General features: G+C 39.3%; 2 protein-coding genes and 1 long non-coding RNA gene across 5 annotated transcripts; 2 read left to right on the top strand and 1 right to left on the bottom strand.

The window, feature by feature from the left end:
* The first annotated feature begins 24,464 nt into the window (after nucleotides 1-24,464).
* On the top strand, nucleotides 24,465-31,105 carry LOC307163381 (uncharacterized protein). 2 transcript variants are annotated; one of them, XM_079879409.1, is made up of 4 exons: nucleotides 24,465-24,624; nucleotides 26,249-26,319; nucleotides 26,423-26,676; nucleotides 28,645-31,105. In XM_079879409.1, exons 3-4 carry the CDS (start codon nucleotides 26,619-26,621, stop codon nucleotides 29,727-29,729), a joined length of 1,143 nt encoding a protein of 380 aa, XP_079735535.1. In that variant the 5' UTR covers nucleotides 24,465-24,624; nucleotides 26,249-26,319; nucleotides 26,423-26,618; the 3' UTR covers nucleotides 29,730-31,105. The 2 variants fall into 2 exon arrangements, with proteins under 2 accessions (XP_079735535.1, XP_079735534.1); XM_079879408.1 differs by lacking the exon at nucleotides 26,249-26,319.
* A 19,679-nt stretch (nucleotides 31,106-50,784) lies between these two features.
* On the bottom strand, nucleotides 50,785-57,068 carry LOC307162628 (GTPase IMAP family member 8-like). Of its 2 annotated transcripts, XM_079878086.1 has the most exons (4): nucleotides 56,393-57,068; nucleotides 55,273-55,308; nucleotides 52,913-53,611; nucleotides 50,786-52,472 (listed from the first exon to the last, which is right to left on the bottom strand). In XM_079878086.1, the coding sequence occupies exons 1-4, from the start codon at nucleotides 56,577-56,579 to the stop codon at nucleotides 51,715-51,717; spliced, it is 1,680 nt and encodes a 559-aa protein (XP_079734212.1). In that variant the 5' UTR covers nucleotides 56,580-57,068; the 3' UTR covers nucleotides 50,786-51,714. The 2 variants fall into 2 exon arrangements, with proteins under 2 accessions (XP_079734213.1, XP_079734212.1); XM_079878087.1 differs by lacking the exon at nucleotides 55,273-55,308 and having other exon boundaries at nucleotides 50,785-52,472.
* A 9,561-nt stretch (nucleotides 57,069-66,629) lies between these two features.
* On the top strand, nucleotides 66,630-67,424 carry LOC307164027. Its single transcript, XR_013822192.1, has 3 exons — nucleotides 66,630-66,801; nucleotides 66,877-66,942; nucleotides 67,046-67,424. It is a non-coding gene; the product is annotated as an uncharacterized lncRNA (long non-coding RNA).
* The last annotated feature ends 4,665 nt before the right edge of the window (nucleotides 67,425-72,089 follow it).

Genomic DNA, 72,089 nt, shown 5'->3' with positions numbered 1-72,089 from the left:
CCGGTGTAAAGAGACGAGTTAAAACACCTACTGACAGATAAAATAAAACATGACTGTGATAGCCTTTATGATTGGTCTGATTTCTTCAAGCGTTCACTGTTTTTTTTACTATGTGTATCTTCAAGCGTTTTCTATGGCAATGGTTAGCGCGCGTAGTCTTTTGCATCACAAACAGAAGGCATTCAAACATGAACGCGAGTTAAATTATTTTAATGTCTTTAATGCTGACAGAATCATCCGGCGCTCCCGTCCCCAGACTCAGGTAAACTCCGCCTCTGTTCGTAACCACTCCTCTAGCCCGAGCTGGCCCGCTTTGGCCCAAGGTATTCGACGGGCCAGAAATCCTGGCCGTTGGCCCCGAGTAAGCAGTGGAAACGCGACTGGCCCTGGCACGCACTAGCACGGCCCGGCCCTGGCCCGACAGTGGAAACGCGGCTAATGTGGAAAGAGTTTATTCTTTGAGGATTCTTTTCACAGAAACCGCAGCTACCCGGTTTGGAAAGCAGAATACCTACAGACTAAACAAGACGTACACATTCTATACTGTTTCTTGGCATCCACAATCCGCCTCCCCAATTTCTTGTAATTTTCCTTAAAGATATCCCCCATCTTCAGCTGGTTTGGGCTGGTTTAAAAAAAAAAAAATCCCTCACTTCGAACCGTCACCTTCATTACATATCATCATTCTTACAATGGAAAGAAAATAAAAGAATAAAGAAAATAACTAAAGATAGTACGTAAAACATTCAATCAATAATGTCAAAATTAAAAACAATCAAAGTTTAGGAAATCCCTTTCTTTGTCCCAGAAAGGTAAAAGGAAAAACATTAAACACATGTCTGTGTAAACGTCATCGCTGTCATAATCATCACATCGCTCTCCATCAGTTGTTGGGCTGAGTCAGTTTCACTGCCTGAATTGACGTCACTTTACTAACTGTCCCCGCCCTGATCAGTCTCTGTACTGAGATGGAAATGCACTTCATAATAATAATAATAATAATAATAATAATACATTTTATTTGGCCGACGCCTTTCTAAATACCCAAGGACATCTTACATGTTTCGGAGGACATAAAAGAATAAAGAAATTAAAATATATTAAAATTCATTGTAGGCTAATACATGATACAAATAAAACAAATCAGAAAAGTGCTAAGAACGCCAGAAGAAAGCACTATAAAGAGTGTCAGGAGAGTTACTATGGCGATGTAGAAATAAAAAGTTTTAAAGATTAAAAGCTTTCTTAAAGAGATAGGTCTTTAGCAATTTTTTAAATGAAGTGACTGTGTCTGCCTGTCGAATGTGGGAGGGGAGAGCATTCCAAAGTCTTGGAGCAGCGCAACTGAAGGCCCTGGCCCCCATGGTGGAGAGGCGGAATTTGGGGGTGACAAGGAGGCCAGTCGAGGAAGAGCGGAGGGAGCGTGTAGGAACATTTCCTGATAGGAGGTCATAAATGTAGGTGGGTGCAAGATTATGAAGTGCTTTGTAAGTGATGACAAGGGTCTTAAAATCAATACGGAAGTGCACAGGGAGCCAGTGTAGAGTGATAAGGATAGGTGTGATGTGTTCTGATGGTCTGATACCAGTGAGGATTCGAGCGGCAGAGTTCTGAATAAGTTGAAGTCTATTTATCAGCTTGGAAGGGAGACCGATGAGAAGGGAGTTGCAATAATCCAGACGTGACGTGACAAGGGCATGAATTAGGGTTTCAGTGCTGGCTTGTGTCAATGAGGGTCTAAGCCTGGAGATATTTCGGAGGTGAAAAAATGAAGTCCGGGTAAGTGATTTATAATGCATGGTAAAAAAAACTGAATTAATAATCCCATACCCACAATTGGCAAGACGGTTTCGGTAAAACCACCCTGACCATGCAGACATCAGCCACCCCACCCACTCATTACCAGTAGCTTGAGGCGGCTCTTTTACAGCTTTTCTCATGTGATCGATGATATTGGTTATGTTGTCACTGTAATCAGGAATGTTAAAACAACATGATACCCCCAACATTTTACAAACTCCTCCCCTCTCTGCTGTGAGAATGTCGAGGGCTAGGCGGTTTTGTACATTTGTACAAGCATTTTCTGTGCTATTGGCTATCGCTAATACTGTCCATGCTAACCCATTAATTTTGTTGATTGCTACCGTTGTACCCACCCCCAGGAAAATTGACCACCCTATATTTGCCCCTGGCGTTGTCCACGGGTCCGTCAATGTATATCCTGCATAACTATTTGGCAAAGCTTCAGGCAAAATTTTAATATCTTGTTTCTCTCTCTTACCCACTTTGCTTGGCAAATACACAGAAGTTCCCAGATTCATCAAAGCTGGGTAACAGCACCCTGACCAGTCCTTTTTCGGCAAACTGTGATATGCTCTATCACCACAAACCCACACTGCGGCTGGCGAGCTTTCGCTCGGCTTGTTGAATGGGCACTTAAAGTTTATTTCTTTGTCGTTGATTCTTGCTGTACAATTGTTCATTGTCCTGTCCAGCACATTGATTTTAATTCTACAGTCTGACCACCCAATTTTCAAGGGTCTTGGTCTCATCTCACTATTTCGACATAATAAGGGGCAGAGTCCTGCACGGGTCCAATTTTTTAAATCCGCACCCGCCCGTACCCGCAGTGCTTAAAACCGAATCCGACCCGTTTTCCGACAGCAGCACTAATTCAAATCCGCACCCGACCCGACCCGCTTAAAATAGAACCGACACCCGACTCGCACCCGAAATAAAATCAGTTTAGACTATCACATTATAGACACACTTACAAAAATGTTTATTGCCCGGTCATACAGAAGTTATTACACAACCATTAACACAAGGACAACTTCAGCCGAATCTGTCAAACGGCCGGTACATGAAGAACATAGCCAACGTTACCACAAAACTCGAGTAGCCTAATAACAGACGCGGCTACAACACTATTTTCTGCCACGCAATTTTGTCTAGCTTACATCTGACAATTTTGGGTTCAAACACGCCCTGCCTGCACACAACACATATTTAACAGTAAATGTGAAAAACACTGTTCGATAGAACTGCTTACTGCGTGCTTCCTCGGCGATGAATCCACATTTGCGGCAATCCAACATGAAAATGCATGCAGCAAATCCTTTCACAATATTGTTTTCTTCAGATATCTCCAAATTTCTCCCACACAATGGACTTGATTTTTGATAACGTATTGTCGACAACTTTACAATCTCCTAGTCCTAGCTATTCTTTTCTCCAACTCTTCAGCATCCATCTCGCCGACTGCAAGCAGATCGCGCACGCGGTTATGACGGGTTTTTTTTTTTCAAAGTGAAAGTAGGTATATAGACAGACTCCTGAGAGGGCGTGGGCACAAATAAACTGATGTGGATTTTAAATTATTTTATTAACTTGAAATACAGGCATATTTTTGTAAGTGTGTTCCTAAAAATATGCATATATTTTACGTTTGCACGTGATTGTTTTAAACCCGTGTTTCCTCCGTGTCCGACCCGACCCGCACCCGTATCCGACACAGTTGGATATTTCTCACCCGTTTGAGCAAAATTTGCGGGTCACCCCCGAACCCGTGCAGGTCTCTAATAAGGGGACATTCTAATCTGCATTAAGCCACATTAAGCGTTCTTATAATGGTTTTCTATGGGAGGAAACTGCTTAGCGTGTCATTAAACCCGTTGCATTCATAATCTGGGCTCATCTGATTTTTCCTATAGTATAACCTACTTTATTATGATTTTATCAGCATAATGATTACTAATTGCATGCACAATTATCCGTGAACTTGATAAATGTTGCAGATATGCTTACTATGCACAAACAAATGCCTTTCAACTTATGTGTGCAAAATTCAGAATTAAATGAATGTGCAGCAATTTGTACAAATAGAGATAATGTAGGCCTACTATACTGTTGTAGCCATTAAATAAGCACATTTAGTTTTATATTTGTTAAAATATTATAATGTTATGATTATGTAAAGTAAATAGCACGAGTAAGATAGAATGCGCAATATATCGGGAGACATGGAGTGGGTCAGGCATGATTTTGGCCACTTCATTAAGTTTTGTTTTGTCGAAAGCCTTTCTTTAAAGTGAAATTTCGTTTTGTATAAATTGTATCTTAATTTTAATACATTTTTCATCGACCAATTGCCTGGATTTAATAAACAAGAAGCAAATATAGCAGACAATATAATCATGACATGGAGGTGCCGCGTGCCGCTGTCACTTGCATTGCACGTTAACTGGAGTGCATCTCATCATAAATTAACCGAAACTCAGTGTATGCCTCACAGACATGAGAAATATATCTATAGAAAGCTTGAAATGTTTTTAAATGAAACAATTCAAAACAAAAAGAAATAGGCTACTCTCTGTTTATGTAATCCATTATGTGTATTTCTCTCTATAGAGGGTTCATTTCTTTCAGTGCTTGTTCACAGCAGGTGTTTGAATGATTCAAAGAATGTTTCAGGAACATCATACTAACCTTAAATAACATTCTAGTAATATTAAGGAATATGGACATTTTTTATGTTCTCTGAATGTTACAAATAAACATTTCTAGAATGTTAAATTGTTAATCAAAATAAAGTTGAAAGAATGTTTGAGGAACATCACACCTTTTAAAACACGTTCCTCTAACCTCAGAATAAAAGTCCTCCGCTGCTGCAGTTGTATGGATTCTTTACGCGTTTATTGCAACTAATGCATTTCATCTTTTTCTTATCAAACAACCAGACTAATGGCTCGACACGAACCGTACCAGGGAAGAGCCTAGACAGGGCTTTCTTCTGTGTAGATATAAATTCACGCATTGCATCAGCTGGGTATGGCAGGGTAAATGACGGCTGTCATAAGCCCTATTCGCACGGGATTAGTATTACCTAGGGACCTCTAGTAATTTGTAATAATTGCGGAGGTCGTCTGTGATTTTTATCCCGTGCGAATCTGCCATGTCTGTAAAAATGTCTGTAAAAATTCCCCCGAAAATTACCTACCGTATTTCGGCCAACACAGGGGTCCTCTGATAATACCAGTCCCGTGCGAATCCCCATGTCTGTGATTTGGGCTGTTTTTCTGTGAGCCTATCGTTTCCTAAAGAACGTAATAACCATTATGGGCCGTTTAACAGTCCATTTTACGTCTGTATTAAAACTATATTAACAATAAAATCTCTCGATATGCCCTACTCCAATCCGATTATAGTTTTTCTCCAATAAAAACTATGAAGTGCTGCAAAAGAGAAAACAAACTACAATAAAGACGTGATCCGCAAGCTCAACTCGGACCGTTGTCATGGAAACGTCAAATTAAGCATTTTGGCGCAACATGGAAGCTCTTTTGGAAAGTTTGGACGCTTTTTGTGGAAGTGTAACTTAGTAGTCTGTATCGTGGAGCATTTCTTTGTCTCACACGGCCTCTAAAGACGTCCATCCTGTAAGTATCTCAAGAAATCAAAGTGTAAAAGAGTAAAAATGATATAAAATGAAATAAACCAAATAAAATGAATAGAAGAACAAGCCTATCGCGACGTTTCAGTATTAATAATACCTTCTTCAGGCAGGCTTGTTGTAAATATGGACAAAGCATAAAAGAAAAATAAGATATATTTATACAATAATATGATATTCTATAAAATATATATATTTCTCTAATAAATTGGTTTTAAATAAGTTCTTTTTTTGAATTGCAATACTGCAGCGCGATCTTCGTTTCAGCACGTTCAGCTAGTGAAGTGTGAATGGGTGTGCGCGCCCTGTAAAGTCCGTAAACTCGAGGGAATTACGAACATTTATTTGCCCGTGTGAATGAGTCACCAAAAACACAGACGTCAGGGGGTAATTTCTTAATTACAGAGGTCCAGGGGTAATACTAATCCCGTGCGAATAGGGCTATAGTCTATATCAGGGGTGCCCAACCCTGCTCCTTTCCGATCGACTGTCCTGCACAGTTCATCTCCAACCCTAATCAAAGACACCTGCCTTTAATTTTCAAGTGATCCTCAAGACGTTAATTGGTTGCTTCAGGTGTGTTTGATTTGGTTTGGAGATAAACTGTGCAGGACAGTCGATCGGCAGGAGCAGGGTTGGGCACTCCTGGTCTATATGGTCGCCCTCGCCCCGTAAATTATAAGTAAATATATATATATATATATATATATATATATATATATATATATATATATATATATATTAAATGAAGATATAAATCAATATAAATAGTTGTAAATTAAATATTTTAAACTAATTCAAAAAGGAAAAAATAATGCATTGACTTGGGTATACAATAGGCCTATTAACGTTCACGTATGAACTGTCATTTAGAGATGACTATCTGAAAACCAGAGAACAGAGATATTATAATACATAGGCTCATAGTTTCATGATGTAGGCCTTGTGTTTTATTAAAATGTATTGTAATTTATATCTCAAAAGTATGCACTTGTGCGCGATGTGAGCTGCTGCGCACTCGCACACCGGACTGCAACCCAAGATTTTTAGAAGGGTAATAACTTGCCATTTTTGGTCTGTTTCTCACCAAACCCCAAATGCTTGGAATATACTGCACAAGTTGCATAGGGTTATTTTATGACAGATTTGCATCAGCTTTAGAAAATAAAATAAAAATCCAAAAATGTGTGTGTGCGTGCTTGTGTGTGTGTGTGTGTGTGTGTGTGTGTGTGCGTGTGCGTGTGTGTTCAGAAAAAAGAAGGTAATGAGCCTTTAGAACAACATAAGGTGAGTGAGTTGTGATCTGGTTGCGATGGGTTAAATAAACTCAAACTAAATTAACTAAATAAGCACAGAGCACAGACCAGTATTGAAGTGTGCAGGAAATACGCAGCAGTTATAATTCTGTTTATGCAGAGGTTATTTCATTAATATTGAGTATCAATTGATGCCATAGTAAATGATGAGGCTAATAGCTCTTAGCTTTATTAGCTCTTAGCTTTGCTGCTCTTATTTGTGTTTTATGTGTTGCAGGTATTATTTTATTTTAATCTGGTTGTTCTGTAAAGCACTTTGGTCAGCCTAGTTGAACTTGAACTTGAATCCATTGTGCGTTCTCTCCACGCTGTCCAGTGCCTCCCGCAGCTTTTCAACACAGATTTGGGTGGTAATGAACACAATATGTTTTTTTTGTTTGTTTGTTTGTTTTTTTACCCAAATGGTCTCCATCCTGTGCATTTTGTAATAATACAGAAACATTTTATAATTGACCGTATTTGCAGAGGTGGAAAGTAATGAATTACATTTACTCCCGTTACTGTAATTGAGTAGTTTTATTGTGTATTTCTACTTTTTTGAGTAATTTTTAAAATGTGTAATTTCACTTTTACTTAAAGTCCCTGTAAAGGCAATTCTAAAAAAACAAACATTATAAACACATTATAAATGTTAGAAATGTATTGCTAAAACATATTAGAAAGACTGTGAACTGTGAAGTGCTGAATTGTGGAGTTAAAACTTTAAACAGTTTTTCACCATTGCTGTGTTACGGATTTTCTGGGCGGGCCTAAAACGGGGGCTCGATGGCGCACTGGAGCCCCTGACGCTGGCTCCTCCCCTAACAATAAATAGAGCACATTCACACCAGTTTACTGTCAGTGCTTTTAGTTACTACAGCCTACAGTTTGCTAACTAGCTATGCCTCATCATGGAAATGCGTACTGCCTGGATGCAATCACGTACAAAACAGATCGGTGTCCTTATTTAAATTTCCGAAAAACGATCACATCAAGAAAAGGTGGATTAATTTTGTGAAGAGCCAACTTGATGGAGAGCTGAGGATCACCACCAAAACCCCTCTGTACTAGTGATCATTTTACACGGGATAGTTTTATAAACTTTAGTCGGAGACAACTGGGATTCACTGATAATCCGCTATTACTGGTAAATGGGGCCGAACCGACTATCTCAGCCTCGGCCTTCATCCTCCCGTCGTGCCGACAACTGGCGCCATCATCGGCAGTGCGTGCCCACCAATGAGTGTAAGTTGCCTTGTGTGCTTGTGTTATAATTATAGTTGGTAGTCCACAGTAACTACTAAATTGTGAAACTCTCTAACGTGATTTTTTTTTTGTTTGTTTGTTTATGTGTCTTTGTGTGATCACTGCTGCGCACACCCGAGGTGCGTTTCAGAGGGCTTTCAAACTTTTTTTTTTTTTATTTTTTTATATTTAATTATTCTATTTTTGTACATGAAATAAAGAGTTAAACCTTACATTATTTGTAACTTCGATATACTATATTGCATTTATCTATGCTTGTAATTAATGCATTTTTTTTTTACTGATTAGCCTACTTGCTTTGATAATGTTTTATAACTTTATTAGCTAGGCTAGTAGCTTTTGCTGTTCTATCAGAGTAAAGCTTTAAGTATGAATTTTCTTTCTTGTTAATCCGAAAAATTATGATTTGTGGCTCATAAATTTGTGGCTCATTTGTCTCACACACACACACGTTAGGCGAACCCCTGGTCAGTATGGGAATACTTTGGATATAGAAAAACGAACGCGTGGTTGTCCTCGAGCATATTCAATTTGCAAAAATTGTGGACTCAAAGTGGCTGCAAAAGGAGGAAACACATTGAACATATTCGGGAACATCATCCCTCGTGCAGATTAAGATATGTCCCATTTATAATTTAAGGCCGAAGGATTTCTGTGATGCAGAGGGAATCCCGGAATCCAGTCATGAAAATGGAATTTACAGTAGGGCTGCTCGATTATAGAAAAAATCATAATCACGATTATTTTGGTCAGTATTGAAATTACGATTATGTAACACGATTATTTCACATGACTTTGGGAACGTGTTGCATTTATTATAAAGACACGGTAACACTTTACAATAAGGTTAATTAGTTGTAATGTATTAACTAACATGGACTAACAATGAGAAATACATTTGTTACAGTATTTATTATTCTTTTTTAATGTTAGTTAATAAAAATCCAGCTGTTCATTGTTTGTTCATGTTAGTTCACAGTGCATTAAGTAATGTTAACAAATACAACCTTTCATTTTAATAAAGTATTAGTAAATGGTGAAATTAATATCAACTAAGATTAATAAATGCTGTAGAAGTTGTTCATTATTAGTTAGTTAACTAATGCTAATTAATGAACCTTTTATTGTAAAGTGTTACCAAGACAGACACCTTTCAACAATTCTTAAAACATCGAAATTTGAACATTGATAGTACTTTTTGAACTGTTAAAATAAATAATTGAACAGATAATACTTAAATGAGTATTTTAATAATAACCTAACCGCAGGTCAACCACTTACGTCTTTGCTCCGCCCCCTTGCGCGTCATTCACTGGAAGCTCAGGTATGTGATTGTAGCGGCTGGTTTAAAGGTCCTGTTGCATGCGATTCCATGTTTCAAACTTTAGTTAGTGTGTAATGTTGCTGTTAGAGCATAAATAATATCTGTAAAATTATAAAGCTCAAAGTTCAATGCCAAGCGAGATATTTTATTTAACAGAAGTTGACTACAAAAAACGGCTCGATTGGACTACACCCCTCTACATCCTGCATTAGTGACATCACTAGAACCGTTTCTTGACTAACCTCCGCCCACAGGAATGCTCCCTCAACTCTACTGGCTACTTGCGCACTTCTTATAACTTAGCCTACTGTGTTTACTCAGCTCTTACGGTGATTTTCTGAAGTAAAACTGACGCTTCATCTTTTGTGTGATGTACAATAAACTTTATTAAACTCATCAGTACATGTTTGATCATCATTCAGACAGCAGACTTGTAGGCTATTAATAAATAATGGATACATAGCCTACAAGCAGATGACAAATACGTTATAATAACCGTAATTTAACTACTAAACCATACCTGTTTCATCTCTATACAGCACTCTGACTCTGTAGGCATTATTGTCCGACTCGAAATGAACGCCGTTACTGAGAGTTTCTGATATTATCATCATTCCGTGAGATGAATTTTTCCTGACAGACTGAGCGCGAGCTCATGAAGCTCCGCCCCCAGGGTCGTCCAGCAGCAGCTCATTTGCATTTAAAGGGCACACGCTGAAACAGCTCGTTTTTCTGAGCCCCAAAAAATGTCAATTTAAACATGCTGTAAAAAATGATCTGTTGGGTATTTTGAGCTCAAACTTCACATACACACTCTGGGGACATCAGAGACTTATTTTACATCTTGTGAAAAGGGGCATAAAACGGGACCTTTAAATCCTGTGTTTAGAACACTACTGATGTGTTGTCGTCTCTTCAAATTGTAGCTTTCCATTAGCACTTTTCCGACGGTGCACTTATCAGCTCAGAGCGAGTGTCTGCTCACCCTGCAGGTATGTGCTGTCTCTGTATGCAGTGATTGGGTGCGGTATAGCGGGTCGCTATGTTACTATTAATGTGTTGCTTCCTGTACCCCAGCTAATCGGCGGTTTTGATGAATGCTGTAAACAGTAACGTTAGCCTGTGGGAATTATATGTGAGGGATATCCTCTTGTGGTAAGTGTTATGTAAGATGGCTGGAAAATTGTAGTAAAAATGAGCATTAGTAACATCTCGCTTCCTAAGGCTTTTGTGAGGTGTGGGTCTTCTCGCTCGTCCTCCGGACCGTTCTTCTCTATCTCCCTCTCGTTTCTGCAGTGATTGCGCTTTGTATAACCTGAGTCCATTTTCGAGAACCACTGTGTTTGCGTTGTGATCGCGCCGTGGGCCAGCAAACACGTCAACAGGATTTGTATCGTCTACTTCCTTCCTTTTTAGAGTGACAAAAAGTTATGTTAATCTGACTATTAGTTTATGAGAATCGGTGTGTGTGCGCTGCACCAGCTCTATTTTTTTTTGTTATTTTCTTTAGTTCAGCCTTGTGTATTTTGTTTAGATTTCTCTTGTTATCTAAGTGTGTGTCATTGTGGACTTTGATTATTCTATATGTGTACTTTGGCTGTGATATTTTCTTTGTTTATTATTTTGGGGTTTTATTAAAACTCTATTTATTTTGTTTCTTCCAGGAACTGAGGTGACCAGGCGGAAGGACCTTCTCTTGCAGTGTTGTAGTGGTGGTGTTGCAGTGGGTGACACTTTTGAAGTGCCTTCATGTGTGATCCAAGTGCACGGTGACGTGTGTGTGTGTGTGTGTGTGAATAGGATTGCGCTTTTGGAAAAGCCATTAAGTGGTCCTTCCGCCGGTAGACTCAGCCTGGTGGTTTGGTACATATTCTTTCTTTTTGTCTGACCTGTGACCTGACCGGCTTGAGGGGAGTGGTTAAGCGTTTCCCAAACCAAGCCGTCAAACCTACATCATCAGAGAAGGAACGCCATTCCAGACCGGAAGTAACTTTTCAGACATTGATTAAAGATTACGATGGCAAACAATGTTTTTCTGTGTATTAACTTGCACGGATTAATTGTTCACCACAAGACTAGTAATATGTGCTAACAAAGTAAATAGGGTCAATTTTGATTTCAGTTGGACTTTAAAGCAGAACATATTTTAACTTTTTGTACATTAATAAAGTGTTTATTTAAATTTTTTTTTACTTGTGTCTCTGACCTCCCTGGCACACACAAACCTGTGTGACCTAGTGTTCTTTACTGGGTTATTTAGATATTCCCTGATTGATTCAGGGTGGCGTAGTCAACAATTATCACCATAAGCTAGATTATTTATTAGAAAGCCTATACCACTCCGTCACAACAACATTAAAAAGAATCAAACGTTTAGCGATCATGAAATAATACAATAAATACATAAGATGTCAACAAGCAGGGAGATAATGAAGATCAGTAGTTCTATTCAAACTACTTGTGCACGTAGGCTATGGAAGATTGGTCAAATCTAGCAAGTAGGAAAGTTTAAGTGGGTGACGTGAAAGTAAGACATTCGAAAGGCCAACGAAAGTTAAGATTACTTTTGATATAGTACAAAGACTCAAAACTGGTGCTCTAAATAGCGATTATGTTGTCTTTAAAAGGTTTTCTTATTGACGCATTTAACAGCAAAGCGCATTTAACACCTGCTTTTAGAAGGCGGAAATATTTAGGCGCAAAATAGACGTGCGCTTTCACTGGCAGTTTTTGTACATACCACGGAATACATAATTAGGCGCTCTTTACGCTTCCCCTCCCATTTCTTTACGCTAAACTCCCACTTTCCCCTTGACCCTCCGATGAATGCATATGTATGATACGGAAAAGCGCAATTTGCTACTTTCAGCTCCCGCGACAGGCAATCTGCCCTTTTAGCTCATTGCGGCCTGTTTGTACATACCTCGCCATGTTTTTACGTGCACGTTGCGACAAATACGCCTAAAGTGGGCGCAAAAGCATTAGTACATCTGGCCCTGAATGAGATTGCTGTCTGTCTACATTATTACCAGGTTCACCTAGGGGTGGGAATCTCTAGACACCTCACGGTTCGATTCTGGGTTAAGGAATAGAACAAAATAAACATCAACATCAAAGCACAATACACATACCAAGGGTAGAAAGTAGGCCTAATATTCAGAGGTCACTTACAGAATTTGGTTAAAGACACAAATATTTTTCACCAGCCGCCACTGGAGATCTGTGAGGGGAATCGATCCCAAGTGTTGCTGTTGCCATTTTCATGTTTACCTTTATTTCTTTGTCGACATTAATCTTTGGCAGATTACTGTATGAGTAACGAACGAGAGAAATCTCAAATCTATACATTCATGGGAATATATACATTTTAATGAAGTTTGTCACCGGAAACGTTACATTTTATTTTATTTTTAAGAGTATTATGATCATTGTCAGTTTCTGTACATACAAATCTGTTAGGCAAGGCAAGGCAAGATTATTTATATAGCACATTTCATACACAATGGCAATTCAAATTGCTTTTACATAGAAGAAATTAAAATAATAAAAAGAAATAAGAATAATTAAAACAGTTTAGAAAAATAAAAAATAAAATACAGTTCAGTACAAACAGTCGGACGAACATTGGCACAGTGCTCATTCAGTAAATGCATAGTTAAACAGAAGTGTTTTGAGTCTGGATTTGAATGTGACTACAGTAGGAGCACATCTGATCTCCTCTGGAAGCTGGTTCAGCATAATAGCTAAAAGCAGACTCGCCATGCTTAGAGTGAACCCTTGGTATTTCTAGCTGATATGATCCTAGTGATCTGAGTGATCTGTTGGGTTTATATTCAGTGAGCATATCTGCAATATATTGAGGTCCTAGGCCATTGAATGATTTATATACCAGTAATAATACTTTAAAATCAATCCTAAATTTAACTGGGAGCCAGTGTAAAGACCTGAGGACTGGTGTGATATGTTCATATTTTCTGGTTCTGCTCAGAATCCTGGCGGCAGCGTTCTGTATGAGCTGCAACTGTCTTATGGTCTTTTTGGGAAGGCCAGTGAGGAGTCCATTACAATAATCCACCCTGCCTGCTGGTGATGAAAGCATGAACAAGTTTCTCTAAGTCTTGTCTGGAAACAAAGCATCTAATTCTTGCAATATTTTTCAGATGATAGTATGCTGATTTAGTTATTGCTTTGACATGACTATTGAAACTAAGCTCTGACTCTAGTGTCACACCAAGATTCCTGACTTGATTTTTAGTTGTTTGACCCCTAGAGTGAAGGTATGCGTTCACCTTGAGAACTTCATCTTTGTTTCCAAACGCAATGACTTCAGTTTTGTCTTTGTTTAACTGAAGAAAGTTTTGACACATCCAACTGTTGACTTCATCAATGCATTGGCACAGGGAGTCAATGGGGCTGTAATCGTTAGGCGATAGGGCTAAGTAGATCTGTGTGTCGTCTGCATAGCTGTGGTAAGCAATTTGGTTCTTTCTCATTATTTGGCTCATTGGGAGCATTGTACAGGTTGAACAGGAGTGGTGCAAGAATTGAGCCTTGAGGGACTCCGCATGTCATGGATGTCCACTCAGACTTATGGTCACCTATACTCACATAATAACCTCTCCCATCTAAGTATGACCTGAACCATTTTAGGACTATCCCAGAAAGCCCCACCCAGTTTTCCAGCCTGTCAAGAAGTATGTTATGATCGACAGTGTCAAATGCAGCACTGAGGTCGAGTAGTACCAGCACTGATAGTTTGCCTGAATCAGTATTTAAGCGAATATCATTTATTATCTTTATGAGTGCTGTCTCTGTGCTGTAGTGCGGTCGGAAACCAGATTGAAAATTGTCAAAGTATCCATTCGAGCTTAAGAATTTGTTCAGCTGATTGAAGACAACTTTTTCAGTGATCTTGCCTATGAAAGGAAGATTTGAGATCGGCCTATAGTTGCTTAATATGGTCTTATCCAGATTGCTCTTTTTCAGGAGGGGCTTGACAACTGCTGTTTTCAGGGAGTTTGGAAAACTCCCAGAGAGAAGTGAGGCATTTACCACTTCTAGAAGATCTGCTTCTAAACTGTTTAACACACTTTTGAACAAAGATGTGGAAAGTGTGTCAAGAGCACAGGTTGATGTTTTAAGGTGCTGTACGGTTTCTTCCAAAATTTTGCCATCAATTTCTTTGAAGTCAGACATAGTAACTACTTTCTCAGGTGGTTTGATCTGTCTTACCCCAGAGCAACTCAAGGATCTGCTGATCACCTTTCTGATATTATTGATTTTCTCAGAGAAGAAAGAAGCAAACTCACTGCACTTGCTGTCTGAGAGCATTTCAATGGGAATCTGGCTTGGGGGGGTTTGTCAGTCTCTCTACAGTAGCAAAAAGAGTGCGTGTGTTGTTTAAATTGTTGTTTATAATATTTGAGAAGAAAGTCTGTCTAGCTTTGCCTAGTTCCATATTGAAAGCATGAAGGCTGTCTTTGTAGATGTTATAATGGACTACAAGTTTAGTCTTCCGCCACATGCGCTCTGCTTTTCTGCATTGCCTTTTCATATTTTGCACTGCTGTTGAGTTTCTCCAAGGTACTTTTTGTCTGCCACTCTTTTTCCTGACTTTAACAGGAGCAATATCATCAATTACACTTTTAACTTTTGAGTTAAAAGAATCAAGGAGAAAATCAACAGAGTCTGCAGATATGCTTGGTGTTAAGGATATAGCCTTCATAAATAGTACACTAGTGTTCTCATTTAAGCATCTCTTCTTGAGAGACACAGATCTAGCTTCGGTGGCAGGAGAGATCAATATATCAAAGAAAATACAGAAATGATCAGACAGCGCTACATCCTTAATAACAATCGATGAAATGTTTAGACCCTTACTGATAATTAAATCTAGAGTGTGTCCACGATTGTGTGTGGGTCCATGTATATGCTGAGTCAGATCAAAAGTTTTTAAAACAGTTTTGATTTCTTTTGCCATATTGTTTTCTGCACTATCTATGTGGATGTTAAAATCTCCAGCAATGGCAAAACAGTCAAACTCTGAGGTAATTGTTGATAACAGTTCTGTAAAGTCATCAGCAAAGGCTGGAGAGTATTTTGGAGGCCTGTAAATAATGATAAGTAAAATGCGTGGAGCACCTTTTAACCCAATACCCAGATATTCAAAAGACAAGTAATTCCCAAATGATATTTGCTTGCATTGATAGATATCTTTAAAAAGAGCTGCTAGACCCACACCTCTCTTAACAGCTCTGCAGACACTCATAAAAGCAAAGTTAGGAGGGGCTGCTTCATTGAGGATTGTAGCACTGCAGTTGCCTTCTAGCCAGATTTCATTTAGAAGCATAAAGTCCAGGTTGTTTGTGGTTATTAAGTCGTTGACTAGAAGTGATTTATTTTTAAGTGAACGAATGTTTAAAAGAGCTAACTTGACAGTCTTACTTTTTGTCACAGCAATCTTAGTTTGACATGTAATAGGCACCAGATTAGTTGGGTTTGCTGTACGGTAATTGAAGGCCTTAAGCTTTCTTTCTTGTAATAGAACAGCAATAGAGAAAGATACAGGCACACTGGGTTCCCGCTTGTTCTGTAAACATTTGAGAAAGTTACTATTATCAGAGCGGGGACCCAAAACATATCACTGAGAGCTGGTATCAGTTGTTTTTGGTTCACCTCGAGCTGATGGAGGAGGGTGTGAGCCCTGGCGTTGTGGTAGAGACTGAAGAGCTCTCAAAGGAGGGATAGGGCGAGCTGGGCCCGCAGGCTTTGGTGCGGGTGGTTGCGGTGCCTGATGTTTTTTGGTTGGTATCTGGGGGCTTGCAGCAAAAGAATGGGATAGTTTGGTTCCAGCATGCACCAATTCTTCCATTTTCTGTGAGAAGCACAGAAGTGGCGATGCTGGAGAGAGGGAAAAAGTGTCTGGTGAAAGGGGCTGTTGCTCTGGTGTTATCGGAGGCTGTAATATGCTGTCTTGGCTTCCCTGGCTGTTTTCCAGGAAGTTGTCCTTGGGTGCTGAATCTTGGAGCAGTTCTAATATGTCTGTCTGTGGTGAGCTCTGTGGGCAGGGCTCAGCTGAGATTGTGTCCGTGAGCAGAGGTTGTTGTGGCGGAGTGGTGTTATCATTGTCCTTGTGTGATATGTCAACCGCATGTCCATTTTGCTGCTGAAGTGAAATCCTGTGGTCATTCATACTGTTTCCAGGTGTGTGTGTGTCGTTCAGATTGACACACACTGCAGAAGGATGATTGAGGGAGAAGTAGATATTGTCCTTTAACACTCTTGAGCCAAGTTTGTTTGGGTGACGGCCATCTCGATGTTGTTGTCGTTGTTGTCGTTGACTCCAGAAAAGATTGAAATTGTCGATGAAGTTTACTCCTTTTACATTGCAGGTTTTTTGCAGCCATGTATTAAGCCCAAGCAACCGTGAAAACCTGTTTGTTCCTCTTGCTGGGAGTGGTCCACTGATGAACGTTTGAACTTTCAGTCTTTTAAGTGTTTCAAAAAGTTCATTGAAATCCTTCTTAAGGAGTTCTGACTGCTCTTTATGAATATCATTCTTCCCCACATGTATGATGAGTCGATTTGCAGTCTTATGTTTCATCAGAATGTTCTGAAGTTCCCTGTTTACATCAGAAGTTGTTGCTTGTGGAAGGCAGCACGTAGTTGTATCCCTGCCGCTAATGTTTCTGATTATGGAGTCCCCCACTATCTGAGTCCTGGGCTCGGCTGTGCTCTGAGCTGAGTGCCGCTGTCTGCTCGACCTTGAGCGCCAGTTAGCATCAGTGTTAACTACTGGCCCATTCAGTCTGTATTCGATCACATTCATCACGTTTGGGGATTCCTCATTTACATTCATTAGTACTTCAAATCTGTTCTCAAGATGTATAGGCGGTGGTAGAAGACCAGTGTTTGCAATCCTTGTCAGAGCTGTATTTGGGGTAGAGGATGCTATTGCGGTAATATGTGAGGCTCGTGACAATCTGATGTCTCGAGTGCTTTTGGGTTTCACTCCCTGTTTGTGCCATCGATTTGTAAGTCGATCAGCTTGTTTCTCTACCTGTCGAGGAGCACTAGTTTCATTGGACTCACCGGCTGTATGCTGAGGGTGTCCATGACGAAGCTCTGTTGTGTGCTCCGTCTGGTTTGGTGGTCCTGAAAGTAACTTTGTTTCAAGAACTGCAATCCTTTGTAAAAGTTTGTGGCAGTTAGTGCAGCAAGAAGATTCTTGAACCAGAAGAGGCATTTTCTCTCTTATCCTTGTGTTTTCCTTTCCCTGGAATGTAAGCTGGTCGGGTAAAAGAATTCTACTTTTCTGTAGTAATCCAAACTTTGTCGTCTGAGCACTGTGATGATTTGCTGAAGTTAAAATTAGGTGATAAAAGGAAATAAAATATAAAAATATAGGAGATAAAATGTAAAAGTGATAGAGCAAAGCGCGGAGCAGTAAGCAAGAGCGTCCGAACAGTAGCTGAGCAGGAAGTCAAAAATGCAAAAATGCAACCCAGAAGCATCTGTTATACCCAGTAAGTTGTATGTAAGTTTGCCTTAGGTTCATTATTAGTAAGTGGACCCATTGTTACATTTTTTTTTACTATTGTATTGATTTGATACGGGATGCATCCTTTTACCTGTAAATATGGGACGGTTTCTTGTGCATCTGTTCATTTTTATAGGTGATGGGCGTATGGACAGCCCTGGGTTTTGTGCTCAGTACTGCGCCTACACCATCATGGAGAATGAAACCAAAGAAATCCTATCAATAGTCAACATTGACAAGCGAGAGACGCAGAGGAATTCTGTGATTATGGAGAGGGAAGGTTTTATCAGGAGTTTTGACCAGCTCCACCAGGAGGTTAAACTTGCTGAAGTATGTACAGATGCACATTCACAGATATCTGCTCTCTTCAGTAACTCCAATACAGTCTTACTAATACTAATAGTAAATGTTTGCTTGACCTCTAAGGATTTTATCTGACAATGAAACAGTATATCTAATTATATTTCTGTTGTCCTCTTATTCGAAAGACCCAGTCAAAGGAAAATACAAGGATAGCGGAGTGCTGCACGTTTTTTGATTAAATTTAAAATTTTTAATTTTAATTTTTACTTTACTGGCTGGCCTGGATTACAACAACCATGTTCAACAGGTCAGACATTGCCCCAGAAATAGAGGCACGTGAAGGAATCATCTTTCAGCACAAATCAAAATGTTCACATATTTTCTTGTGCAGGAGTACTTTACAAAAAAAGACAATTTATTTTACCAATATGCAAAATAAAAGATAATATTTCTAAGATGTTGTTTTTCCTTGGCTTAGTGAGCTTCCTCGACATTGCATGACTAGTATTGACCCAGTGATTCTCATCATTCCTATTGAAAGTTAGTGTTTTAAATTGATCCAAAAGATAATTCAGTAATGTACTATAGTAAAGTGGTGCTTTTGTTATCACAAATGAGCAATTACACAATTCAATTTTAAACCCTTTATTGAAAAATACTTACAAAACTTTTAATAGAAATATTATTTTAAAGAAGCTAAATTTTTAAACACAACAAGTTTAAAAGCACACCCCACAGCAGCTATACCCTCTTCAGAATAAATCCCCTGTATTGTCCATGAGGATCTGGAGAGCGGTCCCGGATTGCCCAGACACAGCAGCTTGGGATAACCACTCTGTGACCAGGACCCAGAGTCCCACACTGCCAAGCCACAAACTGTCTATATGCAGCATGTCTAAATTGCCTGTTGTCTCCACCTTCATCTGGAAGGTCAACTACAGCACGCGGGTCATTCCAGATCCTCCGGGCCAGACGCAATACTCCCGCCTGCAGAATGTATGCCTCCATGTGTGGTAGAGTTGAAATGCAAAGAGGTGGCTGTTGGAGGCAGCACTTCCTCTCCACCACAGTGGGCATTTCTCTGCGTCTCTGGCAGATGCACCATGATAGTTGCCCGGGGACAGGACATCAAAGATTAGGCTTGGATCCCGTGCCAAACATTGCTTCAACACTTGTTGTGTCTGTTGTAAATTCAATTGTTGAATTTGCTCCTAGTGATAGCAGAAAAAAATCTCATTATCCACAGATAAACAGCTAACATTACACTACACGGTCCTATATTATATAAACAAAATTGAATTGAACAATATTATACCTTATGATGTGCAAAGGGAAAACATTTATAACAGGTAACTTACACGTTCATAAGCAGTCCTCTCTAATCTTAGATTCTCCACACGCGCCATGTCCTCTCTGCTAAGGTGCTCGGGAGTTGGACCCACTCGGCGACCTCTGCCCCGTCTCCCACGTGCCCTGCCTGATGCTCCGCGCACTCGGCTTCCTCTTCTCGCCGCCCGTTGACTCGTCGAAGTCGCTGTGGGTGTGAATTCCTCGTGGGAGCCCATTGACTCAGTGTCAAAACTCTAGCCGCATAACATACAGATAAAATGTCACGCACTGTGCTTGCTTAGCAATTGAAACCTGCTAATTCACCGGCTTGTCATGTTGCTAAAATAATGTACTAGCAAACCTTATTTAGCATTACATATCGCTAGAATAATTACTTACTGTAACTTTAGTTACCGTTATATTATCTTACTAGCTATTTATAACTTATAGAAAGAGTGCAAAGTCATATAGTTACATTACATGTATTGCAAAATACGTAATGTTTTGATGACAAAGTTTGTAGTCAAAGTATGGGCAGGCCATAGTCAATGTAAAACATATTGTTGATGTTTCGTCCCTACAAGTGAATGTGCGATAACTGTTTATCCGCCGTCATCGGTGGCCCTGATTACTAGCCTGCGTGTTCACGGCAGGCTCCGCTGTGGGGGAGGAGCTGTGGAGGGAGGGCTGTAGCGCAGCAGAGAGGAAGGGGGAGTGACCTGTATAAGCTGTGCTTGTTCGAATGTTCAGGCTAAGTCAACGTTTTCTAAAACTCCCTACTGCAGCTTTAACTAGAACATCATTATAGAGTAGCACAGCATACACAACAATTAAAATATAGCCTATCTGAGGTTCCTAGAACAATTAATATGCAACATGCCAAGCCTAGTCAAAGTTTAGAGGTAATATTAAATAGTCTTATTAGCCTTCGCTAAGCCCCGCCCTCCTTAGTTACTGTTGCTACGCCTGTCAAGCTTTTACGCCTGGCACATTACAGTATATATGCACTGGTTTCAGACATTTCTAAGGAGATTAGTCATTTTTGGCGAACAGGTGAAAATATGAGAGAGCAAGACTGCAGTATGCATTCGAGGGCTATATCCACGACATAATATGCAAACGATTAGAGAATAATTTCATCAAAATTGAAGCTAAAGCCTATAACGTTAGGTCCCAGCACAAGAAGCAGCCGCCTCGTACTCTGACCATTCAAATGGGAAACACACAAATTTGAGGAACAGCTTTGTGCATGCACAGCAGGGTAAGTGAAATGTGAAAATATTCTAATATTTATAAAACAAACAGCTTATCCATATGTATTGTGGAATAAACACAAGACATTAGCCTGACCGCAATGATAACATTCTCCCGCTTATATTTTTAGTGCCGCCAGGCTAACGTTACTGCTCACACGTCGGACTAACTTACTGTTATGAACTGATTAAGTTTGCATACCAACCTTTTCCTTGGAGATCTCCGGCAAGCCCCGTGATGTTTGCTCCTTTTACTAACTACCTTTTTACTTTTACTAGAACTAACACCGGGAGAGTTGCGATCGGATTGGGGTAACGATACTGGTTTGGCCGTCGATTGACAAAATGCTGAAATATATTTTTAAGTAACGTTAAGTTATGTCACTGAGCCTCCTCCTGGACAATAACTTTATTCTAGCTATAAAGCCAAAACACTTTACATTTAATTTCCTGTTATCATTGTAAAGCTGCTTTGGAACAATCTACATTGTTAAAAGATGATGCCCGGCATTTCTCCCCTTGGGTTTTAGGTTTCGGGAAGGGAAAAAAATCCACCACCGCGTTCAGACTTTTAGGATACCGGATCAGATTTGGACAATCCATACGCACAACGCTTCAGCAGGTTTCCCTCTCGCTCGAAAGCTTGCCAGACCTCCCGCGCATAGTTACGGTTGCTAAGCCACGATTGGCCTGTGGCGGTTTTCGGGCGTGGCGAAGGGTCAATTCAGGATCTATCAGCATAATTGCGTAATCAGTGTTGGGTGTAATGCAGTACTAACTAATTAATTAATTACTGTAATTTAATTACTTTTTATTCTAAAAGTAAAATAAGAATTACTCTTTACAGTAGTACAGTAATCTTATTACACTGTTGAAGATGTAATTAGTAGTGTTGGGTCCGAGTCCACCATTGTCGAGTCCGAGTCGAGTCCAAGTCCTTAACAATCGAGTCCGAGTCCAAGTCCGAGTCCAAAGAGGGCCGAGTCGCACTTGAGTCCGAGTCCTTAACATCCGAGTCCGAGTCGAGTCTGGCCGAGTCCACAAAGATTTAAATGGTTTTAAATTGACCTTTCACAAAGACCCGCCCCTCTTACTGTCGCTACGTCCAACAAGCCATTCCGCTCTCACTCCACATGTTCTCACACAGTGAAATATATATTGAGGAGCAAAGAGGACACTGACAATGCGCCAACAGACAAGACAAGGCTACTTCTGGTATGAAATAAAGTCTCAGCTTTCAAATTTTGTAATTTTTATGAAATTAAAACAATACACAATGTTTTGTGGTGCTTTAATGTAGGCCTCAGTTCAAGCAGCACATGAACTGATAATATCTTCTAGTTATAGCACGAATTAAACATGAATGAACATCAGAACTGCAAAAAGAATTCAATACACAGCATTTTTCAAGTTCAAGTCCAATGACTTTAATCTACTATCTGGTTTGGTTTGTTTGTCGGACAAAAATGGCAGGTATCTGCATTATGATTGGTCAGATCGCATGTCAATCAAATTCCAGTGAAAGGTCTCAACACTGAGCTCTTAAATTAATATGTTAAACCTTACAAAATGATTCCAATGTATAGTTACAGTCATACGTTTACCTATCGTACATCTTTCAGATTCTGCAAGGTAATGCTCAAGAATATAACACGATGCTTTAAGAGCCAGGAGTAAACTTTTGAGCAAGATGACGTTAATTTTTAAATTTTTATTTATTTTTGATCATCTTATTTTGTTTTACATGCTAATATCTTATTAAGCCTCTAAATGGCAGGACTAAATTAATTAATGAATTTTTAAATAAAATAAGAGCAATTTACACCAAGCAATTTACACCAATGATCCAGTTCAAAAATGTACACCCCCTGGCTCCTAATGGTTGCTTCCTTCTTGAGCATCACTAAATGTTTGCAGGGTTTGTAATAGTTGTGTATGAGTCCATCAGTTGTCTTCAGTGTGACAAGATGGATCTCACAATCATAGTCACTGCTAGTAAGGAGTCAAATATGCAGAAGATGCTGGAAAAGCAAAGAATGTGCAGGAGCTGGAGATTTTTCCTCATGAACCAAAAAAAAAAAAAAAAAAAAAAAAAAAAACTTGTGGATCATTCAGGTAATGAAACACAATATTAAAATCAAGCCTATGTAATTTGTCTTGTATTTTGTGTTTGTATTTTTTCTTGTGGACTAGGCTATTAAACATCCATTATGTGAAAAAGATTTTTCAGGGCAGTAATAAATAGAAACAATGTTTTTCTGCAAGGTGTATGTAAACTTATGACTAAAGTGTAGGCTAAATCAATGTAACAAAAATCATAACATTATTAGACGCCAAAATGTTGCTTTGGTTATCACGTTATCATGTTGCTATGGTTACTGTGTCAATCATCGCAATTTCATGACTCACAGGACTAAAATTCTGCGGATTCTCTCCCACATTTAAATGCAGTTATCACTATTTTTAATTTACAGTGTGAACGTAACCACTGGTCCTCTACAAGCATGAAAAAAATATATTATTTAGATTGTCAATAGCGCGCACTTTAAGCCATCACTTACTTACCGCGTTCTGCACTCTCACTGAAACTCTCGTCATAAACACTGAAGTTGTCCGCACTGCACAGCGAATCTCTTATTTATATCGCGTCAAGACTTTGTTGTTTATGAGCAGATTTGCGAAAGGATAAAAACTCGCGCTGATTCTGAACAAACGTTTTGAGCGACTTCTCCGCATGGTGACTCAAAACGCCTCTGATTGGCCACTGTGTTCATGCGCTTAATATACATATCTATGATTGGCTACAATGCTCAACACTGACACAACACAATGTAAGCAGTTTCGTTTCGTTTCGTTTTTGAATAATATTGTGTCCTCCTGACTCGACTGTACTCGGCAAATTTTCCGAGTCAAAAATGTCCGAGTCCGTGTCAAGTCCGAGTATAAATTCATCCGAGTGCGTGACAAGTCCGAGTTCATTAAAAATTGGACTCGAGTCCGGACTCGAGTCCGAGTCCGAGTTCGAGTACCCCAACTCTAGTAATTAGTAGCTTTTAGTAGAATAAATTACAAAATGCTGAGTTACGAGACTAAGTTACGAGAATACCTAGTCTTCTGTAGAAGTATTTTATTTCAGTGTTTTTTCTTTAGTGAGGACATGTCGAACTGCCTCATGGATCTAAACATAATAGTAGCTTTCTCCCAGATAGCAGGCAGACGTCGATTCAACGTTGATTCTTAGTTGTAAAGGTTAGTATCAATCATCAATCAAATTTCAACGTTGGATCAATCTTTACTATTTATTACGTTGAAAATAAAACATTGATTCAATGTTGAAATGCGGTTGAATGGCGTGTCTGACGTTGATTCAACGTTAATTCGATGAGCAAAGTGATGTTGTTTCAATGTCAGGAGAGACGTCGTTTCCATGTTGGTTCAATGTCAGTTTGCTATCTGGGCTTTTATCTGGGGTTTCAACAAAAGGAAATTCTACAGGTGCTAATCTACCAACATGCCTTTACTATTTGTCTTAGGACGCTACAGAATAAACTGAGCCGGACTTTACAGGCCAAAACACTTTTCAGACTGGATGGAGGTGATCCTCCTCTGCTTATTCTGACTATTTTGTGCTTCACTTGAAAAAGTTCCTTTCACCTTTAGTAACTGGAGTCATTTCGGTTCTAAAATAATAATAACGGAAGGCTACTAGTAAAGCTGAATCTGCGTGGCCCTGATTGGCTGCGGGGGTGTCCTGTACGCGCGTGCGTTGGCGGCCGATGACGTCACCGCTCGCTCGCACCGTCTCTCTTCCCTCATTGAGAGTTTCAGCGTCGAGTCTTCTGAGGAGAGGAGAGCAGTTCACGGTATTTCTCATAAAGAACCATTACACACACTTTATAGAGTTTGATTAAGCGACAGACTCATTTCTGTATTGTTTTCATCGATCACAGCGATACTTGTGCGTCTTTTCTGGCGTCTTCCTTCTGAAATAAACATTTAGTGCAGCAGCAGCGAGCATGAGGAGAATATGTTGAGTTCATTCAGACCTGAGCGATTTTGTGTTCGTTTGTGTGATTGTCTCGATGTTTGGAGTGAGAACTGTTACTGAATGTCAAGTCAAGAGTTAAAGTTTGAGATCTGTGAGGGGAATTGATGGGAATCGATCCCAAGTGTTGCTGTTGCTATTTTCATGTTTACCTTTATTTCTTTGTCGACATATCTTTGGCAGATTATTACCGTATGAGTAACGAACGAGGGAAATCTCAAATCTATACATCCATGGGAATATAGATAAATATTAATTAAGTTTGACACTGGAAACGTTACATTTTCTTTTATTTTTAAGAGTATTATGATCATTGTCAGTTTCTGTACATACAAATCTGTTACATTATTCATATATCCTGACTCGAATAATGTGTTTCTAACAGCAAACACTCAGAATAAAGTGAGATGATCTGCTGATGATCCTGAATGGCTTGTGTTGATAGTCTGAGGCTCATCAATATTAACAGATCTGCTGAAAACACTCTTTATTTCATGACAATAGTTCCTGTTTTCACCTCATTTATTATGCTGATGTCTTCAGGTCTCCTGTAAATTGACACTTAAAGCTCATTTCATTGGTTTCAACAGACTGATGTTCTATGTGTTTGCATTTTCTTATATTCATAGAAACTTAGAAAACATGATGGTAATAAAATGCACGGGATTGCGTGTGAAGTCCCATGATTCTCTGCTACATGGATATAACAGTGAACTGTTATTAACCCTTACACCGTGTCCTAACTACACGCGACGCGATAAGATTCCAGCGACAGGCAGTGTCTGTCGACACTAAACGCGACGCGACTGTGAGACGCCACAACATCAATCAAAAACCACAGCCAATCAGAACAGCGTATGGGCGGAGTCTTGCGGCAAGAGCACAGCACTAGAGAGTAATCTTGACGGCACTCGCAATAAAATGGATAAGTAGCTACATAATCAAATTCACAAATATTACACCATTTAAAAAATACATAGGCTAGGCTACTGAGTTACTAAAACAATCTTTGTCAAATAATACACTTGTTTGTTCACAGTTTTAACGTTCATGTTTCCATTTGTTTAATTTCAAGATCTGAGGTGAAATATATCCATTTTGTTTTTACAGCTACAAAGCTGGAGCACTAAATAATATCCAAAGTCACATTACACGCTTTTAACATTAAAAAAAAGCACATAAACAGTACCTGAGATTATCATTTCCACACTTTGTGTTTGATGTTCCAGCGCGACGTCGCAGAAAAATAGAAACCGTTTCTAAATTAGAAACGTCGCGTGTCGCCGTCGCGCCTGGTTAGGACAAAAACTGATTAACATGGAAAAGATACCTTTTATTGTGTATCGTCGCGTCACGTGTGTTAGGACACGGTGTTATGCATGTTTGATAAATAATGTAACAATGTGTTCATTATAACTGAGACATATCTTCATTTAGCCTAGAAAAATAACCTTGGGGGAGTCAGGACAATAATGAAGGAAGGATGCCCTCCTCTCGTGATCATTTGATACATGTTTGTCTCTTATTCAGTAATATAAAATTGCTTGCCACCACACTGTTTATGCTTTCAACTGTTTTTCTTACCTCAGTAACTTATATATTTTGGATTTTGGCAGATCAACTCCTCACACTACAATTCATCATCAGTGAAGCTCCTCCCACAGCGGTCACATCATCAGTGAAGCTCCTCCTACTGTAATTCTCCAATAAATGCTGTAAATTCCCATCAGCTACAAGTGAAGACGAGCATCAGAGCATCAGGAAGAGCTGAAATCTGCAAAGACTGAGTTTATTAAAGAGGACAGTGAGAGCATGAGTGATCCAGAACCCTGCAGAATGAAACACACTGAAGATCCTGAAGAACAAAGAGGTTGGTGTTTATTCTTCATTCATTCATGATGCTGAAGAACATTCATGTTAGAAACATGCAAGCACTTCACATTCAGATAAACAGTTAAACTGTGAAATAGCTGCAAGCGTTTATTTTTTTAACAAATGGTCAGTAAAAGGTTTCATTTTGATTGTCAACATCAGGTCAAAATAAGTTTAAATATTTTAAGTTTTATTTTACATTAATTTTTTATATGGTTTACAATTTCGAACAGTGTTACTAGAATTTTGACCTGAATTTTGTGCGTATTTTTACAAAACATGTATACTGTGGTAGATGTTTTCCCTATTTCGCACCTGCCCTAAGTCTACCTGGGTCTCGTCTACAATCAACGTCCCCAAACATCTTCAGTCGACACTAGGGGTGGAACGGTACACAGAAGTCACGGTTCGGTTCATACCTCGGTTCAGACATCACGGTTCGGTACGATTTCGGTATAATGGAGGGAAAAGCAAAACAAAAATGCAGAAGTCAATTTTTTTTATTGTGCATGTCTCAGGCTGTACCACCTAGTGTCATACAGTCTCACAGCACCGGAACCCAGTTCTTGCGTCTAAATTAGTTTCTTACATTAACAAAATGAGCCTACAATAGCCCTTTAAATAAAAATAAATGGCCATGTTTTATAAAAGGTTCACTAAACTAAATAAAAATGTTTAGAAATTAGGTAAGATAACATTAATTTAGTTGTAGGTTATGTTCTCATTTCCATTTTTTTTTTTCTAATGTCACAAGGAATAATCTGGTTTACTGCTTTACACGATTCTTTTGTAGTGTGGTTTTGGTGTACTAAAGTGTTGTTGTACTAAAATAAACATTCACGAGTGTACCTTACTTCTCGCCGCTGATTCCTGATGGTTTAGAGGACAATTACACCGAGTCGCCCCCTGTCGTTTCAAAGAATAGTACACCAGCGAGCGCGAAGTATAAATGCCTCGTCCATTTGGGGAGGCGCGCGCGCGGCCAGCGCAGGCTCGCGCTGCGAAGGCAGGCGAAAGCATAGATACATATAAACGCTAGATGTCTTATGGCGCAGTCACTTCCGGCATCACCGTTCGGCCATCTTGTCACAGGCAGGCTTAATGTAAGGTGAGTGATCAACACGCCCACAAATCCTCTTATCTTGCGGAAATCTTGACGGATTTACAAACGGTTTGGTTTCTTACAAACGTTATTAACGTGGCTATAATTCCGAATGCTTGAACATGTATGTTATAATTATTCATATGTATGCAGTGTATGTATGCAGTGTCATAACTACATCTCTGACATTTATAACAAACCAAACCGTTTGAAAATCGGTAGAAAATTGAGCAAGTTATGGTTATTTAAAAGTACATGCACCATTAAATGAGTGAGCGAGCACACTGTGGCATGATGGCCGCCATGTGCGGACGTCGACCTCCATTGGCCAGCAGCGCGCACGAGACATCTAGCCTTTATATATGATATCTATGGGCGAAAACAAACCTAGCTTAAGGCAGGGCTACAGATTAGGTGTCCCTAAAGAACCCGCGTTTTTAACAGTAGTTCCGCGTTACATTAATTAATTTGCACGCGAGTTTTATTTATTTTTATACCGTGTATTCTCCGTGTAAATTCATGCACCGAACCGTGACGCCCGTACCGATTCGGTTCAATACGAATACATGTACCGTTCCACCCCTAGTCGACACTAGTTTCTATGGGTCGCGACTACAGTCGACATCCCCTATCTCTAACTTGTTCCCCTAACTAACTTTCTGCACAGCAATAATAACCGACACACTTCAGACAATGTCTTTTAAATGCTTTAATCACGCCCGGGAGAGTACTCGACCAGTTCTCAGAGAATCTCCCCCAAGAAGAAGCTTTAATCACGGCTGGAGGATCTCAGACAAATTTCAGAGAGAATCCCACCAGTAAACTTTAGAAAATTTGAAAATGAGAGTTTTTCTTTGATTTCAGACCTGATGGAAGAGAGCGAGGAGAGTGAAGAACTGAGTGAAGTGGAGGAGGAACATCATGTCAAACCTGGAGGAAAACCTTCAAGTCGCTCAAAGACTAAACAGACATTTTTAAGGAAAAGAAAGGACAAGAAATCTTTCACCTGCACTCAGTGTGGAAAGAGTTTCACATGCAAACAATCTCTTAAGATTCACATGAGAATTCATACAGGAGAGAAGCCACATGTATGCCATCAATGTGGGAAGAGTTTCGGTCAATCATCACACCTTAATGTTCACATGAGGATCCACACCGGAGAGAAGCCGTTCTCATGTGATCAGTGTGGAAAACCATTTCCTAAGGCATCAGACCTGAAGACACACCTGACAGTTCATACAAAGGAGAAGCCGCATTCATGCTCTGAGTGTGGAAAGAGTTTTTCACTGCTGCTATATTTACAAAGACATCAGAAAATCCACACTGGTGTGAGAGAGTACATGTGCTTTGAGTGTGAGAAGACTTTTATTACAGCGGAGTGTTTAAAACGGCACCAGAGAATTCACACTGGAGAAAAACCTTACAAGTGTTCACACTGTGACAAGAGATTCAGTCACTCATCATCTCTGAAAACACATGAGAGGATCCACACTGGAGAAAAACCTTACAAGTGTTCACACTGTGACAAGAGATTCAGTCAGTCAGCAAATCTGAAAACCCATGAGAGGATCCACACTGAAGAGAAGCCGCACACATGTGATCAGTGTGGAAAGAGTTTCACTATGACTAGTGACCTGAAGCGACACATGAGGATTCACACTGGAGAAAAACCTTACAAGTGTTCACACTGTGACAAGAGATTCAGTCACTCATCAGATCTGAAAACACATGAGAGGATCCACACTGGAGAGAAACCTTACAAGTGTTCACACTGTGACAAGAGATTCAGTCACTCATCATATCTGAAAACGCATGAGAGGATCCACACTGGAGAAAAACCTTACAAGTGTTCACTCTGTGACAAGAGATTCAGTCGATCAGAACATCTGAAAAGACATGAGAGGATCCACACTGGAGCTAACAGGAAACGTTCCCATAACTTTCATTAACGTTATGTAGAAGTTATGTAAATGTTAGTAAAAAAATTTCCTGAAATAATGTTTCTGGAACGTTCTTATGATGTTTTTAGAGTTAAAATACATTCTCGTAACGTTGAGAGAAAAACGTTCTTAGAACAAAGTTTTTAGAACGTCCTTGTGATGTTATTTGTTCTTGACTGATGTTCTCATACTATTGAGAGTTCTTAGAACTATTTATACTATTGAGAACAAATACAAGTCTGGTAACATTTTAACTTTCTAAGCATTTATTTTCTGTTTTTTTTTATTTTTTTTAATAAATTCATAGTGTGAGTGCGCATCGCAGGATTTTCCTTCAACTCGCTCCGTGTCCAATAGTAACAATCCACATACACCGTTTTCTTCATGTAAATCTTCCTTTAATTCACACTCGTTAGAAAATCAAACAAATAAAAGAAAATAAAAAATATATAATCTTAAATCCTAAATATCACGGATGCGGTAAAGAAAACTCTGCGACTCCACTCTATTTCCTAAAGGACGAACCACCGCATCTCTTACAGTCGCAATTCTTAAAGGGCCAGTGCAAAATTGTAACATATAACATATTTCAATGTGAATATAGAGAATTATGTATCTAAATAGTACACACAAATAAAGAAAGTTTACAATCAAACACAAATATTCACATACTGAAATGCAACACCTAATATTCAATAATTGTCACTGAACATAAGCAAATTAGGCTCCTACACATAGAATTTTATGCATGGCATCATGTAAAAAGATAGATGCAAGACTCGTTTAGGTGACTCACATCACGGCCCTGTACGTTCATTTATTTGAATGAAATTAAACGATATATGTTGTTCCCCTGAATAGAGGGGGAGAAGATTAATCATAAATCTCGCTTGATGTTTCTCCACTCCGAACTTTGTGTAATCATTTTTGTAACAATTGACATTAAACAGTTCTTTTTCAAATTAGCCTCATTGACATCTTTCTTTACATACTGTTACGGCCAGCTCGTTTCGACCGTACATAAAGGATACAAGTACACTGAAATGACTTGCAAGTTTTTATTACTCTTCAAAATACAGATAAATTAATATAACAAAGTCTAGGGTTCAAAATCAAAGGGGGAAAATCATAATCCAAATGGGGAAGAGAAAAGGTTGGTATGGGTTGTAAATAAATAAAGGCACGCCAAAAAGTGACTTCTCCAGAGGGTGTCAATCCCCTGGACGAAGTGAAGAAGAGTGGTGGAGGCCAAGGTTTTATCCTCTCCTTGATTAGATGGTAAACAGGGAACAGGTGTGTGCAATCTCCTGCGCTCTCATGGAAGAACAACGCCACCTGCAGGCGAGCAAGTGGAACACAGGGTCGTAACACCTCCCTCCTCAAAAGATTCGGTAACGAATCTAAAAAAACAAAGAAAAGACAGATAAACACTACCCAGAACGAACACAATAAAAGTTCTGGTGATCCAAAGGAACGTCGTCTTCTCTCCATTCTTCAACACCTCTGGGCCCTAGAGATGCAAAGAAAAAGGAGAACAGGCAACGCAGAGATCACGATTTTACGCTCTAGAAAGTGTGTCAGCTATAATGTTGTCTTTTCCTCGAATATGTTTAATCTCAAGATGGAAAGGTTGTAAAATGAGACTCCATCGCATAAGTCGCTGGTTTCGATTCCTCATCCGATTCAAGAAGACTAAAGGATTATGATCCGTATAAATGATAATCGGTGCAGCAATTGACCCTAGATATACCTCGAAATGTTGTACGGCCAACACTAGGGCAAGAGCCTCTTTCTCAATGGTGGAATATACAGTGCTATGCATAAGTTTAGACAACCATGCTAAAGTTGACTAAAAAGAGGAATAAAAAATCATATTTTGCAAATTGAACTTAATGCCTTAATTTAAAAAATTTGGAAAAATCCAACCTTTAAGGACACCAATTTTCTTTGTGAATGAATAATGTATCGTAAATAAATAAATGTTCTTCCTTAAAAAACAGGGTGCATAAGTTTGGGCACCACTATGTTAAATTCCCATAGAGGCAGGCAGATTTTTATTTTTAAGTATTTTTAAAAAAAAATTTTTAGGATACTATGCATCCTGATAAAGTTCCCTTGGCCTTTGGAATTAAAATAGCCCCACATCATCACATAGCATTCACCATACCTAGAGATTGGCATGGTTTTATTTCAGTTAGCCTAAAAGCTAGGTTTGATTTGTATTGCAAATGTTATTTTATTTCCAAAGGCCAAGGGAACTTTATCAGGATGCATAGTATCCTAAAAAAAAAATAAAAAAAATACTTAAAAATAAAAATCTGCCTGCCTCTATGGGAATTTAACATAGTGGTGCCCAAACTTATGCACCCTGTTTTTTAAGGAAGAACATTTATTTATTTACGATACATTATTCATTCACAAAGAAAATTGGTGTCCTTAAAGGTTGGATTTTTCCAAAATTTTTAAATTAAGGCATTAAGTTCAATTTGCAAAATATGATTTTTTATTCCTCTTTTTAGTCAACTTTAGCATGGTTGTCTAAACTTATGCATAGCACTGTACCTGTTGATGTCGATTAAATTTCTTAGAAAAGTAACTTACAGGATGTTGAACCTGGTTCGAATACTCCTGCAAGAGAACAGCGCCCGCACCGCAAGCACTCGCATCAATTGCAAGACTAAAAGACTTTTCAAAATTCGGAGCTGTCAAAACAGGGGCACATGCCAGCAAAGCCTTACAATTTTCAAAAGCCTGCTGACATGTCTCAGACCACCAAAAAAAAACTCTGATAATATCCCACCATGCCGAGAAACCGTCGCAATTCATGACGAGTGGTGGGAGCTGGAAAGTTACAAATGGCTGGAACGTCGCGGGTGCATTTCGAACTCCGAAAGGCATCACCGTATACTGCAGGAAGGCATCAGGCGTAACGAAGGCAGATAATTCCTTTGCGCGACTAGTCAAGGGCACCTGCTAATACCCCTTTAATAGGTCGAATTTACTGACGTAACGGGCAGAGCCAACATGATCAACGCAGTCATCAACTCGAGGTAAAGGGAAACAGTCCGGCTTTGTCACAGAGTTAAGTTTTCGATAATCTGTGCAGAATCGATATGAGCCATCAGGTTTATTTACTAAAACACAAGGGGAACTCCACGAACTGAAACTAGATTCAGCCAGATTATGAGCAAGCAGATAGTTCACCTCTTGTTTCAGCAAATCTCTTTTGAAAGGATTGACTCGATAGGCGTTCTGTTTAACTGGACTCGAGGTTCCTACGTCGATATCATGTTCGATGACAGAAGTGCGACCGGGAACGTCAAGAAAAAGAGAAGGAAATGACATCACCAACTCAGTGACATCACTCCTCTCTTTCTCTGTCAAATAAGAAAGATGAGAGGACAGGTTAAGAAGAATCTCAGAGTTTTTAAGTCGCCCGTCGACCTTTTCTCGAGAAAGGAAACTCTCATCCTCATCAGCATTCTCTAAAGAATCCCCACTCGTGCTGCGAAAGAGAGGAGACGATTCTGAAAAAGAGTCACAAGAGTTTACCACATTAACAGTAACAGAACGAACAGGAGCTATATACAATTTCAACAAGTTACTGTGACAGACAAAGTACTGTGTACTTTTTTCCTCCGGTCAGGAGTATTCAACAGATAATTATTATCGGAAAGACGTTTAGCTACACTGTAGGGGCCTGTAAATTTAGCCTGAAATGGGTTGTCAGGTAGAGGCAGCAAAGCCAATACTTGATTACCCACCTGAAACTCTCTCAGCTTAGCTTTTCTGTCAAAATGTTGTTGCATTTTTATTTGAGATTTACTCAACTTCTTTTTAGCGAGAGCTCGTGCCTCATACGGTCTACGCCGGAATCCACTCACATAATCTGAAATGTTTTCAGAAGGTTTAGACGTTCGCCACTCATCAGCTAACACAGCCGTAGGTCCTCGCACTACATGTCCGAACACTAATTCATTTGGGCTAAACCCAAGACTTTCTTGGATTACCTCACGTATCGCTAATAACATCCATGGCAGACCTTCTTCCCAATCCGCATCGAGTTCCACACAATATAACCTCAAAAGGGACTTCAGGGTTTGGTGAAACCTCTCAAGAACTCCTTGACTCTGCAGATGATAGGCACTTGAAATATTGTGGTTTACTCGAAGTTGACGCAGGGCTTTTGAGAACTGTTTTGACATGAAGTTCGAACCCTGATCGGATTGAATAACTTTGGGAATTCCAAAGGTCGACATGAAATTAGTGAGGGCCTTCAAGACAGATTTAGTAGTGATGGACCTTAACGGATAAGCAGCAGGATAACGAGTAGTCTGGCACATGACGGTTAAAAGATATTGGTGACCAGTCTTAGACCGGGGCAAAGGACCAACACAATCAACTATCAAATGCTCGAAAGGAGTGGAGACGACAGAAATAGGCTGCAACGGAGCAACAGGCACTTTTAGATTTGGCTTACCAGTGATCTGGCATGTATGACAAGATCGAATATGTTTTGCCACATCTCGTTTTACCTTAGGCCAATAGAACTGTCGCAAGACACGATCATATGTTTTACGAACTCCGGTATGACCAGCAAGTCCTTGATGAGCCAAATGCAACACGGAGTCTCTCACTGTAAAAGGAAGCACAATCTGAGTTTTAGGTTCCAGAGAAACATCTTTATGCAGGACCACTGTCCGACAAAGCAGACCATCGTCAAGAAAGTACGAGGAGGACAGAGGATCAGAACACTTCTTAGACCCGGCTGCAGAAAATAAAGGTTTAAGAGTGTCATCACTCTGTTGAGCTCTGATTAAATCCTCTCGAGAGATCTGTAACAAAGAAGTTAGAGAACAGTCATCAACATCAGAGAGATCAACATTGGTTTTCTCAGGGGTGGATAGAACCTCAGACGTATCAGCAGATTCACTTTGCAGCACTGTTGAATCTTTCTGGTCAGAAGACAACGAAGGACAGGACTTCAGGTCTCTTTGCTCAAGACATTTAGACACATCAGATCCTGGCTTACCTGTATTAACAGTGTAAAAGAAAGTGTCATGCAGTGGAACTTCAACTTGGTTTTCAGACAGGGGTTTAGCCATTGATCGAGTAACTGCACAAGCTGGAAACAAATCAGGAAATTCTCTACAATTATCAACATCAGATTTCCTAGGTATAGATGCTATTATGGGCGGAGCTGCCACATCACTCCGTCCCCAAACATTCCCACCAGCTAAATCTTTTCCCAGAATAAATGTAATCCCAGGGACTGGAAGTGCAGAACGAACACCAACTACTACATCACCAGATACAATGGCAGAGGAAAGATGGATTCGATGCAAAGGCACTTCAACAAACCCCATCTCAAAACCTCGCACTAACACAGTGGTTCCCAATCCTGGTCCTGGGGACCCACAGCTCTGCACATTTTGTATGTCTCCTTTATCTGACACACCCAGTTCAGTTCATAGAGCTCTTTCCTAACAAGATGATGATCTGAATCAGGTGTGTTAAATCAGGGAGACATACAAACTGTGCAGAGCTGTGGGTCCCCAGGACCAGGATTGGGAACCACTGCACTAACACATGAGTTCCAGTAGCGGTTTCAGAAGTTAAAGGCAAAATTCCTTCTAAAAGAAACGACTGCGCGGCTCCCGTATCTCGAAGAAGACGTACTGGCACCATTTCGTTTGAACCAGGCAATGACACATTTCCTTCAGTGATAAAGGGTGTATAATCAACAGAAGAAGTTATACACTGATCAACAGATTTATCACTAGCACCAGATAAATGACAATCTTTCTCATCACGAGTGTCAACAGTGAATGGTGAAGTAGAAACTAAAGCAACGGGTTTCGACAATCTCTCTTTCTTCTTGAGAATAAGACAGTCAGATATTTTATGACCAGGCTTTTTACAATAAAAGCAAACCATGTCTCGTGAGAGTACAGATTTACTAGCATGTTCAGCAACTGTCGCCTTAATATTCCTACTCATCACAGGAGACTTCGTCTTAGGTTGAAAGCAAAACTTAGACTTACTCATATCGTTGGTTTTAAGACCGACTGAACTGAATGACCCACGATGGGTTAACACAAATTCATCAGCCATGATAGCAGCTTCAGAAAGTGTATTCACCTTGTGTTCAGTGAGATGCGTAGCTACAGCATGAGGAACACAATGTTTAAACTCCTCTAAGAGCACTAATTCTCTTAACTGCTCTTTAGTTGTAACTTTCATTGAAGTGCACCAACGATCAAATAAGTTCTCTTTTTCTCTTGCAAATTCAACATGAGTACATTCATCAACTTTACTCAAACTCCTAAATTTTTGACGATATGCCTCAGGCACGAGTTCATATGCATGTAACACAGCAGATTTCACAACATCATACTCACCACTCTGTTCCAGTGAGAGTGCAGAATAAACTTCCTGAGCTTTACCTGTGAACACACACTGTAACAACAAAGTCCAAAAGCTTTTCGGCCATTTCATGGATAAAGCAACACGTTCAAAGTGATAAAAATATTTATCCACTTCCTTTTCAGAAAATGGCGGAACCAATCTCATATTTCTGTGAACATCAAACACAGGTTCACCTGCATTCGCACGCTGTTGTGAAACAGGATACGCTTGTGAAACTTCAGCTGTCTTTGCTGCTAATTCTAACTCCAACTTTTTAATCTGAAACGCTTTCTCGATCCTTCTGAAACACTCTCTCATCACGTTCCCTCTCTATCTCAAGCTCCATTCTTCGCATAGCTAACTGATAATCTCTTTCTACCGCTCCCTCTTTCATAGCGCGATCGTCACGTTCAGCACGAATTTTCGCGGCATCTAAACACAATTGCTTCTCTTGCAAAGACAATTCTGGAAATTTTGTCTCACTTTCACTATAAACATCAGCAGGAGTAGACACAAACGATTCACTCTGAGTGATTAACTCAGTGCTTACCTCTATAACTCCTCTATCAACAAGTGATCGCTTCAAAGTAGTCACGATAGTTTCCTTCAGCCTCTTCTCTTGAGAAGTAAGATCGACACTGAAGCGTTCGGCGATTTGCACTAACTGCTCCTATGTACAACTCTCAAGCAATGCTTCTGACGGACACGCAAAGAAATCTTCGACCACCGAAGACATTTTGTTCGTATATGTATACGCACAATAACACAAACGAAACTAGCCTACTACACGTGAGACGCTGTTTACCCGAAATACAACTCCCATAAGCCACTACTTCAAAAAGGAACTACGTCACTGTTTTACGCAACCTATGCTCATTCACAAGAACTTCCGAAGACTTTCCACAAGTCAAAACACAGTGTAAGCGCGAGAATAAACCGCACTATACACACGAACACATGACTTACCTTTACTTATTTTTGTTGAATGAATTTACCGTTTACAATGAGAAAACTCCAGCTCCTATCTCAGAAAACACTAACTAAATCCTACCTGGTCTTCAGAGATGTACCGGGCTCGGGGCGGCATTAAACGCTGAGCTCCGCGACAATCAGTCAGACTGAAGGCCCGGAAGCGTACCCCCTACAGAGAGTGAATTTCCACCCAGGATAACCTCCAAAAACAAGAAAGGCAAAATAACAAAACAACAAACAGTGTTCCGTCGGAAGGATTCTATTCACAATCCAGCTGGAAACACTCTAACTAACCAGAGTTCTCATTTATAAAAGGTAATCATTCACAAAAACATACACACATACAACCCATACTTACCAACGTTTCCTACCCCCATAGGATCCCGGATGAGCCCCCAATTTATGTTACGGCCAGCTCATTTTGACCGTACATGAAGGATACAAGTACACTGAAATGACTTGCAAGTTTTTATTACTCTTCAAAATACAGATAAATTAATATAACAAAGTCTAGGGTTCAAAATCAAAGGGGAAAAATCATAATCCAAATGGTGAAGAGGAAAGGTTGGTATGGGTTGTAAATAAATAAAGGCACGCCAAAAAGTGACTTCTCCAGAGGGTGTCAATCCCCTGGACGAAGTGAAGAAGAGTGGTGGAGGCCAAGGTTTTATCCTCTCCTTGATTAGATGGTAAACAGGGAACAGGTGTGTGCGATCTCCTGCACTCTCAATGAAGAACAACGCCACCAGCAGGCGAGCAAGTGGAACACAGGGTCGTAACAATACATTCAACAATTTGTACCGTACACATTTAATTACATGAGTACACTTCTTTATAATAGGCTGTTTGAAAACCATAACACTATAAAGTATACAAAAAAATACAATAAAGAATTTAAAGGGGGGGGGGTGAAATGCTCATTTTCACTCAATCTCCTGTTAATCTTGAGTACCTATAGAGTAGTATTGCATCCTTCATATCTCCAAAAAGTCTTTAGTTTTATTATATTTATAAAAGAAAGATAGGCTGTACCAAGTCTTTCCGAAAAAAAAACGAGCGTCCGGAGGCGGGCCGTGTGGGCGGTGTGCTAAAGCAGTGATAACCGAGCTAACAACACACAGAGACAATAGAAGCAGTTTCTAACTCACCGCCAGCGACCGTGAACCTTTATCATTGTGACTTCTCCTTCCTTAAGCATTAGACGATCTGCAAATCTGTCAATCTGGGCTTTGTTTATAAAACAATCATCGTCGAAATGCAGGGAACAAACAGTCTTGCACAAAAACAAACAGTCTCTGAAAAAACAAACTCCATCCACTGGTCCCTTGGTGCTGGGTTCTTTAGGAAACTGTGCAGGGTTGTCTTGCCCTGGCAACCAAAAACCCACTTCTTTGGTGACATTGATTTCCCTAAAGCCGAGCAGAGCGCTTTGATGAGGTAACGTACTGCTTTCGCTCTCTTCTCTCTCTGTCTGGTCTACGAGTGCGCGCGCCCGCGGAGAAGTGCCCTTAGGACCCATATAAGGAAATTCCGCCCCAGCTGACGTCACGAAGACCCATACTCGAAAAAAACTTTCCGAAACTTGACAAACCGGAAGGACAATTTTTGGCACAGAAATACTCCTTCAAACGTACAATTTAATTTTTGAAACTTTGTCCATGTTTAGCATTGGAATCCAACTCTTTAACAGTGTAAAAAACTCAGTATGCATGAAATAGCATTTCACCCCCCCTTTAAAGCATTTTACAGTTACCTGAGAATCAACTCTTTTTAAATCTTTTTTTTTCTTTTTAATCATAAATGCATATTAACTATATGGCAAATCAGTCATAAGCACGTAAATGTACTATTTCAGCTAGTTATTTTAGCTGAAAATGCATCTGAAATTCTCAATTCACTTTTCATACTCAATACATTCACCTTTGTACAGCAAATCAACAAATCTGCACTAAATAAACAGAATTACAACTTAAATACAAATATCGAACATACTCGAGCTTCGCGCCATTATATATATAGGCCTAATGCCATGACCACCGTGCTTAAAATGAGTCCTGAGCGCGCGCATTTCCGAACTAAACATTTCAACATTTACATTACTCCAAACCCGTGAATCAAGCAATCAGCACTAAATATACTAATTTAAACATTAAATACAAATGTACATACCACATACACACTAACTAAATGTTCTTTATATGTGCTCTCGCGCCCTTATGTAGGCCTTGCACCATTTATGCTCAAAATGGAGCTGGGAGCTCATATACCTCTGAAATAATGAGCTTTAAAACATTTATCTTGACAAGCAATCGATATAATACTCACATCCGCAATTGCTTAAACAATATACAACATTAAATTAACACAACTGGCATTAATACCTGAATAGAGGGGGAGAAGATTAATCACAAATCTCGCTTGATGTTTCTCCACTGGGAACTTTATGTGTAATGGAAAAACCCCGCGAGTTCTCCCCCTAGTGTTTAACAAGACGAGTAATCGATTGCACACTGCATTGTGCCAAACTAATAGATCGCAGATGAACCCAAAATTACATACAAAATAATTATTTACAATTTTATAAACCTTTAAACACACATTCAAAATAGCGTGATTATAGTGCTGTCAATATTTCACAGATTTTGGTAATTATAAAATACATATTTCAATCTGTCACATATACAGAACAATAACTAATTTATAGATACAAAAAAATTACACAAACGCATTTTACCGAAGACACGCACCAATTTGACGGAGCTGCACTGCTCTCTCCTGAAGAGGTTGCAAAACTATTTAGCCTCCGATAAATAACGCAATCCCTGGGTCACGAAAAAAAACAAAAAAAACATTGGGTTGTTACATCTGAACCAGGATCTAGGTTACACAAAAACTACCCATACACTAAAAAGACTAAACCCAGGATTTGGGTGGAAAAAAATAACCCAAGATTTTTTAGAGTGTAGTGATGGGAAAAACTAAGCTTTTCAAAGGTTCAAATCAGTTGAACCAATTGCTGGGTAAATAATTAATCACTATTTCGAAGCATTCGGAACGGAATTCGAAGCATTTGCAACAGAAACTCAGGCTAAACATGCATCATAACACCTTTTATTAGTTGTTATTGAAGGAAATCATTCAAAACATTAATCTCTTTTGGGTCCAGTAATCCAGCTTGTAGGGATGACATCAATGACAGTCCTTTTATCGGCTGTAAATTCATCAGTGAACTCCACAACACTAAAATGGGACATTCTGAACCATGACAATATAGAGTCAGTAATCATGCAGCTGTGGCAAAGCCACATACACATCAGTCATTGGCAGAAGAACAAGTTTTTTTGAAAGTTGTGCCACTGGAACAACAAATAACTGGCATAACCGACAGTAATTCCCAAGCATGAAGAATTGATAGGATAATTTAAAAAAACAAGTCCCTGCAGTAAAAAACTCACATACTTCAAAAATGTCTGCTGCGGGACAGACCACAACAACATTTCTAACACGGGAAACTCTGTTATCAATTTCAAAGCAGTTGTTTCCTGGAGAGCAGCTGATGATCATTCCGTTGTATTGGCATTGCTTAAACTGTGTGCATGTGGAAAATCCTGGTGGAGTTGGACACGTCTCACAATTTGCTCAACTGGATTTTGAGGTCTCCTAACCCTCCTTTTCAATTGTCCCAAGTAATTTTCGAATGGAAAGCATGATACAGAGTCAAGAGCACCATATTTACGAGCATCTTGTGCCAAATGTATAAGACAATGTATGTTATATACAAGAAATTCATTCCCATAGATTTTGGCAAAAATAGTTACAAAACATTTCAGCAAGTTTTCTGCATAATCACAATAGTTACTGCACAGATCCGGACTCAAAATAATTCTCATGGCAACTGATAAGACTAAAAAGTTTAGGAAATGTATTAAACAACACCACAGGGCCCGTGTATAACAAAAACTGCCTACATTCTGTAGCCTTCCAGCGGCTATATTCGTAAAGTGACCGTGGCTTTCTTGAGAAATTCCTAGGCAAATTTTGCCAAAGTAATTTCAGGTTTTCAGATACAACTGAAATAACACTTGATGAAATTCTACATGTCAAGGGTCCCTTGACCCACAGTGAAACAAGTTTATGGACAATTCCTAAGCACACTAAATGCATATAATCAAGAACAAAAGATGTAACTAATCCCACTCCCAACTCCCGAAGAGGTGATACATCACGATGGTGTTTCTCATCTATCATTTGGTTCCTCATTGGTCAGCTCTGCACATATTGCATTACAAAGGCCAAAATGATAACTCCAACTTCCCATTTTTTTTTACTTCACAGTCTTTTAAAGTAGACATAAGTGTTATTGGATCTTTAGGTAAATTAAGACCTTCCATTATAAGTATCTGAAGTAATTCTGACAAAGCAGACTGAGAGATATTCCGACTAGCTGCCCATTCAGACAATTTTGTCTTCACGTCAAGCTGAGGCTCTATTTCCTCTTTGTCAGTATCTTGAAATGAGTCATTTGTTTCATCACTATCCAGTGTCAAATCCAGTTGATCCAATGTATCATTGTCAAAATCCTGATCATCATCCATTCTTTGCTCCACAGTTTCATCAAGAATTTCCAAAGCATCCACAGCCAGGCTCATTAAATGTTCTTGCACTTTTGTTTTGATTCGTCGCCGTGTAGTACGCAAACTTGCACCATAGTATTCCATTTTCTAAAAACAAAATTGGGTGTAATGGAGATCTACTGGTTAAGGAAATTTGTCAACAATATGGGGTGTCTAGTCAGGACACGGAAGGCAGGGATAGTCGTTGAATGATTTTAATAAATATACTTCTAAGATACAGATGCACAGGCACTATTTCTCATGAACTTTACAGTGTAGGTGTGGTTCTAAATGAAAGGAAATAAACATCAATATTACTTACATAAACACAATTTAGTTAACTGAATAACTATCTCTAGTCACTTAAATAAACAGTGCTAAACATGTCCTGAAACGTAACTAAAATGAGAATAACATATAAGTTACACATACAACAGATATAAAGGCTGTCACTGACTATAAACATTAACATAAATTACTAATATAAACTTATCTATATGATATAGTTTCAACTTACTTGTGGTCAGTGACGCACACGAACACAATGCGAAGATTAGCTTAACTGAAACTGAAACTAAACTGACAGCCGTTCTCTACAAGCCAGGGCATGTCGCAACATGTCAGAAAAGGGGCGTGGTCTGAACGAACACTCGCTGTACATGCTCTGTCCATGTTCACATCACTTGAGCCTTTTGCACATTGGGAATAATTTACAAGTGTATACATATGGTATGACCACTGATTTTCACATCATAATTTAGAAATTGTTTGAGATCAGAAAAACTATTCTTACTTAAGTACATACAGTATCTTAAAGGGGACACCGGATGACTTAAGGCGAGACACGGCAGGCAAAAACATCGATTTTTCATGCATTGGTCAGTTTTTAGATTTTGGCCTAGTTTACTCCCAGACAGCAAACAGTCATTGAAACTATGTTAAATCAACATTCAACAATCGTTTTTAAATGTTAATTTTAAATGTAATGCCATCATTTAAATAGCCTGCTTTATCTACAGCCAGTAGTCATAGAACATTTGAAATCTCGTATAAAACACTGAACACACCACACTAAAACAAATTCATTTTTATTAGCCTTTTTATTTAATTATTTGTACTCTTTATTTACACTTCAATGTCCTCTGATGCCGAATATTTTGTCGTCCAGTCCCTCCTGCCCGGTCTGGCGCATAGCGCAGCCACTTTTGCACAGCCTGTGGGTGACGGCGGCTGTCCCCATCTGCTGAGTAGAGCATCTAAAACAGAAAATAAAATCACAATGCAAAAAATTAGCAGTCAAGTTAAACAGAACACATATTTAAACACTTGGAACAAATTCAAATTCAATATAGGCTAAATAACTGGATACTTATAACTAAGTAAATAGTAAATGTATTGATTAGAGTTAGGCTACCAGACAAAAGATTTTTCCGGTCGACTAATTGCACATTTATATTAATTTCTGCTTAAATACTGGGTGCATGGAGGAATATAGCATACGCCCGAGCACATGCGTAAATCTCACCGCAAATCTCAGGCAAAAACAGGCTAATAATAATAAATAGGCTATGTCTTTAAAATTAACGAGGCATTTTAATTGTTTCTATATGAAGTAGGCTATGTGGGGCTAAGCCCCCCTTGACGCCAGGCCTGGTTGTCAGGCGCTGACAGTGCGCGCGCGCTTCCCCGCGCTCAGAAAAGGTGCATGTCAGAACAGAACGCCAATGAAATGTTTTCCTCAAAAGCAGATCTTGGATAAGATCATCAAAAATCGTGATATCGCATAAGCACTAGTATAAAACGACTGTTATCATTTCGGAAAACAAACACAATGGAGTTACAAAACTGTATCGCACGCATATCGCAGCCCTGCTCGAGGATTATTAATATTTAGTATTTGTATTACGACGAGATGGTCTAATCGGCATTTCGTGGCGGTGCTGTGTTAATAGATTTCACGACACTAGCAATGGGTACAGACATGTATTTTGAGCTATCACAAAAATAGACTGGACTCGGAGGTTTTGCTAACTTTATAACCTAGAAGAGAACCACAAAGTAGCCTACGTTTGGCAGATTTTGACACATGGTAAAACAAAAATCTATTTCAGTGACCAGCACTGCGTCGGTTACTACACCATCATGTTAACGATCAGCCTAACAGTATTTGATTAGGTACAATTCATTCATATCGAACATTAAGCAAGCTTACCTGTACGCTTGTGCCAAGGGTCCAGAAATGAGCTGTGTCCAGTGCTGTACGTTGGTGTTGATCTCTCGGTCAACCAAAAATCGATAGATTTTCGATCACATTTCCCGGTCAACTATATATCGATGCATTTTCAATCATATTTCCCGGTCAACTATATGTCGATGACTTTTCAACAATGCGTCGTTTCCCGGTCAACTATAAATCAATGACTTTTCAACACATTCAGCGATCGCCCGGTAAACCAAATATCAATGCTTAATCAATCATAAAGATAACTATAGATCAACGTTGTTCCAATATTGTTGCCATCAACATTAATAACATCAGGTTTTCATCGATATGGTAATGGTGATTCAACATTTATTTTACATTGAAATTTCAATATCAACCATAATGATGATTCAGATGGAAAAACAATGTTTATTCAATGTTGGCTTGCTGTCTGGGCTCCTTTAATATGTGTTCTTTCTAGCTGCTATAAAGAAAACGCTGAAAATATACATTAAGATGTTTATTTTATTAAATTTTGTTTACTTGCGGCAGTAAGTTTCTCCCGAATTTACCAGGAAGTAAGTATTCCAACGCCACATGCCGAGCTCCGTGAGCCTCCGTCTGTTTACTGAAGTCTGTCATGACCGGGAACGCTGTAAAGCTCTGAGTCTCCTGCACAACGCTATGTAAACCAAATATGGGTATTTCCTTTCTATCAGTAACCAATCGTGAATGTCCAAAGGGGGATTTAAAGCTAACGACGATTTCTCATTTAGAGCTATTTAAATCTTTAACTGCCGTTTTCTCAAAATCATTTTTTTGTCATTCTCCAGTATAAACATCTCAGCCTATGTAGCACCTATGTACACCAAACTTTCCAGTTATACACTTAGCAGTATTCTGAAGATATTTTCAGAGGGATTTGTTAATAAATCATTCCTGGCCTGATTTATGTGACATTTTAATAAAAAACAAATATGGCTAAAATCGATTTTTTAAGGCTATGGACAGTATATTTGGATTTTCTAGGTAATGAAAGCATATATCCTGAAATCCCTCTGAGTTTTTTTTTTTTTTTTTTCATCTTGTGTGTAAACAAAATGAAAAAAGAATTTTGCACCTGGCTTTATCATAATAAGATCTATCTACCGAAAATATATGCAAAATCGTGCATATTTAATGAGATAATGCCTAATTTGCATAATTAAACACACATTTCTAAAACTTGTAATACATTTTTTATATACTTGTGTAAGTAATCAACTGAGGAAGTTTCATGGTGATATCTATTATTTAAAAATTTTACCCTATTCACCTGTAGTGTCTCGCCTTAAAGGGGACAACGGATGAAATGTTAACTTTCGTAGCTTTTTTGCATTTGGTTAGGTTTCTGACGTGTCTGCCAGCTTAGAAAAGCTGAAAACACGCAGCCAGTTTGTTATAAGCTGTCTGAGTCTGAAACGATGTCACCCAGTGAGTGGTTTAAATTTGCAACCGGTTTCTACGTAGATACCTATCTATTTGAATAAGACCACCTCCGAATCATATACGGAGACCAGTCAGACCACCCTTCTCACCTGTTTTGTACACAGGCAGCGAAGCTAGCCACCGAAGGTACATTTCGTTTTAGCAAGCGTTGGACAAAGCGATCCTGGCATGCACTGCTCTGTGTTTGCCTGTAAGGTGTCCTTACACCAAATACCAGCCTCAGAGGAGACAAAAGCAAAATGGCTTGATTTTTAAATTTGAAGGAAATGTCCCAGAAAGAGTTTACTTGGGTGTGCCAAACACTTTTCGCCAGACTATTTTACAAAAGTCCACTAGACAGATGCGCATTCGCATGTTTCAAACTCCTTGGCTGTGACCGCGAAAAGACATGTTTGGCGCATGCACACTATCTAGTAGTAGACTTGTGTTTTCTAGCGCTCAAATAACTTGCGTTACTACAAATAAAGCTGCATCTGATTATGCTGTGTTAGCCACTTTACAAGATAGTGTTGTCTCTGAGGCTTGGTGAAAGCATGGTACTTGTGGTAAATCAAGAAAACAAGATTTCAACCAATGGTAGGGAAGGGCGATATGGCAAAAAATCTCGATTTTTTTCAGGAAAATTCTTTTTCATGTTGGTTTTACTATTTTGCAAGTGACTGAGTAATACCGCCAAACTAATGTCCCTATTTTAGCCTTTTAGGCAACAAAATATAACATAAAAAAGAATGGCAGACATTTAGGCCAAAGTGGCGAAGATAAAAATCTTTGTCATTATTTTCTTTTGTTATTAAAAATTTAAAAAGATACAAATTACACATACACAACTTAATATACAAATGAAATAAACAGTGCTTTATTTTTTCAGCTACAGTAGGTGTATTTAACAGTAGCACTAAAGAAAGTAATTAAATTGGCGGAGGTAAATTCTGTGGTGCAGGAGCCGGAGGCAAATACTGTGGTGCAGGAGGCTAAGGCAAATTCAGGGGTGCAGGAGCCGGAGGCAAATTCAGTGGTGCAGGAGCCGGAGGCAAATTCAGTGGTGCAGGAACCAGTGGCAAATACTGTGGTGCAGGGGTGCAGGAGCCAGAGGCAAATTCTGTGGTGTGGGAGCCGGAGACAAATGCAGGGGTGCAGGAGCCAGAGGCAAATTCTGTGGTGCAGGAGCCAGAGGCAAATTCAGTGGTGCAGGAGCCGGAGGCAAATTCAGTGGTGCAGGAACCAGTGGCAAATACTGTGGTGCAGGGGTGCAGGAGCCAGAGGCAAATTCTGTGGTGTGGGAGCCGGAGACAAATGCAGGGGTGCAGGAGCCAGAGGCAAATTCTGTGGTGCAGGAGCCAGAGGCAAATTCTGTGGTGTGGGAGCCGGAGGCAAATTCACTGGTGCAGGACCCGGAGGCAAATTCTGTGGTGCGGGAGCCGGAGGCAAATGCAGTGGTGCAGGAACCAGTGGCAAATACTGTGGTGCAGGGGTGCAGGAGCCAGAGGCAAATTCTGTGGTGTGGGAGCCGGAGACAAATGCAGGGGTGCAGGAGCCAGAGGCAAATTCTGTGGTGCAGGAGCCAGAGGCAAATTCAGTGGTGCAGGAGCCGGAGGCAAATTCAGTGGTGCAGGAACCAGTGGCAAATACTGTGGTGCAGGGGTGCAGGAGCCAGAGGCAAATTCTGTGGTGTGGGAGCCGGAGACAAATGCAGGGGTGCAGGAGCCAGAGGCAAATTCTGTGGTGCAGGAGCCAGAGGCAAATTCAGTGGTGCAGGAGCCGGAGGCAAATTCAGTGGAGCAGGAACCAGTGGCAAATACTGTGGTGCAGGGGTGCAGGAGCCAGAGGCAAATTCAGGGGTGTAGGAGCCGGAGGCAAATTCAGTGGTGCAGGAGCCGGAGGCAAATTCAGTGGTGCAGGAACCAGTGGCAAATACTGTGGTGCAGGGGTGCAGGAGCCAGAGGCAAATTCTGTGGTGTGGGAGCCGGAGACAAATGCAGGGGTGCAGGAGCCAGAGGCAAATTCTGTGGTGCAGGAGCCAGAGGCAAATTCAGTGGTGCAGGAGCCGGAGGCAAATTCAGTGGTGCAGGAACCAGTGGCAAATACTGTGGTGCAGGGGTGCAGGAGCCAGAGGCAAATTCTGTGGTGTGGGAGCCGGAGACAAATGCAGAGGTGCAGGAGCCAGAGGCAAATTCTGTGGTGCAGGAGCCAGAGGCAAATTCTGTGGTGTGGGAGCCGGAGGCAAATTCACTGGTGCAGGACCCGGAGGCAAATTCTGTGGTGCGGGAGCCGGAGGCAAATGCAGTGGTGCAGGAGCCAGAGGCAAATTCTGTGGTGTGGGAGCCGGAGACAAATGCAGGGGTGCAGGAGCCAGAGGCAAATTCTGTGGTGCAGGAGCTGGAGGCAAATGCAGTGGTGCAGGACCCGGAGGCACATGCAGGGGTGCAGAAGCTGGAGGCAAATTCAGTGGTGCAGGAGCTGGAGGAAAATTCAGGGGTGCAGGAGCCGGAGGCAAATTTAGGGGTACAGGAGCTGGAGGCAAATTCAGGGGTGCAGGAGGCTGAGGCAAATTCAAGGGTGCAGGAGCTTGAGGCAAATTCAGTGGTGCGGGAGCCGGAGACAAATGCAGGGGTGCAGGAGGCAAATTCAGTGGTGCAGGAGCCAACTTCAGTGGTGCAGGAGCCGGAGGCAAATTCAGGGGTGCAGGAGCCGGAGGCACATGCAGGGGTGCAGGAGCCGGAGGCAAATGCAGTTCTGTCTTTGCCCCCAAGTCTGTCAAGCCCAGTTGGAAGTGCAGACCAGTTAGGCTAGTTCCTGTGTGCAAGAGTGCCTCCAATCAAGTTCCCATTTCTCCCATCCCACCCTCTGTGTTTCATGGTTATGGTTCCCCTAAGCCGGCACCTCCTTGATCAGCCTTGAACTTTTTGCCCGGTTCAAGGAGTTCAGTGAAGTTGACAATTCACATATTCGAACCTCCCGGATCAATAACTCATAAAACACAAATTACAATTATTTACAATCACAGTAACCCAAAAAAACGTTAAATAGCTCAGCTTCTCACATATATATCCCTTCCAAAAATAGAATTGTCTGTTGCATCAACATTCTGGCCATTCAGGCTTCCAAAGTAAAACCCAAAGACAAACACAGAAAGGAAATAATAGTGTACAAATATATAGCTAAATAAAAAAAAAAATTATAATAAAATCTTCAACAGTGTGCGCCCGTGATGCTTTGGAGGCCGATCGCGCCGTCTCTTCCCTTATTGAGTTTCAGCGTCAAGTCTTCTGAGGTGAGGAGAGCAGTTCACGGTATTTCTCATATTTACACAACCATCACACACACTTTATAGAGTTTGATTAAGCGACAGACTCATTTCTGTATTGTTTTCATCGATCATAGCGATACTTGTGCGTCTTTTCTGGCATCTTCCTACTGAAATAAACATTTAATACAGCAGCAGCGAGCATGATCTGAGCCTAACCCTAACCCACCTGAGCGATTTTGTGTTTGTTTGTGTGATTGTCTCGATGTTTGCAGTGAGAACTGTTACTGATTGTCAAGTCAAAGTTTGAGATCTGTGAGGGGAATTGATAGGAATCGATCCCAAATGTTGCTGTTGCCATTTTCATGTTTACCTTTATTTCTTTGTCGACTCGACATTTATCTTTGGAAGATTACATTTACTTATTAAAATTGACATTATATTGCCCATGTATGAGTAACGAACGAGGGAACTTTCAAATCTATACATCCACGGGAATATAGATACATTTTCATGAAGTTTAACACCGGAAACTTTACATTTTTTTTATTTTTAAGAGTATTATGATCATTGTCAGTTTCTGTACATACAAATCTGTAACATGTTTATGATTGAATTACTTTATTGCAATTAATAGTTATTATAAAGTCAAACTAGTTTTAAATTTACATATTATAGTGTTGTAGTTATTTGCCTGTAGAGGTTCACAAAGATAGGTTATTTATTTAATTATTTCGTTCTATTATTGATGATTTATCCATGTTAGGCTATATTGTGAGGAATAACAGTAATGTCTTTCAATAGTAATGTGTTTCAGTTTAACAGGCTTTTATCATGTATCCTGACTCCAATAATGTGTTTCTAACAGCAAACACTCAGAATAAAGTGAGATGATCTGCTGATGATCCTGAATGGCTTGTTGAATGAGTGTTGATAGTCTGAGGCTCATCAATATTAACATCCTTGATGTGTCATTACAAGTGCCCAGCCATTGTGAGTGATTCCTTCAGAGTGAACACTGGTGAGTCTGACTGCAGTAGATGTGAAAGATATGAATAAAAATGATAATAATTCAGCCAGCGCTCATACCTTTATTTACATCCTGTTTTCGGTCGAAGTCCATAGTAATCAATTGTCGAGTTCACGCGCATAGGTTTAGTACCTATGATCACGCGCGTGAACTAGACAATCGATTACTAGGACTTCGACCGAAAACAGGATGTAAATAAAGGTATGAGCGCTGGCTGAATTATTATCATTTTTATTCATATCTTTCACATCTACTGCAGTCAGACTCACCAGTGTTCACTCTGAAGGAATCACTCACAATGGCTGGGCACTTGTAATGACACATCAAGTATGTTAAGAGGCTAAAAGCAGGTTTAAAACTTGCCCTATTGAAGTCAACAGGGTGCAAATTTTAAAGAGAGGATAACATGGTGTAGGCAACACCGATTTTTGTCGTTGTTCTCTGTATTGACAGCACTCAAAATGTACAAAAAAATGAGCTCAATGTTAAAATTGACCGGAGTTCTCCTTTAAAATGACTAAAAATAAGACAGAACTAGTATATAAAATAAGTTAATTAACATTATCTTAATTTACCCCTCAACAATTATTTTCTCATCAAAGAACCAGGGTTGCAATTGTTTTGAAAAACCTGGATATATTGCACGAGGTCAGCTAATTTTAAAAGTGTGATTTTCGTCATAGTAATAGTACAACATTAGCATAATTCATGACCAGCTGTTGGTGGTTCTTTGCCTCAATATCATGTTTTTTTTGTTTTTTGTCCCTCCAATCAATGCACACCAAGCCATAGATTATCACTTACATATAATTGACCTTTTTACATGAAAATCTCTCAGAATTAAAATAAATAAAACCACAAATGGCTAAATAATTACCCAATTTTATGAGCAAACTTTCTCTAGCAATCTTCTATATCAGTCCCTACACCTTTGTGAAACAATAACAATCATTGACAACTAGGCCTATTGATCAAATTCATGCTTACCCTCCAGCAGAATCTTCCCTGGATCCTTCACTGTCCTTGGTCTTGCAAGATATACTATAATGCTCTTTCTATTACTTGTAGAACTGTCTTTGTAAGCTGAAGTAAAACTGAACAGTATTTGTCTTTATAAAATCAAAATTTATTTGAGCAAAAGATAAAAATACTGGTTACACAATGATTAATATTTGTAGCAAAATATCAAAAGGTTACAGGTTATAATACTTCAGCTTATCCAATCTCAACAGGGCAGTCCTGTATGAGTGGAGAATTACACAGGCTATTTACTATGTAAGCAGTTCAAGCAATAGATATAAAAATAACTTGTCATCATCCAAGCTATTCAAGTTAAGATAATACAACAGAGCAATTTAAGCAAAAAGAGTTTCAGTTAATAAACTGAACTGGAAGAGAGCTGATTTCTCCACAGGGATGCACACGGCATCAAAATAAAAAATGCAACAACTAACAGTCAAAAAGCAGTCATATTTATACGAACTGGGTTACATTGTTCCTATGCAGTTTCTTGTTTTTTTCTCCAGAGGAACTAAATCATGTGACATCAACCTTCTATTGCCTCAGTCGAGGCTTCTGGTGTCGACATTGTTCCCCATATATGAGCATTCTTCCGTCCTTTCCGTCTTCTGCGCTTCGGGCCTCTGTGTAAGTGTGTGCGTGTATATATATCTGGAAGTGTATTTGTAGGTTCATAATATCTTTCGAAATTCAAATAATTCCCTACAACTGTTATATCATTTAATATATTGATCATTCACCGTATTTGGCTTGCTGTCCGCAGTGCAGGGGTTCGAGGAAGCAGCTTCAACTCGAGCTTGGATACACCCCCCAGTGGGACTACTAATGCTCGGAGGATGAGTATAGTAGTAAGATGCCTAAATTATATTGATGGAGTTGGGGTGGTGGAGGGATGCCAAAACCGCTGATGCCAGAGCAAGGTGAGCGGCTGCTTATGAGAAAGATTAGATGGGTTCACTCCTCCCAAAATTACGTTGTGAACTTCACTATATTTTCTTTTCATAAGGGTATGGCCTTTATTTTCCTTTTGCTATTGCTATTGCTGCTAATGCTGCTGCTCCTAAGCCTCCTCCTACTACCGCTCCTACTCCTACTACCCCTCCTCCTATCACTGTTAGTGCTGTTTGCCCATAGTCTATCAGTTTTTGTTTAAAAGCCTCTTGTTCAATCCTTCTTTGGGCCTCTTTAAATATGTCACTAGTGTAGTGTTGTCCTCCATTGATCCTCACCATTTCATCAATCTTCTTCAGCAGTTCTGTGACCTGAGAGCGATTACTCGTGTCTTCATTGTTGAATGAGTGAAATCTGCCACCGCACTCATCAACAAGAGCCTTGAGATCATTACTTTCACTGATATATTCATCTAATGAAAGCCCCTTCAGATGATCAGTGTGAGTGAACAGAATGATGGTGTGATGAGAAGCTTTTTCTCCAAAGTTTTTCTGGATCCATTTCACTGTTTTCTTCTCTTCTTCTGTGAATCTCACATCCAGTCTGATGACCAGCAGAAACACATGAGGACCAGGAGCAGACATGTAGATGCACTTCACAATCTCTTTCTTCAGTTCTTCTTCACTCATTGACGTATCATATAGTCCTGGAGTGTCGATCACTGAGATGGTTTTATCCTCCTCCACTGCAGTCACACGTCTTTCACAGTGTCTAGTCATAGACTTAGCAGAACAACCTTGATTAAACACAGAGTCGCCGATGATGGTGTTTCCTGTTGAACTCTTTCCTGATCCAGTTTTACCCAACAGCACAATCCTCAGATCTGTTAAAGAGAGAGGAATTTAAAAATGTTATTTACGCTTTAAAAATGATGCTCAATAGGGGCCCTTTACTTAGTGGGCCTCAAAATTACATAAAATGACTAATAAGACAGAATAAGTATATAAAATAAGTTAATTAGCATTATTTTAATTTACCCCCTCAACAATTTTCCCATCAAAGAACCAGGGCTGCAATTGTTTTGAAAAACCTGGATATATTGTATGAGGTCAGCTTATTAAAAAAGTGAAATCATAATCAACCACCCCTTTAGGATAATTCATGGCCAGGTGTTGGTGGTTCTTTGCCTCCATATCGTGTTTTTTGTTTGCCTCCAATCAATGCACAACGAGCCATAGATTATCACTTACAAATAATTTACCTTTTTACGTGAAAATCTCTCAGAATTAAAATAAATAAAGCCACAAATGGCTAAATATGTACCCAATTTCAAATGCAAACTTTCTCTAGCAATCTTCTGTATCAGTCCTTTCATCTCTTCTTGGCTCTTCACCTGTTTCCTGAGATCTCCCTGGTCTGCAGAATCCTTCAGATAGATCTCATGGCTGTAGTTCTGTCCTCCATTGTTCGTCACCATTTCATCAATACTCTTTAAGAGCATTTTGATCTGGTAGGGATCACATTCACTTTTGCTGTTTATCACATGATATCTTCCCTCAAAGTAGTTCAGCAGCTCTTTAATATTTTCACTCTCAATGATTTGAATCCATTCTTTTCTGGATATTTTGTCTCTTCCAATAAACAGCACCATAGTGAACCTCATAGCTTGAGCCCCGAAGTTCTCTTGGATTTGCTCCACAATGTTCCTCTGCTCCTCTCTGCAAGTCTCCAGGTTTATGATATGGAGGAACGCGTGAGGAACAGGATCGGAGAGATTCAGACTCTTCATCATCTGCTTCTGCAGCTCTTCATCAGTCAGTTGAGGGTTGAAGAATCCTGGAGTGTCGATGATGGAGATGTTTCTGTCTTCTACTCTTCCTCTCTGTATCTCACTCTCTCTGGTTCTGCTTTCTTTAAATGCCTCTCGGCCCAGTATTGCATTTGCTGTTGGACTCTTTCCAGCGCCAGTGACTCCCAGCAGCACAATCCTCAGATCGATTAAATCATGTTGTTCATCAGGCTCTGTGAAAGAGAAAGTTTGTTGAAAGAATTAAGATTAAGTTTAAGAATAAGTTTGCTTTCATTTAATTATAAAATTACCTTTAATCATATTGACAAAACCATACAGTCATTTTATATTGAATTACAATGCTTTAATCTGTTTTTCGATTGAGTGTTATCTGCTCATTTTAGTGGAAACATAAATGTTGATCTGTCCAAATTGAACAGTCATTTGAGTGTTAAAACAGCCATGTTGATCTGCTTTATCAATGCAGAAATGTATTCTGAAAACAACTGCAATTACTGAAAAAGAATCAACTTAAAGTCAATGATCAAGAGCCCAACTAAATCAAACAGTGATCACCATAATGGTGACCTCAAACTAAACATTTTCAATTAAACATCAACATCTAAATAAGTGAAGCTGGTAATTTCTTGAGAAATGCATACTAATTTTAAGCTTATTTAATGCTATTGCATCTATACAGAAGGTATGTTATCCTAAGAAGAAAATACACAAACATGTTCAAGTAAAACTGAGTTTCTGCCTACTAATAAATAAAAATAATATTACATTTAATAACAAATCTTTCCAAAAAATGGAGACACAGTATTTCATTCCTTTTCAGGAACAGCTGGGAAACACTGAACTAGTGTAATAATATAATTTCAAGTATATTTGTCCCTTGCATGTCCTTATACAGAGGTGATGTAATGTGCCTTCTGCTAGTCCTTCATTGTTCCAGTGAACAGGTTAATAAACAGTAGGGGTAAAAGGTAATGTGAATATGAGTATGATATGAGATAAGTCGTTGCCAGACAGAATTCACACATACACATTCTGGTCTTTTTCAGCAGAGACTAACATGTGTTTGAAAGGGATATAAGTTATAACTCAGCCTGGATGTAATATACTATATTTTCCTCAAGATGTTGAAAAGGTTTTACTTCAGGTTGCTAGCAGTCATTACGATATGGCTTACAGAAGTCTGCAGTCATGGGTTCAGTGGAAGGCAGTTGTATAAGAGGATATGAGTGTGGCTGATGCAGAACTTGCAGTGAATTTTAGCAGGACTTCCATCTACTGGACATAGTAAGTAACGCTTTCAAATTAACTATACGTTTAACTTATTGAGGGCCTTTTGCACACTAGTGCATCACTAATAATAAGTTCATCCATTTTCTCCTTTACATGAATGTGACTGATGCACATTCTGTTTATCTCTATTTACGTTTTTTTTTTTTTTTTTTTTTTAAGTGATCATGTTTGTTTTCATGTTGTTCTCTGTTGTGCTGAAGCTTAAAATATTTTTGCATAAGAAAATGTAATTTATGATAAATATTAGAACTCAGCCTGCATACTGTACAGCAGTAAATACTTGCTATATATAATCAATTACATTATCACATCATTTGGAGTATCAGTTAGGGCATTAACACAATGGAACTTTTTCTGCATTTTACTTATGCACTAACATAATCATTTATTTATGTCCTCATATGTCACATACTAACATACAAGACAAAGAAAAACAAACTTTTTAAAAAAAAAGATTCCTCACAAGAGAAGAGGAAAATCAAACACTGACCAACACTGAAATGCTCATTTAATATCCTAAAACATCAGTAAACTAACTGATAAATGTTTCAAAGTAAATAGTCAAATCATTTAATGGACTTACTGTTGAGAAGATGAAAATCTGGACTACTACTTCTGCCTAGCACACACACACACACACACACACACACTGTTAGAGTATCTGGTGAACATTATGCACATCTGAAAACAAGCTTTTTCACGAATGGATTAAAATAGAACATGACAGAAAATAACACAAATATCCTGAAATCTGTTTACAGCTGCAGAACTTTTTACCTTCTATTATTCATGTGCCTATTTGTGTTTGCATTTATTTATGAGTGTTAATTTAGTGCATGGTTTTGATCTCATTTTAAATGAATGTTTAAGAGGAAAAGAGCAACTTGATTGTCAGAATCATAATGAACATGTAGACGTTACTGAAAATTTCATCTATTTAATACAAGGCATGATATATTTCTGTGCCATTTTTTGAGGCAAACAATGATTTTAATACTTTTTTTATTTTTTTTAAATGGAAGAGATATTACAAAAACACTCAGTGCCAATGCATTATGTTTGCTTCCAATTTATGCTAAAAAGTCACTAAATTTTTACTTTAATGAAACCTGCGTGTCAGTCAGTCTGTGGGACTCTCAGTTCTTAAACGCTCCTTGAAATGCATAATCCATAAATAAATCATTGCTTAAGCAGGAAGAGATTTGATTCTGATATATCATACTAGACACGTTTAACATGTTAATATTTTACAAATGCACATATTTTGTTGTTAATCCACACCTTACCAGCACCACCATGTTGTCGTTCTGCGACACGGACACGGAAACCGAAAGTAAAAATAACGAGCAGGAAACGAAACTCATCCGCGAAACTTACGGTGATTCATGACAGTCACGCGCCACGCGAACAGTCTCAAACACATTTAACCTTGTACGCACTGATCCATTTGGAGCGTTTCAAAGTTTAAAACCAGGTTAATGTCAAGTTTTTTTTTTTGGTGTGTTGTATGTAAACAACAGCATTGTAGTGTACAGTTTATTTATTTAGCCTTTACCTCAGATTACATGTATAACCAAATGATCATCTGAAAGTGTATGTTCTGCTCTTTCAATTGGTTGTCTCAGTTCATTTTTAGCACTAGCGATCACAGAGATATTCAAGCAGTTTAGCACTACAGATTTCGTGTTGTAGTTTGTGCTCACCTTTCTCTGAAAATAAGTCAGTTACCAATTGTTTCTCCTCATTTTGTTTTCTTTCCTTCTCCTCATTTTGTTTTCTTTCCTTCTCCTCATTTTGTTTTCTTTCCTTCTCCTGCTTTTCCTTTCTCTCCTTCTCCTGTCTTTCCTTTCTTTTTTGTTGGCCTGATTTGGCTGTCTTTGAGAAAGACATTTCTACAGCAGAAGTTTGCGCTCCACCAGATGTTCAGCTACTAACATACACAAAGTGCGTGCAGATGGACTAAACCATTTGGCGCATTAGCAAGGGGTGGGACGTGAGACCTTAGATAGTCTTTACTTGTTTTGTATACAAAATGTAGTCAGTCAATCAACCAAGTTATTCCGCCAATACACTAACTTTACATTTCATCTGACATTCCTTATGAAATTTAATTAGGAAATGAAAATATGAAGGTAAAATAAAATATATTGCAGGCCCTCTCTCTCCTTGGGGCCCTGGTAATCAGTACCGATAGAAAGATAGATAGACCCTGACTTTTTGTTAATATGACAGCTTAATCTTAATATATAAGCACATTTTAATCGCAATAACGATATCTGCCTCTCTCGATTAATTTTAAATAATCGCTGTAATATTTGCCCGCTAGTTATTTATCCTGAAACAGCTTTTTTTTTTTTGATATTTGCGTTATCTTGCATTGGGAACAAGTCTAGCAGAGATGGTCTTATATGAGGGAGATGAGAGGGTCTGTATCTCTTACCATTGGAGAAAGCGTAATGCTAACTTGATCATGTGACGCAGCTCAGCCTATCGTGTAATGGCAGTGAGGTCAGCGTTATTACAGTCAGTTTGGCTTACGTTAATCAGTTTCATGTGGAATATTAGCGTGTTGGTCTTGTGGATAAATGCTCTATATTTGGTGTTATATCGCTTGTAAAGTTACAGTAGGACTGCATTGTTTGAGGAATGTGCTTTACTGCGGAAAAAAAGCGTGAATATCTCTAGCTGCAAAGAACAAATCACTACATCATTAAAATTACATGTATGTTTACCATAATTAATTAAAAAGCGTTATATCATCATCATTAGGCACACAGTAGTTGACACACCATGTTTTATTTGAATTAAATAACATACAATATAACAATATTTATAATTAAATTAATCATTTTGTCTTTATTCATCAAAGTGCATAATATCAGAGTCATATCATATGCATACATGTAGTTAAAATAGTCATTACAATTCAAGTCTTATCATAACTGGTAAAACCTGAAAAAGAAAGCATCTGTATTTTTTACTTTCTTTAGACAATATACAATATCACTCAATATTACTATTAAATACTATGTACCGTACATAGTAATACAAATGCCGTAAATGAGTCCTGCCTGTCGTGACATTACCTACTCTGCTTTCCTTTATAACCTTTTTATCTTAGTAAAATCTACATATCGTTCCCAACACAAGTATTGTTTATGGTAAAACATGTTGAAGATTAGCGAACAGGCTGTGGATTACTTAAATGATCAGCTGTTTCCTCACAAAAGCGGTTTATTCAGTGTAGTGAAGCCTCTTCTCCATTGACATCCATTCATAAAACACGGCCTCTGCTCTCCGTCACTGCGTACGAGCGTTAGCATTAGCCATTATGCTTTATTTGGGCTAACGGTTGCAGGCTTGTCATCTAGTGGCTTAGGCAATAAGCACGTCCCAGTCGGGTTCGTCACTTATTGGGGTCCCCTGGAAACATTTCCGTTGTGGTCTGTGCTATTTGATTTTCATAAAATTGATCACTCTCTTAAATTTTTATAAGAAAGCTATGGCTATTTTTATGGGGATAGTCCCTTTAGTATAAGCAAGTGTAGCGGGTATTGAGAAAAGAATGTTATTGTTATGATTGGTTATTTCATTGGTTCATGTAATTTGTTATGGTGCAGTACCGAAAGACTCCAGCAAGGGGTGGGGCGAGCATGGACAGTTACTATCAGGCACACGGTTCAGGATGGCACAAGCTGTGATGACCTGAAATGAAAAAACAAAACAAAAAATGATATGTTCTGGAAGAAAGAAGTTAATTATGTTTTTTGCAAATGTATTTTTCATTTAACTTACATGAGGTAAAAAGGTGTGGTGCACCTTCAGCGCTTGCAGGAAGATGGCCCTGAACCTGGTCTTCATCATCCCAAAAGCACGCTCTATAATGGAGCGTGCCCTGGAATGATGGAGATTAAACCTCGTACTGGCCTCTTGTAGGGAGTGATGAGGGGGAGTGGGTGTTGGAGACACAAGTACCCTACGTCTGCGAGGATGAAGTGCCCTGGAGGAGGGCACACTGACCTCCTGTACAGTGGGCTGTGGCGGAGCACTCGTGCGTCATGCACTTACCCGGGTAAGCCCACGTAGGTGTCAATGAAGCGGCCCTGATGGTCACAAACAGCCTGCAGGATGATGGAGGGGAACAGTTTCCTGTTCCTGTAGAAATTACCATCAGGGCCGCTTGGAGGCTTGATGCGGACATGGCAGCCGTCGATTGCTCCAGCAGCTTTCAAGAAAGCTCTGTGTCTGGCCAGCCCTGCAAACCCACGGCAAACTGCCTCCAGGTCTTCTGGGGTGTTGGGGAACCGAATGACCTGGTGGCGGATGGCCACCACCTCCTCAGCGACCCGGTGGACAATGCGGTGGACAGTGGAACGAGGCATGTCAAACACTCCGGAGACGACCCTGTAGGATGTACCACACGCCAGCCAGAAAAGAAATAACAGGGTCTCTATTGTGGAATATTGTGGAATTATGACAGGTAACAAAATATTCGGGGCTTTACTAAAAACATTCGGGGCTTAAGCCCCCTTAGCCCAGCCCTAGCGCCGCCCCTGCTCTAACCCTAACTTGCTGCACAGCATTAACTCTAGAAAATGGCTTCGAATATGCTTTAATCACGGCCGGAGGAAAAACTACTAGTCATATTTAAAACCTTAGTTATGTACAAGTGTTATGTACTTAAGTTATCAAGAATAAATGTAAAGGTATTCTGCAGAAAAACCCTCCTTGTCAGGGTTTTTTTATATGATGTTTTTGCATTAATATTTCTGCTGCACTACTGTTTATGTTGCATTTTACTTCTGAATGTGTTCAAGGTTGTTAAAGTTAAACTACTTTATATACTGTTGGGTAGTTTATTGTACAATAATGCATCCTATAGTAAAATACCATGAAAGACTGTTCTTGTTGCAACTGTGACAGTTGTCGAAGATGAGCGTGAGAAACGTTTGTACTGGATTAAAAAAAAAAAAGTTTATTTTACTGTATTTATTTATTATTTTTCATTTTTATGCTTCAACTGCCTAAAAACAAAACAGGGTTGAAAACGTGTTTAAATATGTTCACCATGGTCAAGAGAATAAACTATATAAAAATTGCATCTTGGTAAGGTATAAGCCAACATTTGAACCGCTTTATGTTTATTTTGTATTTTCATGTCTCATTATATTATTCAAGTATGTTGAAACCCAATAGTTATCTACATTGTGTATTAATGCAATGCTAATTGACATAGCCTTTATCACTGTATAGAATACTATCAAATAATTTCTGCCTCATTCTGTGATACAGAAGGAAGTTATTTCAATCACGACTGAAGCTATAACACGATTTTGGAGTAAAATATGCTGTTATTCTCATCAATTGTATTTTGGCATTGTGCTAAGCTAAACCGGTTAGCATTTTAGCTGAAAAAAAAAGAAAGCAAAACACAAAATAAAAAACAGTAAAGATGAATTTGTCTGATAGCATATATTCAGATATATTTGTCTGATATTGCAATATACCGTTACCGTAAATCTCATGTTTACCAGACATTACTGGAACTTTCAGTGGGACTGGGTTTGATGGTCAGATGAGACCAAAATAAAGTTTTACACCCGGTGAATAAACCCTTTAAGTTTACTTCAAAAGCTCCATTCATTTATTATTTTGACCCCTCTCTAACAGAGTTTGTTTTGCTGTTAATACTCAGCTCATTTTCTGCTTATCATTAAACTTGTTATCAGTGTCAATATGCAGGGCTGCATTTCCCAAAAGCATCGTGAACCCAGGTTGATCGGGAAGACCATTGACACCAATGTTTACGGTGCTTTTGGGGAACGCCATGGCATGAGACCAAACCAAGAGAAAGGGCACGAGATCACTGTGACTTGTTCATAATAAAAAAAATAAAAAAAATATAAATTCGATTCAATTCAAATGTATTTGTATAGCTCTTTTCACAATACATTGTTTCAAAGCAGCGTCTACATTACAATTTAGAGTGATCTGTTATCAGATGTGACTGTGTTATGTACTTCAGTTATCAAGAGTATAAGTAAAGGTATTCTGCAGAAAAATCCTCCTTGCATTTATTAAGAAGCATGCTGGTAGAAAAGAGAGGAAGAAACATGTATTAGAAAGAGCTTTGCTGGAGAAAGAAGAAAAATGCAAGCATTACCGTCGGCTGTGTTGCGGACGAGGTTCAGGAGGCAGCATAGAAGAAAAGTCTGAAGAAGGAGAACAAAGAGGCGAAAGGCTTTACATTGACAGGTCTGAAAGAAATTCCCAGAACTCATGACACCTGAAGACTTCAGATTGGATAAGTTGTCTGTAAGAGACTGATAAATTATGAGGGGAATTTTTAGTACTGATGACCTTAAGGATTAGGAAATGTTTGATTGTCTGTAAAAGACTAGTGAATTATGAGGGGATTTCCAAAGATGACGAGCTCAAGAATTCAGATGGTCTATAAAAGGCTGAAAGGAGAAGATGAAGGAGACGCTGATTCGTAGGAACGGCCTCTCCGGTGTTTGATGCCATTGAAGCCTCTGATAGACAACACTTGTGAACAATTAACTTTTGATGTTGTTTTTTCTTGTGTTTTATATATTAGTAGTTTATATGTAAACTAATTAACCTTTAAATAATAAAACTATATTTAATTGAAACTAAGAAGCTCGCCTGCCTAAAGTCTTTGATTTCTACAAAAGTGAGCTGAACAGACCACAGAGAAGTCTTCTGACCTACGGATCGTGAGTATGAAAATTCAGATGCTTATGATTTAGGACAGATTCGACTTACTTTACCTAATCTGAGAGTAATCAAAATAAGGTTAGAAATATGCACCATAAAACAGATGGTTTTGCATTAATATTACTGCTGCATTACTGTTTATGTTGCATTTTACTTCTGAATATTGTAGTGTAGGAAATATAAGCTGACTGCACCTCCTTATTTAAGGCAGGAGGACTCTAGAGGTCACAATACTTGATTCTAGACAACAAATGTAGTTTGTAAAACAAGATCACAATTTTTATTGTTTCAATTCGGACATCAAGTGTTAAAACATATCAATAATAAAATTCACAAAAGTAGGAAATAGCTCTCCTCAAGACTGCAAGAGGGTCGGACCCAGGGCCAGACTGGGACACAATTTCAGGCCGGGAAATCCTACACCCATCCAGGCCATCCTATGCACCCAAATAAAATTTAGAAACACAGACAACCCTAATTTTTCCTAAATTACATTTATTGGTCTAAATACTTAGGCTGGGGCGGTGTAAAATAATTAAAGGCTTTCTCTTGAACGGTATCCTCACTTCCCTTTTCCTTCTCTTCATTTTCCCTAATATCTCTCTATTTCTCCCTTCCACCAGTATCATCAGCCTCATACACTAAGTAAAGTGGAGTACTAGTGTTATATATATATATATATATATTTCTGTATGTATGTGGGTCAATGACATGACGGGTCATTTTTTTTGTCCAAAGGCCTTAATGATAATAAAAAAACAAATATATAACATCCAAAGTATGTAAGGTAGTACAACTTGATCTCTTTTACTGAATCCAAAAGGTTTTAATTATATTTTACTACATATAAAGGTATTTTAAAGATTTTGAAGTGTCAAAAGGTCATTCGGTAAAACCGATATAGTAAATATTTAAATGGAATAATATTGTTTTTAATAACTAAAGGAACTACAATAATACAAATATAAAGCAGATAAGGCTATTTTTTTTTTTTTACATTTCCCCTTTTCTCCTTTCCCAGTGCAATGTGTTCCTTGAATATGTTGGAGTGTTTAGAGAGTAGACCAATAAATTATTACATTTATGAGATCTCAACATCAATGTCAAATCAGTTTTTAACTTTCAAATCAGTGGTTAAACCGAATGACTTTTTTGGTGACATTTTGTCCATCTTGTAAAAAATGACAAAAAACAGTGTTAATTGATTGTACAAACCACAAAATCTTATTGTTAACACCTAGGTAAACTAAAAAAATGGTTTCAAATATAGTTATATCTCCATTCTATTTTTTTACACTTTTAAAAACCTTATTCGTCAATGACCCATATATATATATGTATGTATAAAGTGTGCATATTTTTCTTGTACCTGTCTCTTCTTCACCTGTCACTTCTTTTGGCCTCATGTTACAAACAGAACTGTCTCCACCTTGGTGTAAAACAACCACCTTATTGTAATTTGTTTGCCCAGAATCTACATTTATTTTGGTAAAAAATCAAAGTATTATATTTAGGACAAAATGTTATTGTTTTTATCTTAAAATTACTTAAATATCCAACATTTAGCAACACTATATTTCTTACAATATGTTAAAAATAAAAATAATAATCTTATTTTGCTTCTACATGTCATTTCACTCCCTGGCTGAATCTGACGTGTGATCATTGCACCACAGCTAGTGCTAGGTTGACTGTCTCCACCTTCATTTGATTAAACAAATTTAAAAAAAGGAAAAAAGTTTTAAACCTCACAAATGGGCAGACGTAATTTTCTAAATTGTCTAATTAAATGTTATTGTATTATTTTTTGTTGATGTCTGCACTATCACTCCTGTCTCCCTGCTCCCAGTACCTACCATATAAATGTTAATATTAGTCTGCTAAATTACTAATGTAACTTTACACTAACTAATATTAATCTCCTTTAGCTTACAGTATTTTGAGTGACGATAGTAATAGGGGCGCTATACCGCTTACATTTGCTAGCAGTTCAATACTAAGTTAACGAAGAAAAAAGTACAGTATTTACAGATGAAACTGACCTGCACTTGAAGCCCTGAAAAGGTCAGTAATTTTTCAGCATTTTGATGCTTGTTCTCTGAGTGCTTTCTATTTCGTTGTCCTTTCCCTCTCTGCTCCACCTGGCCGTTTTCTCTCCATCATCGGGTGATGCTCGCATTTTCTGTTTAACCGTTTGGCTGAGGCTTAAAGTCGAATCGTAGCCTTGACAGTCAAGACTAACAGATTCATGATTTTAATTTATAATAATAATTTAATTGAATGACGAATTTGAAAATGATCACTGGTAAAGGTAGTACTATAAATAAATAATAATAATAATAATAATAATAAAATAAAAATAAATAAAAACGCTGGCTGGCAGCAGGCCAAATTAGTCGCCAGTCCGGGCCTGGTCGGGCCTGCTCTTATAGACCTCCTACCACCTGTAAAAGACAGAAGAAAACCCACAGCATACACCGCAAATAAGAAATAACCTTTAAGTCACCGTTTCAGTGCCAAACCTTCTGGTACACACCACACAGAAGTGCCGCACCACCCAAATCACCTATACCGAAGGAGGTTTAGTGTCGATGCAGGCCCGGCCCTGTACAAAGTCTCTGAGCGCTGTAACACACAAAAAGAGGAGAGCAGTAGCACAGACACAAAAAGCAAATGACAAACAATATTTAAGATAATCACATTAATCAATATCAAATAACAACAATAAACCACAATATAAAACTAAAATATACAAGAAACAGTGGCTGGTCTGCCCCTTTAACAATGAAGGAAACATGCATGTACACATAGATACAGCCCATAAGTTTAATGATAAGCAGAAAAGGAGCTGAGTATTAACAGCAAAACAAACTCTGTCAGAGGGGAGTGAAAATAATAAATGAAGGGAGCTTTTGAAGTAAACTTAAAGGGTTTATTCACTGGGTGTAAAGCCAAACAAAACATAGCCTACTTTAGCTAAAGTACAACTGCAGCACAGTTACCCAATCTCAGATATCAATCCCCAAACATGATCGATAAAAAGGTACTATAAAACAAGAGCACAGATATCAAATACATTTTCGTGTATGAATTGCATCAAACTCTTAAGCGATCGGCCTTAATAAAGTGTATACTGCATTTACTGTTATTCAGCATTTCAACATGGCCGTCAGCCCATTGAAGGAACCGCAGGGTTCAATTTTTGTCTGCCCCTCTTCCCAGACAGAGAATAAAAACCTCTCAAATAATCAGCCTAAAAGAAGAAAAGATCACGTAAAGATGGAATTGTGCCGTCAAGGCGCAGTCATTCAACACAAACAAAACCACACCGGACACCGCTAATAACATACCTATATGAAAGGGTACAGAGGCTGCACGTCGAGCACATCATCAAACACACGCCAGAACTGCAGAAACCTTAGCATTTTAGCTGAAAGAAAAGAAAGCAAAACACAAAATAAAAACCAGTAAAGAAGAATTTGTCTGATAGCATTTTTTCTATAGAAGTTTTCTATAGATATTGCAATATGCCGTTACCATGAATTCTTTTGGTCACGTTGTGTCAACAATCTGATATCGTGACAGCCCTAATGACATTAAACAACAATCTCATGTTTACCAGACATTACTGGAACTTTCAGTGGGACTGGGTTTGATGGTCAGATGAGACCAAAATAAAGCTTTACACCCAGTGAATAAACCCTTTAAGTTTACTTCAAAAGCTCCCTTCATTTATTATTCTGACTCCCCTCTGACAGAGTTTGTTTTGCTGTTAATACTCAGCTCATTTTCTGCTTATCATTAAACTTGTTATCAGTGTCAATATGCAGGGATGCATTTCCCAAAAGCATCGTGAGCCCAGGTTGATCGGGAAGTCCATTGACACCAATGCTTACGGTGCTTTTGGGAAACGCCATGGCATGAGACCAAACCAAGAGAAAGGGCACAAGATCACTGTGACTTGTTCAAAAGAAAAATAAAATAAAAATAAATTCAATTCAAATTTATTTGTCAAGTGCTTTTCAAAATACAGATCGTTTCAAATCAGCTTTACTGAAAATGCATTTGATACATTACAATTTTAGAGTGATCTCTTATCAGAGGTATACGGTGGCCGAGAGGTGCAAAACAAATCACAATTACAAAAACAAAATAACAATTCAGAAAACACAACGACATTTCAGAAAACACGACGACAATTCAGAAAAAACGGAAAAGGTAGGTATATTTTGAGAATGACGTACTTATCGCTGAATGGACGAGATACCTGTCAATCAAGCCAGAACCGGGAATCCAGCGATACTGTCTGGAAGTACCTTTAGAAACAAATCGTACCCATCAACGTGCCAAAGATAGTTCGGTCACATGGAGTGATAGGTACGCCTAACGAATCTACGACGTGTCCTTGTTCTGTCCCTGGTGGGTTGAGTTCTTGCAGCAGCCGCATCTGTCATCACGTTTAACACGCAACTTCTGCAGAAGTAGGCTACTAACCACATTGTCCGGTAGCCGAACAACTGTCCTGGTCGACACAGCTTTTACTGTAATGTCGTGGTATGTCGAAAAATGAAATAAAAGAGAGCATTGCAGTGATGGCTTCTTTGTTGGTGTATTTACTCAGAATGAAGCATAAGAGAATATGCATAACAAAAGCTCAAAACATACAATCTCAACATGTATATCACTTTTTTTACTGAGTGACTTTAAACATTCCATCACACTAGAAGGAAAAATATGATCAACAAGCTATTTAACACTCTCTCTGTGCAGTTCTCATGCTCTAGCTAGCCCCAGAATGACGTGTGGCAGCTGGTAGTAACACTCTAATCTCATGCTTTTTACAAACAAAATAAGACTGAAACAACATCATGTACTCTCATACACTCAAATAACATAGACATAATGACCAGTTATAATGAATAGCAGGCTATCGCGCTAATCGCGAAACACTCATGCTAACCATGTGCTCAGGCATACTAAACTCATGACACACTATTAATATAGTAAATATTATGTGGTATGTTGCCAGTGTAATGGGGTGACCCTTCTAGGGTCTTCCGTTCTGTGTAGGTGGATGGAGCTGGGTGGAAGTTAAGCTCACGGCCCCTTTAAAAATGCGGAGATCCCCTTTCACTTCCGTTTTCTCTTTGGCATGGTACGCTCACGGCCCTTTAAAAACGCGGAGATTTCCTCTTACTTCCGTTTTCCTTCCGGCATGGTACGCAGGCTGCATTCTTTTGTGTCGCAAGAGCAATCTATTATGCATCAAGCATTGAGCGCGTATTAAGTGTTGTAGACCTGCATAAGTTGGAAATCCCTTTTTTAACTTTTGCCGTGGGCCTGTGGATGTTCAATTGCATTAACATATATCAAGGTATGTTACTGCATTGATATGTTGCTGCAATTATTCTTTAATAGCGCCGTTTTTAATGATGACTCGTTTATATAGTGTGATCGAGGCAGTATTGGTGGTTTGTTCACCGTTCTCACCGAGGGCCAGTCAATTGTGCTGCAGGTAAGTTGATATGGTATTTTGTAAGTTGTTTGTTAATCAGAGATGTAATTTTAGATATAGTGTATGCGTGGTTAATGACCAAATTGAGTAACTATTTTTATAGAAATCTGCCCGCTGTTGTTTTGCTGCTGTGTGGCGGCTCGCAGTGGTGCTGTGCTGTGAAGACTGAAGAGGGTGCGCGCTCAAGTCCCACCACGGACTACTGTGATTTAGAAGCGCACACGTGTGTTGATGCGAGCGTGTGTTTGTGCGAGCGCACAGTTGTGTGAGCGGGGTTTTAGGTGTGTGCGTGTGTGTTGATGCGAGCGTGTGTTCGTGTGAACGCATGTTTGTGTGAACACGTTTGATGTGAACGAGTCTTTATTTGAGTGTGTGTTGAGGCGAGCGCGTGTTTGAGTGAGCTCGGTGTGAACGCGTGTTTGTGGTGGCGTTTGTGTGTATGGAAGTGTGTGCGTGTGCTGAGATGATTGGGTATTGAATTATTTATTTGTCATATTGATTTAATTGTATTTTCTTTAATTTGATATTTCTCTTTTTGTTTCTTTTTTTTTGTGGCTAATTGTGTTCTTGAGTACTGTGGGTGGTAATTGCCACCGTTCTTATCTACTGTCAATTCCTTTACAACTACGATGGGCTATTAGCTGCTGGGATTGGGAGGATTTATTTAATTCATTTATACTTTGTTGTTTATTGGTGGATTGTGATATTTGGTTATACATTTGCATGAAGGTGTGAATTGAGGTGGTTTGAATTTAATTTGGATATTTTGTTTTCATTTTTCTTTCTCTATCCCAAATGTGACTTATCCCAAGGGATATTGATATTGCCTGTCCAAGATCCAATTTTACAAGTGGCCACTTTATGACTTATTCTTTTCTTTTGTGTGAATGTTGTATTTGTAACTTGTGTATTTTTTTTCTTATAATTTTTGTATGATTATCCTTTTTACTACTTTGTTGTCAAATAAAGATTGTACGCATCTCTGTTTGTTTTTTTCCATTTATTTGGAAACCCTGTAGTTGGGAGCATTTACAAAACATATTCTATATTTTAGGTGGCAATAGCCTCCGCTCACATTTGGCGTAGTCGGGCAGGGTTTTGTACAGGCAGAGGTGTGTACTTCCAATCTTGGGACACTTTGTATGTGCTTGAATTTGGAGGTGTATTTGTGGTTTTTGTTTTTGTTTATTTGGATGTTTTTGGTGAGTGTTTATTTTACAGCGGCAAAGCAGCAGCGGGCAGTGATCAAGGGAAGCTTTCTCGAGACTGGCAGTTTGTCAAATTACCCGTGAGTACGTCTTTCAGGTTTATTATTATTATTTTGGTGCATTTTCCTAATGGAGAGTGAGTTGGAAGATCTGCGAAGACAGGTTCAGTCCTTGCAGTCAGAGAATGAGCAGTTACAGCGTCAAGCTAGTTCTGCAGCAGGGCCCTCGGTTAGTATTAGCTCTGCCTCTGATACACATGTTCGCGGTGTGGTGGATGCCCCCAGGCCCATGGCAGAGCGTGTCATTCTTGTCCCTAGAGTGGAAGGGATGATGAGGAGGTGTTTGAATGGGTGGAGGAGATTAAGAGTAATTTAAGGGCTCGAAATTTATCAGCAAGGGAGGAAGCTCTGTTTATTCTTGACCATCTAGGAGGTTCTGCCAGAAGTGAAATTAAGTTTAGACCAAGGGAGGAGAGTGAGGATCCAGAAAAGGTGTTTTCTGTGTTAAGGGAGTTATATGGGTGTGCGCACTCGTATATTTCCCTTCAGAAGCAGTTTTTCTCCCGTAAACAGGAAGAGGGGGAGTCCTTGCAAGACTTCTCGCATGCCCTTTTTGCTTTGATGGAGAAGGTGGTACAATGCGCTCCAGATGGCGTGCCTAATTCCGCTTCTTTACTCAGGGATCAGTTTGTAGAACACGTGATCGATAACAGCCTATGCCGTGAGCTTAAGCGTTATATCCGGCTCCATCCACAGTCTACCATTTTGGAGGTAAGGAAAGAGGCAATTAGGTGGGTTGATGAGGGTTTTCGCCCTGATACACGGGAAAGAAGTTACTCCGTTCCATCTCTTGCTACTCAGTATAGAGTCCAAGGGCATAATTTACCCTCCCGAGGTCGAGAGAATCCGTCTGAGTTGGCTGAACTGAAAGAGATGTTGAGGGCCCAACAAGAGCAACTTAATCAACTCACCCAAGGTTTACAGCAGTTGCAGTCACAGCATGTTTTTAATCAGTCTAGGCGAGTTAACCCTATTATTTGCAGACGTTGTAACCAACCAGGCCATATTGCCCGAAATTGTGTTTTGGATTTTCGTAGATCTACAGAGCAGCAGGCATCTTTGTCACAGCCAGGTAGCTCTCTGAATCCTAGTAGGCCGACGGAAAACTTCAACCCCCTGAATTGATGAGCCACACTTCAGGAGGGGTAACCGTTGGCTCTCGGCCTGCTGAATTAGGTGGGAACCAGGCCCTTCTTAAATTATTAGGTAACTGTCCTTCTGTCACTATTACTATGGGTGGGGTAGAGGTTCCCTGTTTATTGGACACTGGGTCGATGGTGACCACTATTTCAGAGAGGTTCTTTTTCCAGCATTTTGAGCCTTGGGGTAAAGAGAAGTTGCTTAGTTGTGGGTGGCTACAGTTACGGGCTCTCTATCCCAAATGTGACTTATCCCAAGGGATATTGATATTGCCTGTCCAAGATCCAATTTTACAAGTGGCCACTTTATGACTTATTCTTTTCTTTTGTGTGAATGTTGTATTTGTAACTTGTGTATTTTTTTTCTTATAATTTTTGTATGATTATCCTTTTTACTACTTTGGTGTCAAATAAAGATTGTACGCATCTCTGTTTGTTTTTTTAAAGGCCATGGATCCAGGATACTATGCATCCTGATAAAGTTCCCTTGGACTTTGGAATTAAAATAGCCCCACATCATCACATAGCCTTCACCATACCTAGAGATTGGCATGGTTTTATTTCAGTTAGCCTAAAAGCTGGTTTGATTTGCATTGAGAGATGATCTTATGGAAAGTACCCCATGCCAATCTCTAGGTATGGTGAAGGCTATGTGATGATGTGGGGCTATTTTAATTCCAAAGGCCAAGGGAACTTTATCAGGATGCATAGTATCCTGGATCCATGAAGTAACTGGCCTTTAAAAATAAAAATCTGCCTGCCTCTATGGGAATTTAACATAGGGGTGTCCAAACTTATGCACCCTGTATTTTAAGGAAGAACATTTATTTATTTACGATACATTATTCATTCACAAAGAAAATTGGTGTCCTTAAAGGTTGGATTTTTCCTATTTTTTTAAATTAAGGCATTAAGTTCAGTTTCCAAAAGATGATTTTTTATTCCTCTTTTTAGTCAACTTTAGCATGGGTGTCTAAACTTATGCATAGCACTGTATGTCATTCTCAAAATATACCTACCTTTTCCGTTTTTCTGAATTGTCGTTGTGTTTTCTGAATTGTCGTTTTGTTTTCTGAATTGTTGTTGTGTTTTCTGAATTGTTATTTTGTTTTCTGAATTGTTATTAGGGCCCAAGCCCTGAAAGGGCGAAGGCCCTATTGTTTTCGTAAGGATTATTAGGGCCCAAGCCCTGAAAGGGCGCAGAGCCCTATTGTTTTCGTAAGGATTATTATTATTATTAGGGCCCGAGCACCGATGGTGTGAGGACCCTCTTGGAATTGCTCTGTTTATTAGGGCCCAAGCCCTGAAAGGGCGAAGGCCCTATTGTTTCCGGTAGGATTATTTATTATTAGGGCCCAAGCCCTGAAAGGGCGAAGGCCCTATTGTTTTCGGTAGGATTATTGTTTATTAGGGCCCAAGCCCTGAAAGGGCGAAGGCCCTATTGTTTTCGGTAGGATTATTTATTATTATTATTATTATTCTTATTTTTCTGTCAACCTTTCGGGCACTTTTGAGACCCTTAACGTGCTCGAAAACTCTTGAAACTTTGCACACGGGTCAGAACCCGCGGCCATCAGGGCCGGGCTGAAGCTGGTACCCGGGCGTGGCAGGGGGGCTCGACAGCGCCCCCTTGAACGGGGTCCGAAAACTTGGTCCATAAATCAGACACGCTTGCATGTAATAATATGAAACTCGGTACACATATAGATCTCATCGGGCCGAACAACTTTCGTACTTTTACTTTTTACGCCAGCCCAACAGGAAGTCGGCTATTATGGGTTGTTTTGAAACGCATGCTGTGGAATTTAATGTACTCCTCCTAGAGAATTCATCCAATCGCCTCCAATCTCGGTCAGCATGAAGTCAAGACATTGAGGATGCTAAATTGCGGACGGATTTTTGATATCTCGAACGGTTTGGCCGTGGCAAGGAAACGAATTTATGGCGAATAAGGGACACAGGAAGTGTGTTATAACTTCAGCATACATTATCTGATCTTGATGAAACTTCAGCAGTGTGTTCGTTGTAAGAGGCCGAACACAAGGATGTGACTATTGTGAGTCAAAGTTATAGCGCCACCAACTGGCAGCAGGAAGTGTGTCACTTTCAAAATGCTTTGAAATCACTCTCTTATTTTTACCCGATTTGCTTCAAACTTTATGTGTATAATGTAGACACACGGCAGATGTAGACCTGTGAAAGGATTATTGATATCTTAGATACTGTTGCCATGGCAACGCATCAAACTTTAATATTCTTTTTTGATGCTTTTGAGACTCTTAACATACTTGAAATTGCATGAAACTCGACAGACACATCACACTTATTATCCAGTAGACATGGGCAAAGTTTCAGAAACGGGCGTGGTGAGGGGCTCAGTAGCGCCACCTTTAGTCAAAAATGGGGGCTTAGTTTTACCTAGAATCACAAAACTTGGTATGTATATTGTTCTTATCGAGCCGGACAACTTTCTAATTTACACTTATTAGCTCAAAGCAACAGAAAGTCAGATATTTTGGTTTGAATGTGATTTTTTGGAGAATTTTCTCTCTCTCTCTGTCTCTGAGTGTGTGAGGGGTGGGGGTGATTTGTCAGTTGAGTGAGATTTACTTTTTCATTTGTTTTTCAAGGTTTCTGGGGCTTTTGGGTCCCTAAACGTGCTCGAAAACTCTTGAAACTTTGCACACAGGTCAGAACCCGCGGCCATCAGGGCGGGGCTGAATCTGGTAGCCGGGCGTGGC

This window comes from Squalius cephalus (genome assembly GCF_949319135.1).
Source record: "Squalius cephalus genome assembly, chromosome: 1".
NCBI classification, from domain to species: domain Eukaryota; kingdom Metazoa; phylum Chordata; class Actinopteri; order Cypriniformes; family Leuciscidae; genus Squalius; species Squalius cephalus.
The sequence above is the reverse complement of the archived record's forward strand: the minus strand, read 5'-3'. Positions and strand labels throughout refer to the sequence as shown.

Coding starts and splice junctions, on each gene's coding strand:
- LOC307163381 (XM_079879408.1), top strand. CDS start 26,619: ATGAGTGATCCAGAACCCTGCAGAATGAAACACACTGAAGATCCTGAA. Junction 26,677..28,644: donor AGATCCTGAAGAACAAAGAG/GTTGGTGTTTAT, acceptor CTTTGATTTCAG/ACCTGATGGAAGAGAGCGAG.
- LOC307162628 (XM_079878086.1), bottom strand. CDS start 56,579: ATGTCTTTCTCAAAGACAGCCAAATCAGGCCAACAAAAAAGAAAGGAA. Junction 55,309..56,392: donor TGACTTATTTTCAGAGAAAG/GTGAGCACAAAC, acceptor TGTGTGTGCTAG/GCAGAAGTAGTAGTCCAGAT. Junction 53,612..55,272: donor AGATTTTCATCTTCTCAACA/GTAAGTCCATTA, acceptor TCTCTTTCACAG/AGCCTGATGAACAACATGAT.